The sequence below is a fragment of the Budorcas taxicolor genome, chromosome 1, assembly GCF_023091745.1.
Source record: "Budorcas taxicolor isolate Tak-1 chromosome 1, Takin1.1, whole genome shotgun sequence".
Classification (NCBI taxonomy): Eukaryota; Metazoa; Chordata; class Mammalia; order Artiodactyla; family Bovidae; genus Budorcas; species Budorcas taxicolor.
Genome location: NC_068910.1, coordinates 437,138 through 506,153, shown reverse-complemented (window position 1 = coordinate 506,153; position 69,016 = coordinate 437,138). Strand labels below are relative to the sequence as shown.

Sequence of the window (69,016 nt, the reverse complement as noted above, 5' to 3'; positions counted from 1 at the left end):
CGATGCAGAGCAGCAGAGCTCTCACTTGGTGGCGGTGGGAGCGCAAAGCTTTTTTGGCATGCTGGAGATTTCTTACAAAGCTCAGCACAACCTTCCCATATAATCCAGCAATCACGCTTCTAGGTATTTACCCAACTGAGTTGAAAACAAACGTCCAGACAGAAACTACTGCGATATTTAGAATTGTTAAAAACTGGAAGCATTCAAAGTATTTGCTAATAAGTGCATGGATAGACAAATGTGGTACATGCCTACAACAGAATATTCAGTGATTAAAAAAAGAAATGAGCTGTCGAGCCACAAACACAAGTACGTATGTATATGGAGAAACCTTAAAAGCCTACTGCTAACTGAAAGATGCCAGTATGAAAAGATTACACACCCTATGATCTCAAACTGACGACTTTCTGGAAAAGACAGAACTACGGAGACAGTGCAAAGGTCAGTGATTACTAAGCGCTGACATTTTCAGGTAAAATTATTCTGCATGAGACTATAATGGTGGATACAGGTCGATATGCACTGTGAAAACCCATAGAATGTCCAACACTACGTATGAGCTATGGACTTTAGCTAGCGATAATGCGCTAACATTGGCTCATTAAATGGAGCACGTACACCGCGTGAGTGCAAGACGCTAATGGCAGGAGAGACTACACATGAGAGGGGCTTCCCAGGCGGCTCAGGAGGAGAGAATTCGCCTGCCTGTGCAGGATGTGCAGCAGCTGCGGGTTCAGTTTCTGGGTCGGGAAGATCCTGTGGAGGAGGAGACGGCAGCCCACTCCAGTATTCCTGCTTGGAAAATCCCACGGACAGAGGAGCCTGGCGGGCTCCTCCTGGGCCCACCCATGGACAGCGGGCTCCTCCTGGGCCCACCCATGGACAGCGGGCTCCTCCTGGGCCCACCCATGGACAGCGGGCTCCTCACGGGCCCAGCCATGGACAGTGGGCTCCTCACGGGCCCAGCCATGGACAGTGGGCTCCGCACGGGCCCACCCATGGACAGTGGGCTCCTCATGGGCCCACCCATGGACAGTGGGCTCCTCAGCCCATAGGATCACAAAGAGTTGGACAGCACTGAGCATACATGAAGAGTAGAAGGGCAGATTACCTGGGAACTCTGCACACGGTTCACTCAGTTTCTCTATGAATCTAAACCTTCTAAAAACATGCATTTAATTATTAATTTTTTCACATGACAGCTGGAAAAAAATGAACTCCAACCTTACCTGTCACATAAACATTAACTCAAAATGGATCATGGAATTTAATATAAATGCAAAACTATACAACTTCAGAAAAAAAAAAAAAACAGAAGAAAATCTTCAGTATCAAGAGCTAGTGCTATGATCTTTTTAATGTGTTGTTGGATTCTGATTGCTAGAATTTTGTTAAGGATTTTTGCATCTATGTTCATCAGTGATATTGGCCCGTAGTTTTCTTTTTTTGTAGTATCTTTGTCAGGTTTTGATATTAGGGTGATGGTGGCCTCATAGAATGAGTTTGGAAGTTTACCTTCCTCTGCAATTTTCTGGAAGAGTTTGAGTAGGATAGGTGTTAGCTCTTCTCGAAATTTTTGGTAGAATTCAGCTGTGAAGCCGTCCGGACCTGGGCTTTTGTTTGCTGGAAGATTTCTGATTACAGTTTCAATTTCCATGCTTGTGATGGGTCTGTTAAGATTTTCTATTTCTTCCTGGTTCAGTTTTGGAAAGTTGTACTTTTCTAAGAATTTGTCCATTTCTTCCACGTTGTCCATTTTATTGGCATATAATTGCTGATAGTAGTCTCTTATGATCCTTTGTATTTCTGTGTTGTCTGTTGTGATCTCTCCATTTTCATTTCTAATTTTATTGATTTGATTTTTCTCTCTTTGCTTCTTGATGAGTCTGGCTAATGGTTTGTCAATTTTATTTATCCTTTCAAAGAACCAGCTTTTGGATTTGTTGATTTTTGCTATGGTCTCTTTTGTTTCTTTTGCATTTATTTCTGCCCTAATTTTTAAGATTTATTTCCTTGTACTAACTCTGGGGTTCTCCAATTCTTCCTTTTCTAGTTGCTTTAGGTGTAGAATTAGGTTATTTATTTGACTTTTTTCTTGTTTCTTGAGGTATGCCTGTAGTGCTATGAACTTTCCTCTTAGCACTGCTTTTATAGTGTCCCACAGGTTTTGGGTTGTTGTGTTTTCATTTCCATTAGTTTCTATGCATATTTTGATTTCTTCTGTGATTTGTTGGTTATTCAGAAGTGTGTTGTTCAACCTCCCAGGGATGCAAGGATTCTTCAATATCTGCAAATCAATCAATGTAATTCACCACATTAACAAATTGAAAAATAAAAGCCATATGATTATCTCAATAGATGTAGAGAAGGCCTTTGACAAAATTCAACATCCATTTATGATAAAAACTCTCGAGAAAGCAGGAATAGAAGGAACATACCTCAACATAATAAAAGCTATATATGACAAACCCACAGCAAACATTATCCTCAATGGTGAAAAATTGAAAGCATTTCCCCTAAAGTCAGGAACAAGACAAGGGTGCCCACTTTCACCGCTACTATTCAACATAGTTCTGGAAGTTTTGGCCACAGCAATCAGAGCAGAAAAAGAAATAAAAGGAATCCAAATTGGAAAAGAAGAAGTAAAACTCTCACTGTTTGCAGATGACATGATCCTCTACATAGAAAACCCTAAAGACTCCACCAGAAAATTACTAGAGCTCATCAATGAATATAGTAAAGTTGCAGGATACAAAATCAACACACAGAAATCCCTTGCATTCCTATACATTAATAATGAGAAAGTAGAAAAAGAAATTAAGGAAACAATTCCATTCACCATTGCAACGAAAAGAATAAAATACTTAGGAATATATCTACCTAAAGAAACTAAAGACCTATATATAGAAAACTATAAAACACTGATGAAAGAAATCAAAGAGGACACTAAGAGATGGAGAAATATACCATGTTCATGGATTGGAAGAATCAATATAGTGAAAATGAGTAAACTACCCAAAGCAATTTACAAATTCAGTGCAATCCCTATCAAGCTACCAGCGATGTTTTTCACAGAACTAGAACAAATAATTTCAAGATTTGTATGGAAATACAAAAAACCTCGAATAGCCAAAGCAATCTTGAGAAAGAAGAATGGAACTGGAGGAATCAACTTGCCTGACTTCAGGCTCTACTACAAAGCCACAGTCATCAAGACAGTATGGTACTGGCACAAAGACAGAAATATAGATCAATGGAACAAAATAGAAAGCCCAGAGATAAATCCACACACATACGGACACCTTATTTTTGACAAAGAAGGCAAGAATATACAATGGAGTAAAGACAATCTCTTTAACAAGTGGTGCTGGGAAAACTGGTCAACCACTTGTAAAAGAATGAAACTAGATCACTTTCTAACACCGCACACGAAAATAAACTCAAAATGGATTAAAGATCTAAATGTAAGACCAGAAACTATAAAACTCCTAGAGGAGAATATAGGCAAAACACTCTCCGACATAAATCACAGCAGGATCCTCTATGATCCACCCCCCAGAATTCTGGAAATAAAAGCAAAAATAAACAAATGGGATCTAATTAAAATTGAAAGCTTCTGCACAACAAAGGAAACTATAAGCAAGGTGAAAAGACAGCTTTCAGAATGGGAGAAAATAACAGCAAATGAAACAACTGACAAACAACTAATCTCAAAAATATACAAGCAACTTATGCAACTCAATTCCAGAAAAATAAACAACCCAATCAAAAAATGGGCCAAAGAACTAAATAGACACTTCTCCAAAGAAGACATACGGATGGCTAACAAATACATGAAAAGATGCTCAACCTCACTCATTATTAGAGAAATGCAAATCAAAACCACAATGAGGTACCACTTCACACCAGTCAGAATGTCTGCGATCCAAAAATCTGCAAGCAATAAATGCTGGAGAGGGTGTGGAGAAAAGGGAACCCTCCTACACTGCTGGTGGGAATGCAAATTAGTACAACCACTATGGAAAACAGTGTGGAGATTCCTTAAAAGATTGCAAATAGAACTGCCATATGACCCAGCAATCCCACTGCTGGGCATACACACCAAGGAAACCAGAATTGAAAGAGACACGTGTACCCCAATGTTCATCGCAGCACTGTTTATAATAGCCAGGACATGGAAACAACCTAGATGTCCATCAGCAGATGATTGGATAAGAAAGCTGTGGTACATATACACAATGGAGTATTACTCCGCCGTTAAAAAGATTCGTTTGAATCAGTTCTGATGAGATGGATGAAACTGGAGCCGATTATACAGAGTGAAGTAAGCCAGAAAGAAAAATACCAATACAGTATACTAACACATATAAATGGAATTTAGAAAGATGGCAATGATGACCCTGTATGCAAGACAGCAAAAAAGACACAGATGTGTATAATGGACTTTTGGACTCAGAGGGAGAGGGAGAGGGTGGGATGATTCGGGAGAATGGCATTGAAACATGTATACTATCATGTAAGAATCGAATCACCAGTCTATGTCCGATACAGGATACAGCATGCTTGGGGCTGGTGCACGGGGATGACCCAGAGGGATGTTGTGGGGAGGGAGGTGGGAGGGGGGTTCATGTTTGGGATCGTATGTACACCCGTGGTGGATTCATGTCAATGTATGGCAAAACCAATACAGTATTGTAAACTAAAATAAAGTAAAAATAAAAAGTTAAAAAAAAAAAAGAGCTAGTGCTTAGACTTGTCACCAAAAGCATGACCCATAAAAGGAAAAATTGATAAACTGGGATTCATTAAAATCAAACACTTTTGCCTACAAAGGACCACAATAACAGAATGAAAAGAAAGGCTACAGACTGGGAGGAATAGCTGCAAACCACCAGTCCAACAACAACAACAAAAGCTAGTTATCTAGAATATATGAAGAACTCTCCAAGTAAAAAACCAAACGATCCAATCAGAAAATGGGCAAAACACATAAGCAGAGCTCACTGAGGAAGACACACAGACGGCAAGTGAGGGCACAGAAGGATGTTCAGTGTCATTACCATCAGAAAAATGCAAGCTAAAACTGCAACGAGATAAACCTATCACAAGAGCTGACCTTTGAAACAACGACAAAACCAAATACGGGTGTCAAGGCAGGGAACCTGTATCACTTTTACACTGCTGTGAATGGCGTGGTCTTTCAGGAAAACAGTGGCTGTTCCTCATAGAACTAAACATGTAAATATCATCAAATGCATCATGCATTTGTCACAGAGAAATGAAACCCTGTGCTTCTGCAACAATCTGAATATGAATATTCAGAGCAGCTTTATTTATAAGCCCCAAACGGAAATATTTCAGATGCCCTTCAACAGGTAAATGGTTAGACAGACTGTGGTCCATCTGCACCAGGGAATCCTGCTCAGCAATAAGGACGCCGACTACTGTCACAGGGGCCACCGGGGCGGCTCTCCAGGGGGTGACACCGAGTGGAAGAAAGCCAGTCACAAAAGCCTTCACACTGCATGATCCCATTCACATACACTCTCGAAATGACAAAATCACAAAGCTGCGGAGGAGACGAGTGACTGCCTAGGACCAGGGGTGGGGGGAGGACACTGTAGAGGGCGGTGCAGGGACCCTGGTGGTGAACATTCTGTGTTCTGACTGCACTCATGTCAGCATCCTGGCTGAGACACTTTCCTGTGTCACCAGTGGGAAGCTGGGTGAAAAACACAGGTCTCTCTGCGTTACTCCTTACAATGGCATGTGACTACCTCAAGATAGGCTCATTGGAAAAGTCTCATTGACTCACTGGAAAAGACCCTGATGCTGGGAAAGACTGAAGGCAGGAGGAGAAGGGGACGACAGAGGGTGAGACGGTTGGATGGCCTCACCGACTCGATGGACACGAGTTTGAGCAAGCTCTGGGGGTTCCTGATGGACAGGGAAGCCTGGCGTGCTGCAATCCATGGGGTCGCAAAGAGTCGGACACAACTGAGCAACTGCACTGAACTGATCTCAAGATAAACAGTTTGATTAAAAATATAAAACTTTGACAATGCTGTTCTTAAAAGCATCTATGTGAGGACTCGGAGGTAAAGTTGAAGAAACGTAGCAGGAAGTAGGACAGAAAGAGAAGGAAAAAATAAAGGCTCGAAGAATCCAGACGGCCCCTCATTTCTTAACTAGAGGCCCAGAGAGACAAGAGAGAAGGTACAAGGGGATAAACACTGTTTGGATGCCAGGATTGGGGAAGCCGTGTAGAACCGAGCCGCTCGTGCTGACTCCCAGAAAGGCTGGCAATCAGAGACTCTGGGTTCCCTGGGGCTGGGGCTGGGTGGCCTTGCTCCCCACCCATCTGCACAGCCAGGGCACCCCCTTTCCCACCCCTAGAAGATGACAGATGTATTCTCGTGGAGGTAAGGCCAGAGGCTCCCGGGGCAGCCGTGAGGCTCCTAACTGAGGGAGTGGGGAGGAGCAGAAAGTCTACACATGGGGTCACAAGATTCCAAACCCCACACGCCATGCACTCACAGTACACTCACCGGGGGAGAGCGTGGGGCCACCAGCAGGAGGAACACCCAGCCACAAGACCCACCTCAGACGCAATCTCATGCACGTCTTCAGCTATGGTGACGCGCCCACACCGCCCGTGTCTGGCTGGACGGACTTTCACTCACTCAGCACACCTGTCCCCGCGCCCCAGCAGCCCCTGCTCCCCGGCTGGCCCCAGTGCTCATGTCTGGTGACACAGACGCCTTCCGCTGCTTCCAGGGCTCTGTAAGTGGAACTGCGCGTGTGCACTGCTTCTGCGTAGCATCACATCTGTGAGAACTGCCTGCAGGAACGTGTGTACAGGTCACTCACTGCCACTGCAACCCAGTACCCACTGTGGGGTATACTGCTACATCCACCCATGGGCACTGGGGTGACTTCCAGGTTCAGCTCTTGGACACTCGTGTGCTTAGTCAGCTTTTAGTGCCTCCCATTTCAATATGAATAGACAGGTAAGGATCACCCAACATGGAAAACAGACGGTCTCAGGGGCCTCCAGCACGGGCAGCAGAGCAAAACCCGAAGGTGAAAGTTACATGAATGTCTTCTGAGCAAAACGGAAAGATCCACAAAGGGAGCAACAGAGGAAATCCAGGGAACAATTTCTAAGGAGTGCTCAGAAAGCGAATCTGCGGGCGCACATACTTTACAATTAGGCAGGATGACTGGAAGACAAATTTGAGGAAATCTTCCAGAGAGTAAGGTAAATGGACAAAGGGAAGAAAAGAAACCCAGGCTGTGGATCCAAGATGTCCAGTGTCCGAACAACAGGAATGAAGGAGACTAGGGAAACTCAGCACAGAAGACAATAACAGAGAACATTCCAGAACTGAATAACCTTAGTTACCACATTGAGAGGCCTGCTGAAGGGCCCAAAGAGTGAAAAAAGACCCGAATTAAGACGCATCCAGACCACAAAGGCGTGTGTGGGGCCAACACAGGGCACACGCGGTAGGGAGGCCAGTGGCGTCCTCTTTCTCAGGGCAGCGTGGAAGCTGGAGGAGCCCCATATACTGAGGGAAAATACTCCTACCTGGAATTCAACACCCAGCCATGCTATTATCAAGGATAACTGCAAAACATGCATTTTAAAGGGCAACATAAAACACAGCATTTATGAGCACCATGGCCTCAAAAGTTCTGCTTCCCCATACACACTTGTGAAGGAGCCCCTGGAGGACGCACTCCATTACACGAGGGCACGAACCAAGGAGGGGGGCATGGGGACCCCAGATGTGGGGTGTACTAAGGACAAAGGAAACCACAGCACCCGCCCGGTGCTGGGCCCCAATTTAAGTTGGTAGATTACCTAATGTGTTTGAATAATAACAATAACAAATATAGGGCTATTCCGGGGGGGAATGTATAAGGAAACAACGTGATCAGATACTATGAACAGGGCCCAGGACTTTTAAGCTTGGTGTGCTATAATCTGCATTTTTAAACTATACACATTTTATTATGGTAAAAAATAAGCACAGAAAAAGTCTCTATCCACAATTCAATACAATGAGGTAAAACCAACATAAAGGCCCTTGGCCTGGAAATTTTAAAGCTCTCTCTTAAGCAACATTCGGATTAAAAAAGAAATCAAAACCCACATTTGGAATATCCAGATATACTAAAAACAGTACAGCGGAGTTAATGCTCCTCAGAGAAAAATTCATAACCTTAAATATTCATGTTAATAAACAAGAAGCAATGAAAATAACTGAATTAAATATTCCTACAATTCTGATGCCAATTCCAATGTATGCGTTTTTATAACACCACCAAACAATTCTCCAACAGCCGCTGGGGGGTCCTGCAATTCAACCTGGTTGAAACCACCCAGAAGGACTCTCAGGTCCAGGGCTCAGTCTCGCGAGACGTCCACCCCTGTGCCCCCGCCCCCCATCACACACCCTGACTGTCCTGGGCTCCCCTCCCGCCTGCTGCAGACTGGATGTTCCTCCGACCCCCTGCTCGGGTTCGGTTCATTTGCCAGCGAGGCTCAAAGAGCTCAGAGAGACGTGTCAGCCACGAGATAACGGATTTATTGCAGGAGAGGACTCAGGAGCAGCCGAAGGGAAGAGAGGCGCAGGCGAGGCCTGGGTTGTTACAGGCAAGATGAGAAACGACCAGCCCCATGTCCGCAAACAGACGTGACTCCAGCCTCGCCTGCCCAGAAACGGGGTCTCAAACCAGGCCGCCCGCCCCTGCCGCGGAAGCTCCTGACCGCGCTGCAGGACCGCGGCCTTGCAGGAAGCAGCCCGCTTCTCCGCCTGCCTCACCCTGCTGCCCCCAGAAGCCTTTCGGCCCCACAGCCCTGCCGGGGCCTGTCCAGCTGCTAACAGGCTGCCGCCGTTCTCAGGGGCGGAAAACGAGGCCCATCAGAGCTTTCAGACTGGCTCAGCTGAAGGCCCGCTTGTGACAGGAAAGGGACACCGGCTACCTTCCCCAAGCACACCCCACCCTCCGCGGGGGCACGTGCTCGCCCACCAGGAAGCTCTGCGCACCCTCTCCTCGGGGCTTTCCTGGGGCCCGGGTGAGTGGCGGCCCACGGGGGACGGATGCCACCCTCCGGCCCCTCTGCACCCGCTCCTCGGGGCGGGAGGGTGGGCGGCTGTGGAACCGAGCATTCCAGCCCTCTAGGCCCCTGCGAGGCGCCGCCACCCTTACGGGACCAGCCGGCTTTCCAGGTCGGCTCAGGAGCGCAGACGTCCCCATCCCCCTCGTCACTGCCCAATCCCCAGGTTTCAGGCGCTCCGAGCCGGCGCGGGGACTCAGGAGCCCCCGCGGCCCTCCGCTGCCGGCCCCGCCTTCCGCCGGCAGCGGCAGCGGCTGCGCTGCGGCGGCGGCGTCCTGCCGGCTCTGAGGAGCCGCCCGCACTGGGTCCGACCACCAGTCCCCGGCGGCCCCGCAGCGGGGCTGGCCGGGCGTCCCTGCCGCCCGAGGAGCAGGCGGAGCGGCCCAGCGAGGCTCCCGGGCCCGGCGTCTCCGCCTCGGCGTGGCCGGTCGTGCTGCCACAGACGGCCCGCCACCATGCCGCCCACGGAGGCCCGGGGCCGGGCGCTGCCAGCTGGCCGCGCGGCGCTCCACGCGGGGCGGCGGCCACGCGCTCCGCTGCAGCCCGGCCGGAGCTCGGAGCCGCCGCGGGGAGAGCCGGCGGCAGAGGCACCGCCGGAACCCAACGCGGGCGCCTGGCCGGCGCGGCGGCCGCCAGAAGCCTCCGTGGGCCCGGGGCCTCCCGGGGAGCTCTGGGCCCAGTCTCCCCAGCCTCTCCTCGTGGACCCTAGAGGTTCTGTGAGCTCTGGGCCCGGTCTCCTCCCTGGGCCCTGGAAGGTTCCGTGACCGCTCCTTCTGTTTTCTTCCGCGGTGGCGCCGCGGCCTCCAGGAGGTCCGGGAACCCAGCCGCAAGCTCCGGACGGAAAGCCCGGGTGTGCGGGCGGCGCGGAGCCGCTCCACGTGCCAGGGCCGGCCAGGCGTCCACGCGCGGGCGGGAGCGGGCGCCCTGCTCCGGGCGGGAGCCTCGCGCGGGCGCCGTACCGGCGGCGGGCGGGGCCGGACGGGGGCCGCGGGAGGTCGCACCCAGGCGCGGGGACTTGAACCGCTTCGGGGGCTTTCAGGGTCCAGCCGTCTTCACGGCGCCTGGCGACCCAGCTGGGAAGGCGGGGGCCAGGCGGACCACCGGTCCTGGGGAACGCGCTCCTCTGCTCCTTGACGGGGGTCCCTGAGCGAGGTTTTTCCACAGAGGCAGATTTCGTAGAGAACCTTCCAGAAGCAGCGATCGGCCTCCCCGTGTAACTGGCCCAGAGCGGCCCAGGCTCCTCGGGACAGCCCTCGGGGCGTTTCTGCGGTGGGGAGCAGGAACCACGCTCAGCAGGCCTGGCCGAGCATCCCCGTCCCCCGGCGGCAGCCCCCACTCCCGAGGCAGTCACTCCCTACGCCTCAGCTGCGTGGTCGTGACAAACACCGCACAAGGGGCGGCTTAAAGGACAGACATTTATTTCCGTCCGTGCTGCAGGCTGGACGTCCAAGACCCAGGCGTCTGCAGGACCGGTTCCTCCCGAGGCCTCTCGCCTGGGCCAGTGCGTGCTCTCCCCGTGTGTGCACCTGGACGACCCCCCGTGGCTGTGTGTTCTGCTCTCTTACAAGGACACCAGATTGGATGAGGGTCTACACTGATTTTCAGTCAGTCACCTCTTTAAAGCCCGGTCTCCAAATCAGAGCCTCATCCTAATACAAGGGGTTAGGACTTTCACATACGAATTTGAGCAGAGACATAATCCCGTCTGTAACACTGCTGTTTAACTAGGGTTGCCAGACTGAGCAAGTAAAAACACAGGACTTAAACTTGAATTTCAGAGAAGCAACACGTTTCTGTAGTTTATCTGGGATCCGAATTTAACTAAGTGTCCTGTGTTTTCTCTGGCAGCCTTATGCTTAACAAACCACTCCAGATTCTGTGGCTTAAAATCACAAGCACTAATTACTACTCACATGCCTACAGGCCAACCGTTTGGGGTCAGCTGGCTGTAGGCTGGTCTTGGCTGGCCTTTCCCTGGGCAGCTGGCCTCTCCTCCACTTGCGTCTGTCACCACCGACAGGCTGGCCCAGGTTTGCTCCTGTGAGCCAGGAGGAAGTGACCCCTGCATGGCCCTTGAGGCCTTGCCTCAGAACTGGAACACCAACACTTCAGCCACATGATGTGGGTCAGATCAAGTCACAGGGTCAGCCCAGACTCCAGGGGTGGGGAGATGGACCCTTCATCCTATTGGGAGGGGCAGTCTCATGTGTAACAGGGAGGAGTAAGGATCAGGGACATTTTTTTTTTTCACTTTATTGCAGTATAGTTGATTTAGGATGTTAATTTCTGCTGTACAACAGTGACTGAGTTACACATACATATGTACATAAATATACACCGTCTCTTCCCCACTGATTTATCACAGGCTATTGGGTCCAGTTCCTTGTGCTATACAGTACGGCCTTACTCTGTATCCTGTGTATCAGGGCTCTGTTTGCTGACCCACACCTCCCCGTCCTTCCCTCCCCACCTAACCTCCCGCCCCCAAGTCTGTTCTCTATGCCTGAATCTGCTTCTGTTTCCTAGGTATGTTTGTTTGTGTTACTTCAGATTCAACGCTAAGTGGTCTCCTGCGGTATTTGTTTTTCTCTTTCAGACTTCACTTCGTGTGACAGTCTAGCTGCACGCATGGTGCTGCAAGTGGCGCCATCCCATCCTCTCTCATGGCTGAGTAACAGTCCACTGTGCGCATGCACCACACCTTCTTCACCCCTTCACTCACTGACGCACATTCAGGTTTCGTCTGTGGCTTTGCTTCTGTAAATAGTGCTGCTATGAACAGAGGGGTGCCTGTATCTTTTTGAATTCGTTTTCTCTAGATGTATGCCCAAGAGTTGGATTGCTGGATCGTATGGCAACTCTATTTTTAGTTCTTCAAGGAACCTCCACACTGTTCTCCACAGTGGCTGCCCCAGTTCACGTTCCCACCAGCAGTGCAGGAGGGTTCCCTGCTCCCTCCACCCTCTCCAGCATTTGTTATAGACTCTTAATGATCATCCCCAGTAGTGTGAAGTGAGACCTCATCTAAGTTTTGATTGCATTTCAGTGGAAACAGTGGCAGACTTTACTTTTTGGGGGGCTCCAAAATCACTGCAGACGGTGACTGCAGCCATGAAATTAAAAGACGCTTACTCCTTGGAAGAAAAGTTATGACCAACCTAGACAGCATATTCAAAAGGAGAGATATTACTTTGCCAACAAAGGTCCGTCTAGTCAAGGCTATGGTTTTTCCAGTGGTCATGTATGGATGTGAGAGTTGGACTGTGAAGAAGGCTGAGCACTGAAGAATTGATGCTTTTGAACTGTAGTGTTGGAGAAGACTCTTGAGAGTCCCTTGGACTGCAAGGAGATCCAACCAGTCCATTCTGAAGATCAGCCCTGGGATTTCTTTGGAAGGAATGATGCTAAAGCTGAAACTCCAGTACTTTGGCCACCTCATGTGAAGAGTTGACTCATTGGAAAAGACTCTGATGCTGGGAGGGATTGGGGGCAGGAGAAGGGGACGACCAAGGGTGAGATGGCTGGATGGCATCATGGACTCGATGGACATGAGTCTGAGTGAACTCCGGGAGTTGGTGATGGACAGGGAGGCCTGGCGTGCTGCGATTCATGGGGTCGAAAACAGTCGGACACGACTGAGAAACTGAACAATTAGTGATGTTGAGCATCTTTTCCTGTGCCTATTGGCCATATGTATGCCTTCTTTGGAGAAATGTCTTACTTAGGTCTTGCACCCATTTTTATTGGTTTTGTTGTTAGAGTTGTGTGAGCTGTTTGTATATCTTGGCAATTAAGCCCTTGTCAGGTGCATCATTTCCGAGTATTTTCTCACAGTCCATAGGTTGTCTTTTTATTTCGTTTATGGTTTCCTTTGCTGTGCAAAAGCTTCTAAGTTTGATTAGGTCCAATCTGTTTATTTTTGTTTGTATTTCTATTGCCTTGGAAGAGGAACCTAAGAATACATTGATACAATTTATGTCAAAAAATGTTTTGCCACAATCTCTTCTGGGGGTTTTATGGTGTCTCGTCTTAAAGTCTTTAAGTCATTTTGAGTTGACTTTTGTGTGTGGTGTGGTAATATTCTAACTTCATCGATTTGCACACAGTTGTCCCACTTGCTGAAGAGCTTGTCTTTTCCCCATTGCCTCCTTTGTTGAAGACTAATTGACCACAGGAGTATGGGTTTATTTCTGGGTTCACTCTTCTGTTCCAGTAATCCATGTGACTCTTTCTGTGCCAGTACCACGCCATTTGATGATTGTAGCTTTGTAGTACTGTCTGAAGTCTGGGAGGGTTGTGCCTCCTGCTTTGTTCTCTTCCCTCAGGACTGTTTTGGCAATTCTGGGTCTTTTCTGGTTCCATATAAGTTTTAGGATTATTTGACTAGTTCTTTGAAAAATATCAATCTGACAGCAAACTCATTAAATATGTAGATTGCTTTGGGTAGCATGGCCATTTTAATTCTTCCAGCCCAAGAGCATGGGATGGCTTTTCATTTCCTTGAATCATCTTTAGTTTTCTTTCTTCATGGTTTATAGTACTCTGCATATGTCTTGGGCTTTCCTGGTGGCTCAGAGGTTAAAGCATCTGCCTGGAATGCGTGAGACCCAGGTTCAATCCCTGGGTCGGGAAGATTCCATGGAGAAGGAAATGGCAATCCACTCCAGTACTCTTGCCTGGAGAATCCCATGGAGGGAGGAGCCTGGTAGGCTTTTCACCTCCTTTATTCCTAAGTACTTTTCTGATGCAGTTTTAAAAGGAATTGTTTCTTTACATTCCCCTTATGATATTTCATTGTTAATGTAAAGGAACACAACTAATTTCTATGTGTTAACTTGTATCCTGCTACCTAGCTGAATTCACTTATCAGCTCTAGTAATTTTGGTGTGGAGTCTTTAGGGTTTTCTATGTCATCCGCAGATGACGACAATTCTACCTCTTCCTACCACTCTGAATACCTTTCCTTTCTCTTGTCTGACCAGTGTGTCTAGGACGTCTAATAATATGGTGAATAGAAGTGGTGAGAGTGAACATCCTTGTCTTGTTCCAGATTTTAGTGGGAAGGCTTTTACCATTGAGTATTATATTGGCTGTGGGTTTGTCATAAATAGCTGTCACAATGTTGTGATATGTTCCCCTGAGACCCACTTTCATTAGGATTTTTATCATGAATGAATGTTGAATTTTATCAAATGCTTTTTCGGCATCTATTCAGATGATCAGTGGCTGTAATCTTTTCTTTTCAATGATGTGGTAGCTCACATTGATTTGTGTATGCTGAACCATCCTTTTGACCCTGAGATGAATCCAAATTGGTTCTGGCATATGATCTTTTGTATGTGTTGCTGGATTTGGTTGGCTAATACTTTGCTGAGAATTTGTACACCTGCATTCATCAATGATACTGGTGATTTCATTTTTCGGTAGTGTCTTTGGTTTTGTTATCAGGGCGATGGTGGCTTCCTAGGATGTCTTCGGGAGTGGGACAGGGACACTCTTGCAGCCAATCTACCCTGGCAGCCTTGCAGCCACCTGAACTGAATCCATGGGGACTTCCACATGGGATGGTGGGGTTTGGACACAGAGCAAAATGGGAGCCAGTCATGGGGGAGGCGGGAATGGTCCTCAGTGAAGAAAAGCGCTTGATTTCTCCAAAGCCTGCTCTGCAGATTCTGCTCTGAGGTGGGCGGTTGTCAATCACAATAATCACAGGCATACATAGCATGGTGCTACTGCAAGTCTGGTTTCAGACCACCTCAGTATAGCCAATATCTCAGTAAGTCAAGTCACAGAAAGGCTTTGGTTTCCCCGTGCATGTGACAAGCTATGTTTACACTATACTACAGTCTCCTAAGGGTACAACAGCATTATGTCTAAAAAATGTACTCGTCCTAATTAAAGACTGCTTTCTTGCTAAAAAATGCTAGCCATCACCTGACTAAACTCGACTCTCACTCAACTTCTAGAATCCAGTGGTCACAGCCCAGGAGCCCACGCCAGGGCAGCGGGCCGTCTGCTCGTCACACCCGCCAGCCCAGCAGGTCCGTGAGCCCCCGTGCAGAGCTGGACTTCTCTTTTCCTGACTCCAAACCAGCCTCCTGGCAGAAGGGGTTCTGAGCGTCAATTGCCATGGGAAGTACTTCAGCTGGCAAGAATCCAAGAGTGAAGAGCAGGTGCCTGCCGGCCTTCAAGGGCTCCCACCCGAGAGTCAGTGGGCTTTGTAGGCGCGCTGGGCGCTCGCTCCAGTGGTGGCAGCTCTGCAGCTGCGTGGGTGCAGCTGCTCCGACCTGCTCCGACCGCATGCCCGCCATGAGGAAGTGCCCAGGCTTCACACACTTCTCGCTGACGTCCGAGCAGGACTTCCAGCTGTCCGCTGACCTCCGTGGATGGAGGCACAGGCAACAGTCTCAACCAGCAGGGAGTTAAGCTGAGAAACAGTCCATCTTCTCAGCTGCTCATGGCCACAGCAGCTCTGGGCAGATGCACCTGATATCGGGCCAGGGGCAGGGACTGCTGGAAAAGACTCTCAGATTTCTACAAGGGCCAGCAAGGAGCCCTGGTGGTTTGTAAGGAACTGTCAGAAGCGGGGACTGGGGCAGTGGCACTCCTGGACAATGCTCACCCACAGAAATAACTGTGGTGCATGGGGGGCACCACGGAGCCCCTTCGCCTCCCCCACGAAGCTGCATGAGTAGAGGGCTTGGAGAAACAAGGGAAGGAAAGAACTGGAAACACATGGGTGGGAGGAACCACCTGGGAGGCATGAAGCCCACCTCCCATGAGCTTCACTAGAGGCGCTGGGTCAGAGCTGGGGAACTCAAACAGAAGGCGAAAGTCAGTCAGGGCGGCGTGGCCCGTGGCCATGAGGGCTTGTTGCACAAAACAGACACCAATGATTTCACGAGAAGGTGCTGAGTGAGGGGAACAAAGTCCCAGCACCATGGCTGGAGAGGCCAAGAAATGGCCTCTGGATGGTCCCCATTGGAAATGCTAACATCCAGAACATTCCACAATATCTGTGATGTGAAGATCAGCCAGACGCTGGATGGGAAACACAGAACACCAAAGCGGATCCTAAAATAGTCAGTGAAGAGCTTTTGAGGAAAGACAGCCAACTTCTTCAGAGGAATGATGGAGACCGTTAACAATGGAAAAAAATAACAACTGAATATCTGGAAAAACTATCTTTCAAAGACTAGGATGAAATGAAACAAACTACAGAAAAACAATAGTTTTTTCTTTGCACTGGCAACAAAAGAAAAAATAGATCTCATGAAAACTGAAAAATTTTATGCATTAAAAAACAGTATCAACAGAGTAACAGGCAACTCATAGAATGGGAAAAAATATTTACAAGTCACATAATGATAACAGATGAATACCTAGAACATTCAGAGAACCTCTGAAACTCAACAACAAAAATCCAATTTTAAAAAGAAGCAAAGGATTTGAATAGATGTTTCTCAAAAAAATATGCAAATGGTTAATGAGCAAATGAAAAAGATGCTCAACATTACTAATCATTAGGAAATGCAAATGATAAAACCATAATGATGTACCACCTTGTTACAACGACTACTATCAAAAGAAGAAAAAAAAACAGAAAACAACAAGTGCTGACAAGGATGTGGAGGAATTAGAACCCTAACACTCTACTAGTGGGAATATAAAGTGGTGCAGCCACCGTGGAAACCAGTATATCAGTTCCTCAGAAGATTAAAACATTTATAGAATAACCATATGACCCAGCAATTCCACTCCTGGGCATGTACCCAAAGGGACGGAAAGCTGGGTCCCAAAGACGCATCTGCACTCTCATGTCCGTGATGCTTTCACAGCAGCTGAAGGTAGAAGTGCTCCAAGTCATCCATCCACAGATGAATGGAGAAACAAAATATGGTCCATCTACACAATGAAAAACTAGTGAGACTTGAAAAGGAAGGAGATTCTGGTTCCCGTGAAAACATGGGTGAACCTCACAGACACTATGCTCAGTGACAGAAGCTGCTCACAGAAGGAGAGATGCTGTATGAACCACTCAGATGAGGTCCCCAAAGGAGTCAAATCCACGGAGACAGGAAGCAGCGTGGGGAGTGCCAGAGGCCAAGGGAAGGGAAGTGTTTAACCGGGACAGAGCTTCAGCTTCAGAAGTTGAGAAAGTTCTGGAGACGGCAGTGGTGATCGCTGCACAACAGTGTGAATGTACCTGATGCCGCTGAACCTGACACTTAAAAATGGCGGTGAGTTTTATTATATGTATTTTGCCACAATTTTGAAAAAATTAAAAGAAACAGAGTTTATCACAAAGTGAAAGTCTTTGAAGGATTCCGTATTCTGTTTTTCAGAGTTCCTTCTCCTGTCTTTCCCAGGCCCCACCCTGCCTGCTTGCTCTAATCTGTTTCCTGGGTTCCATCCTTTAACCCTAAACCCAATATCAGATTTCTCATTCTTTTATTAAAAGCTAAGCATTTAAAACGCAACATTAAGAAAGTGAAAATAAATTTTTTTTAAATATTAAAAAAAGTGAACAGAGGGAGTTCTCTGACGTTTTGGCACTTTCACTGTTGTGGCCTGGGTTCAAACCCTGTTCGGGGAACTGTGATCCCTCAAACAAGCTGCCTGGCCTGGCCAAAAACAAACCAAAAAAGTGAAAAGAAAACTCAGGATGGAAGAAGAAATGTCTGCAAATCATGTATCTGATGACGGCCGTGTACCTGTAATATAGACAAAACGCTTACAATTAAATGATGAAAAGACAAATGGGCAAGATCTGAGCACATGCTTCTCCAAAGAAAGCACATACCCAGTAAGGGGCCAATAAGCAGACGAGAAGACGCTCAGCGTCACGAGCCACCAGGGAAAGGCCACTCAAAGCCACAGTACACGACTTCACACCCCCTAAGATGGCAGTGGCCAGAAAGGCAGACGCTCACCAGTGCTGGTGCGAATTCAGAGGAATTGGGGCGTGTGTGTGCCGCCCAGCCACGTTCCGCTCTTTGCAACCCCAAGGACTGTGGCCTGCCAAGCTTTTCTGCCCATGGATTTTCCAGGCAAGAATACTGGAGTGGGTTGCCATTCCCTTCTGCAGAGAATGTTCCAAACCAAGGATCGAACCTAGGTCTCCTGCACTGAAGGCAGCTTCTTGGCCTCCAGGGGAGCCCCTGGTGCACTAATAGTGGGAAGGCAAAATGGTGCAGAGACTGTGGAAAGCAGTCAGGCAGTTCCTTAAAGTACTAGAGTTACCATATGATCTAGCAATTCCACTCCTCGTACGTGCCTACGAGAATGAGCGTACGTTCACGTGAAAACCTGTACACAGATGTGCGCAGCAGTATTGTTCTTAAGTCAGGAACTGGAAACGACTCAAACGCCCTTCAGCTGATGAACGGATGGACACATCCACGCAGGGGAGTGTCATTCAGACGTCAGAGGAGTGAAGCTGGTGCAGGCTACCAGACACGAACCCTGAAAACATGACACTAAGGGAGAGAAACCAGACACAAACAGCCACGTACGGCGTGCCTGCGTCTGCGTCAAGCGTCCAGAGCCGGCAGATCTACGGAGACAGTGAGCAGGGCAGGAGCCAGGGAGAAAGGGCGCGAGTGGAAGCTCCCAGGTGTGGGGGCTTTTCTGGGGTAATGCCTGGGGCCTAAAAGGGACTGCAGTGGTGGTCGTACAGCTGTGTGGCCAGGAGCCACTAAGGTGTACACTGAGTGGTCAACTGTATGTGACGTGACCAGCAGCTCAACAAAGCTGCTGAGGAAACAAAAATCAGAGCATTTCCTCTCTTCCCCAGTTCTCTCCCCAAGCTCGGGGAGATCCACCACAGCACAGGAAACGAAGAAACCCTCTGTTAGCAGAACTCTGTCTCCAAAGAAGCAACAGTTCAGACAGACATCAGCGCACACACACACCATGCTCTTCACCTCTAGGAAACTGGTCTAGTCCCACTCTGTCCAGTGGAAACAGAAAATGGGCTAGAAACAGTTTACACTTTCTAGTGGGCACACTTAAAAGTGAAAAGCACCATGCAAAACTTAACACCATCTTAGGTAAGCCTGTCTGCCCCATTATCATCACGTCAAACATGTCCACATACACAACTTTCATGAGCTATTTTACATCCTGTGTGTTACATCAGCAGTACTCTCAGCTCAGGTGGCCCGTCTAACTCGCCCAGCAGCAGAGCCTCCAGCAGTGAGAGATTCAGTCTGCATCCCCACGACAGATCAATGTGAGCAAAGCCAGAAAAAGGAATCTGTTGGCTAATTACCTGAAGGCCACAGAGCTCTTGTCTACTGGTGGGGCTGGGTCCAGGAGTTTAGTCTCTCTCTCTCTTCCCCTCATCTCTTAGCTCCACACTTTGGAGCCCGTGTCACCCCTGCCCCCAAGGCACCCCACAGTAAGGAGTATCCACTCTTTTCAGCAGTTTCGGGGAAAACAGTTGCTCCTGATGACGTGGCATGCTCAGCCTGATCGGCACGGATGCTCTGACCAGTCAGCTGGGGTCACAGCCCCGCTGACAGACTCCCCTGGGTATGGAGAGGGAACAGCTCCCGGGACCAGGGACTCAGGCCACAGACGAGCCCAGCACCTGCACCCTAGCCCAGCATGGCCTCTGGGGTTGAAGACGCACTGCTGGTATCTTGTTAACGTGGCTTCTTAATTGTCTGCAGTTTATTTAATCTTGCTTCCAAGCTTCTGCCCTACCAAGAAGTAGGAACAAACCTTAAACTTTCAAGTATCTTAATCTAGTGGTATTTAAGCAGTCTCCTTTGGGGACTTTCGTGGTGGTCCATTGGTTAAGATTGCACCCTGAAATGCAGGGAATACAAGTTCGATGCCTGGTGGGGGAATTAAGAGCCCACATGCTGCGGAGCAACTAAGCCCCTGTGTGGCAGCTGCTGAAGCCCGTGTGCCATGTGACTAAACTTAGACCAGAGGCAGCCAAATAAATAAAGATTAAGAATAAAATCAACAGTCTCCTTTGGGAAAACGTTAAGTTCCAGGTCGTAGTTCAACTCCCTAACAGGGCTCTTCCTCCCTTTATCTTCTTCCCATGATGGTGGCGGGGCCTGAGGCAAAGGTGACGAGGCTTCCTGGCACTGGGAACGGAGGTCTGCTCCTCTCTTGGCCTCCAGTGGGAGTGCCTCACCCACTCAGGGGCGTCCTGTACATCTGGACACGTTGTGCACTGCACACCTCTACAGGGGTACCATCAACTCAGGCTACAGTGGACACGGGTCTTCCCGGAGTGGTGTGCGCAGCAGCCTCGATCCTGCTCACCTCTGGTCCTCGGCCTCGGTCCTCACTGAGCGTCCTGGCTCGGGGGCACCTGCAGCCCCTCTGCAGCGACTCCGGAAGCCGCTCTGCTGCCCGGCCTGCTCAGCAGCCTCCTCTTCTGGACTCTAGGCTCCTTCCTGCAGCTGGCGGCCCCACCAGCATCTCTGTGCCTCGGCCAGCCTCGCTGGACAGGGGCGCTATCCTCCAGCCCCTCATTCTGCCCCTTCCTCACCAGTTAGGGCAGGGGCCTCCCTCGCCCGGCCCCCAACCCCTTGCTTGAGTCCTCGCTGGCGCAACTCCAGTGCTGGCGACACTGGGGGCAGCCTGAGGGGGCTCTAGGACCCCGGCCCTCGCGACGGCTCCGCCCTCCAGGGCACAGTCAGCCGGCAGGGTCGCCTAGGGCTGCTCCCCTCTGTGTGGCCCAGGAGGCGGTATTGAGTCCGAGGGCCGCGCTCCTAGCTGGAAGAGCCCTTCCCCAGGGACTTGAGAGGAACGTGCCCCTCAGAAAATCAGCTCACACAAGGAAGGCAAAGGGGGCTCCTTCTTGCACTACAGGCTGCTCCACGGCCCACCCCGACCCCGTCCCCTTAGCGTCACACCTGGGAGTGGTGTCCCGGAGAGACCGGGCGGGCCTCAGGGGGCGCGGGCGGCCTGGGGGCTGATGGACCGCGGCAGCAAGGGCCGGCGGGCGGCGGCGAAGACGCCTGGCTGGCGACAGTGTGGGGGCTTCGGGGCGCAGACCGCGGTCCTCAACGCCGAGGCGTCCTCCCCGCCGGAAGTGAAGGGCCGCGGCACGCGACCGGAAGGAAGCCACGCGCCCGGAAGCGGAAGTGCGCGATGGGGCGGCGGCTGGGGCCCGGCGTGTGGTGACTTCGGCGCCCTGGAGGAGCCTTGGAAGGGGCCCGCGGGCTCCAGGTGCGATGGGGGGCCCGCGCTCCTTGCTTCCCAAGGAGCCTCGGACAGCCTCTGCCTCTCCTGGGGCCCGGGGTCCCCCTCAGCGTGGGCCACCTTGGGCCTCGCATGCTGCCGACCCAGCCTCTGCTCCCTGGTGGAGCACGGCCGTCCGAGTCACCCTGGCCCGAGGGGCACTGCCCCTCTCCCGGTGGCCCTTCCTGTCTGTTCAGCTGGCCGCCGCCACGGGCCCCCGTGTGCAGTCACCAGGGTGTTCCCAGGCGCTGTTACCCGAACCCTTCCTCCCCATCGCCACGGCTTCGTGCAGAGCTTGGCACACAGAAGGGCTCAGCCCAGCGTGCTGGAGCCTTCGCTCTGGCCAACAGACAACCCCACGTGCGCTGCCCAGCGCAGCAGGCGAGCCCCGGCCTTGGCAGTAAGGGCTTAGAGCCTGGATGCTCCCACGTGCACGACAGTCAGATGGCGCCACCCCCACCCCCATCCCGCTTGATTTGAGCGCTCATTGCGCCCAGAGACCCGCGCCTGCTTTGACGTGCCCGCCGGAGGGCCTGAGGCCCTCGGCACGGCTGATTGCGCCGGAAAGCTGGAGGGGACAGAGCGATGCGAACAGGCCACGTCACACCCCCAAATGGGACCGTGTTTGCTAAATTTGTTTCCGATGCAATTTCATGCTGATTACACTGATTTCTCTGGTGATTGAGCCTGGCGCTGAGCTCGCCGCCCCGCAGACCGGCTGTCAGGATGGGCCCGTTTTTGGAGCAGGAGGTACTGATGATGATTTATGGGCCTCTGTCAGTGCTCTCCGGGTGGAGATGCTGCAGGCAGGCTGGAGCGCCACCGGCTTCTCTGGGGACCTCTCCTGCCGCGTGGCCGGCTTTCAGTCCCCCAAGGCCACTCCCCATCATGCTCCTCAGCTTTCCTGTGTCTGTGTGGCTGTGAGCTCCACACCAGTTCACTTGGCCAGAACGGCGGCTGAACCACGAGGGGACCTTCAGCCTCGTCACTGTCACCACCTGGCTCAGCCTGCAGGTCGGGCGCAGACAGAGGTGCAGGTCGCCCTCCGGGGTCCGTCACACCCCTCCTGTTCTGACACAGGCGGGAGCCCAGGTGAACAGGACCCTCAGGTCCTGGTTTAAGTCTCAGCTGAAATGCCCAGTGGCCCTGGGGCCAGTTGTGATGCTGGGCCCCCCCACCCTCAGGGCCCACGGAAGAACAAAGGTGGGGGTTGTGGGGGCCCCTGCTGCATCACCCCCTGAGGGCAGGAGCCTTGACACCCCGGGAAATTCTGCTCAGAGCGGGGGCGGGGCAGGGGGAGGTGAGATGGGCTGGCTGTTGTGCTGCCCGCCTGGCTCCACCCTAGACCCCTCCCAGCAAGGAAAACCCGGAGCCGTGAGTTTTAGCAAAAATGTTTACTCTCCTTAATGTGTGTGTATTTACAAGTACTAAATCTGAGACAGTAAAATAGGAAATAGCCGTGTATTTACACAACCTGCAAGCCTAGCGCCATCAGCCACGCCGCCCCTGGGAGAGGCAGCGGCCGAGGGGCCGCTCAGGCCGCCGAGTGATTGCTCTTCTTTTGGGTGGGGGCTCTGCGGCGTTAAAGGACAGCTAATTGTGGGCTTCGTCTTAAAAATATCTCTCTCTCTCTAAATATATCTATTCTAGCTTGTGTAGCACCAACGGCGTGAGCCCTCAGCTCCAGCACTGGGGGGAGAGCCGGGCAGGGCTCGCTCAGCAAGGGCAAAGTAGGGGGAGGGGGGCCTCTCCTGTGAGACGGGGCCGGGCCCGGGTCAAGGAGTGTGGGCAAGCTCGAGGTATATGGAGAGGCCAGGCTCCCGACCGTGGCCGAGCCATCCCTGGCGCTCCTGAGAGGCGTGCGGGCGAGAGCAAGGGAGGCAGCCCAGGGCAGGCGGGCAGTAGCAGCAGAGTCCGGGCAGGCGGGCAGGTGGGCAGGCGGGCCCCGCCTCCCGGCCCCAGGACTGCAGAGCAGGGCTCCACTCCGTGCCCCAGCCGCCCTCTGGCCAGAGCTGGGCTCGGGGTCGGAGTGCCAAGCAGGAGGATACAGAGGTGCGAAGGACGAGACCGGCCGGGGGCTGGGTGACGAGGATTCGGCCTGACTCCTGCCCTGGGAAGGAGGTGCGGCCGTGCTGCCGGTGGACGGCAGGCTCTGGTCCGTGATTGGCTCGTGTGTAAACAAGCAGCGCTAAAGTGCTCGCCTCAACCCGCCTCTGTGCTCTGCGAGGCCACGCGCTGGGCAGGGCAGGCGGCTCCGCGCTTCTGCGTCCCCACCGCCCAACCTGCCGACCCGACCGCGGGACGGGCGCGAGGACCAGGGAGGCCCAGGAAGGGGGTGGGGACTGGATTCCGAAGAGGGTGATGCTGGGGGCCAAGGAGCCCCCTGGCCGGAGGGGGGCTGGAAGAACGGGGGCTTCGATCAGAAGCAGCTTCAGGGAAGACTCGGGGGGAGAAGCCCACACACAGGAACCCGGCGCCTGCCTGGCCTGAGCTCCTGCTGGACACCCACCGCGTGGGGGCCCGAGCCCTACTCAGCGCCCGTGGGGCCTGGGGGCCTCTGACCCCCAGTTCCAGGAGCTTCCTGAGTCAGGAGGTGGTGGACTTCACCCCTCCTCCCGCGGGGGAGCAGCTGCTCAGCTGATGGAGGCTCTCAGGGGGCTCACGCCGCGTCGGGGAAGGCGCGGGGCCGGCCACAGTTAGCTGTCCCTTAAAAGTCCGCGGCGATCTGTAGTACCGTCGAAAAAGTGAATTGAAAAGGGGACGGGCCACTGCCTTCACAAGTGACTGATTAATTAAAAAACATGAAAAAAAGGGGCTAACAACCTCTAGTATTCAACACTTGCAGTTTTAAAAAGGTCAAGTCATACTAAACGCTAGCACAGTCATGCAGGGATCCACGGCCGCCTCCGGGAAGCTCTCAGCCGGGCAGTCTGTCCTCGCGTCGATGCCGAGACAGGCTGCCCCGCAGTGGACACGGAGGTCGGGAGCTCCAGCAGGGGACGCTGGCCACGCCCGTTTGGTTTGGCTGTCCCGGTGCCTCGGCTCTTACTCTAAACTGTAAAATTCCTCCTTCTCCAGTTAACTGTACAGGACCCCACTGGGGCTGGAGACAGACAGAGCCACATATATATATATGTATATATATGTACAGGTTTTTTAATTAAAAATGTGTACTCTTGCTAGCTGAGGGCAGGGTGGGCAGCCCCGACCTCCAAGCCCTCTGGTCACTGCGTCCTGCTCCCGGCCAGGCCACTGTGTAGGGTCCGAGGCCCCCACAGCTCCAGCTGTCCAAGCACAGAAGGACTCCCTGTTCCCCTAAAAAACGAGCAACGTCCCCCAAGCGTCCCCCTCTCCAAGGGGCCAGCACGCTGCTGAGGGGCCAGACTGAAGCCGCAGGAAGGTGGGCGGGAGGCTGGGGGATGGGCAGGAGGCTGATCAGGCAGGCTCCTGGGCCCTCCACAGCAGAGAGCTCAGCCTGGGGCAGGGCGGGTTTCGGTGGGGAGGGGGGAATAAATAAGGGGAACGTGCACTCACGGCCCAGAGCCCCAGGCCCAGTGGCTCCCAGAGGCACAGCCCTGAGGACAAAAGGGGACCCAAGTCCTTCCGGAAGTCACCTGGCCCCGCGTGGAGCCATCCTGCAGCCCCTCCATAGAAGGGAGCCGGGGGCCTCTCTCTGGGCGAGGTCGACGCGGTGCTCCGGCCTCGACCGCGGAGAGCACGCGGTGAATCTGAGGATGGCGGAGGGCGTAGGGACGCCAGGACGTGGCAGGTGGGTGGCGCTGGCCCAGGCCGACTTCAGCGCCCTGCGGCGGGGCCCTGGGCGTGCCGCCTCCCCGCCCAGGCTGCCAGCCAGGCCTAGCCTTCAGATTCTGCCCAGGAGGCGGGCACACTGGCCCGCCTGGCCCGCTGGCCTCCGCAGCCTCGCCTCTCCTTCCTGGAGGGCTCTGGCAGTGCCCCTGCTGTCCTGAGGGGGCCGGGTCACACCTGGGCTCCCCGGCCCCCTGCAAACAGCTCTGGGCGCAGGGAGGGCTGCAGACACCGCCTCACCCACACCAAGGAAGAGCCGGGACCCCACAGGCGGGAAGGGGACGCAGGGGCCGGGGTCCGGGGCCGCACACCTGGCCCCAGCGCAGGACCCTGGCACAGCGGGCGAGGCTGCCTCCGTGGACCTCCCAGCTCTGGCCGCCAGGCGGAGGCCGCCGCCAGGGCCCTCTCACTCACTGCTGCTGGCCGGGCGGTTGGGCCGGTGGCTCAGCTGCTCAGGGCCATGGTGTCCACCACCTGCTCCAGCCTGCCACGGAGCCGCTGCCGCCGTGCCTGCTCATCCTTCTCCAGGGCCGTCAGGATCTGCAGAGGCGGGCAGAGGCCTCAGGCTGGCTCCAAGGCCACACACAGGGCCCGCCGCCGTAGCCTGAGGGACCTGGGCTTGGAGCCAGGACCCCCAGGTCGCCAGGGTCTCCTCCCCAGCCTCTTCCCCTGAAACCACCCAAACGGGGCTCGGGTCCCCTGCCAGCCCTTCGGGTCCCCGAGGTGCAGTGTCTCTGAACTCCCAGGCATCCTCTGTGACTCCTGCTCACACTGGTGTATCCTGCGGGCAGGCAGCGCCGCCCCCCACGGCGGCCATGTTGCCATCCCCGCCCTCCCCCTGCAGCCCCTGTCTCTGTGCCCCTCACTGAGCCCCACCCCAGGTCACGGCGGGCCCGCCCTCCCCTCCCCCCCCCTCCCCCCCCCGCCGCCGACCGCAGCCCCTGCCCACTGGCCCCGGGAAGCCCCCTCCTCCGGTCTCAGCTCGTCCCCCGGTTCCGCTGCCACCCCCAAGTCCGACCCGATGGCCAAGTCTCCGGAGCTGACCGCTCCACCCTCTCGACCCAGGGAACCAGGCTCCTGATCCTCCCCTTCGCCCACCCCATCCCACTTCTTGACATGCCCGCCCTGCCCTCCAGCCCCTGGCAGGCGGGTTCTGTGTGCCCGGGAGAAGCCCACACCCCTGACGCCCACATACCCCACAGCCACGGCCACCCTCCTCCTGGGAGGCTCTGCGGCGGGCCTGCCCTGGCCGCAGGACTAGGCCCTAGCCGTGCCCATCTCTCCAGCCCGTGGCTCAGTCCTCCGTCCCCAGCATCTCAGGGAGGCCCAGCGCCCGCTCCCAGCAGCAGAGCCTGCCCAGCAGCCCAGGGCAGCAGCGAGTCTGCACTGACCTCGTCCTTGTACTTGGTGATGTAGGAGTAGATCTCATGCAAGGCGCTCATGCTGTTGAACTGGCTCAGGTGCAGCCGCGACTGCTCGGCCAGGTAGGCGCTCATATCCTGGTCGCTGATGGCGGGCATCTTAGCAATGTCGGCGTAGTACCTGCGGCGGTGGGCGTGTGAGCGAGGGACCGGCCGCCCTCTCTGCGGTCCCGCCCCTTCTACATTTCCCCTCCTCCCGCCCCCAGTCCCTTCCCACCTGCACGCCCAACCCCGCCCCCTGGGTACCCCGCCCGGCCCCGGTCCCGCCCCTCCGCACCCAGCGCCCCGCCCCTCCGCACCCAGCGCCCCGCCCCTCCGCACCCAGCGCCCCGCCCCTCCGCACCCAGCGCCCCGCCCCCTCCTCACCCACCGCCCCGCCCCGCCCCCTGTGTACCCCAGCCGCCCCGGCCCCTCTGCGTCCCCCACCCCCGGCCAGCGCCCACCTCTCCACCCAGCTCTTGTAGTTGGGGATGTCCTTGGCGTAGAGCAGCTTGTTGGAGGGCGAGTCCTTGCCCAGCTTGTGCTCCGACGTGGAGCAGGAGTCCATGAAGGTCTGGGCCACCACCGACAGGCAGGCGTCCGTGATGCTGCTCTTGTGGATGTCGAACACGAACTGCGGGTTCTTGATCACGTTCACCCAGAAGCGCAGGGGCAGGCTGCAGGCAGGTGGGCGCAGGCAGCGTCAGAGGGGCCTCGGCCACCCCTGGGGCGCGGCGGGAGGGGCTGACCTGTGGCCTCCCCGTCCTCCTGTCTCCACCCTGCACAGCGACTGTGGGGCTCCACGCAGCCGGGGAGACGGGCCCAGAGAGCCCGGCAGTGAGCGCTGCACCCCCTGCCCACAGTCCCAGGGAGAAGGGTGCACACCCAGAGGCGCTCTCGCCCGGGGTCATTCATGTGCATAGCCAGGGTCCTCCAGGCCTGAGTCCCTGTTCGGGGCCCACTCAGCTCCCCTGTTCCTGCCCACAAGAGTCTCGGTAACAAGACCAGAAAGGGCTCCCAGAGACAGCTGACCTCCTACCCCAAACACCAACCTTTTGACAGCCACTAGCCGGGCTAAAAGCTCTAGCCGTGCGTCACTAAGCTAAAAACTCAGATCCTTGGCTGCACCGGTTATGTCAGGTACTCCCAGCTGCACGTGGCCACATGGCCAGCACACGCCTGGAAGCTTCCATCATTCTAGGAATGCCCCAGGACGGTGCTGACCGACGCGACGCTGCCTTCCCCTATGCCCTGTGGACCTCCTCAAAGTCTGTGGGCAGCAGAGGTGGAGATGAAGGCCCAGGTGGGCTCACTCAGAGAGGCCGAGGCTTGCGGAGCAGCAGCTCACAGAGGCCAGGGCGCTGGGAGGGGTCAGGGGACGAGGAGGGAGAGGCCCGAGGCACAGGGCTTCTGAGGACCAGGCCCACCCTGCCGGGGTGCACCATCCGCTCTGGAGGTGTGAGCCCAGCCGGCAGTGGCTGCTGGCCTGGGGGCCTGGGCTGGGAGGGGGTCACTGTCACCGTCACCCTCGCTGCTGTAGGCAGCACAGGCTGGGCCCCCGAGCCATGTCTCACACAGGTCACACCGGCACACCGTCCTGCACACGCCCCCGCAAGACGGGCAGCAGATTCTCGTGCCGAGTGAGTCGGGGGGCCCGCGTGGAGGGGCCCAGCCGCCCCGCATTCCCCCCACCCCCCCACCCCCCACCCCCCCGCCTTACCAGTTGCTCTTCCAGGTGTGGCGCACGTCCGCGTCGTGGATCTGGTGCTGGTCGGCCTGCTCGTCCAGAAAGTCGAACATGTACTTGATGGCCAGCGGCAGGGCCGAGCCACGGTGTGCCGTGCTGAAGATGGTCTCGAATAGGTCGTCCACGAACTTCTGCAGCGTGCCCTGGGGGTGGGGCGGGGGCGGGGCACAGCTCAGGGGCCGTACCACCCCTCCCAGGCCTTCCCCTGCCCCCCGGCCCGCCCCTCCCAGGCACCCCGCCCCGCCCCGGCCCGCCCCCAAAGGCACCCCCGCCCCACCCTTCCCAGACACCCCCACCCTGCCCTTGGCCCACCCTCCCAGGCACCCCCACCACCGGCCTGCCCCCCAACCTTAGTGGCCAGCAGCCGCGTCAGGTAGATCTCCGAGACCATCTTGCTGCCGCGGTCGCCCTCGCGCTGATCCAGGTGGTCGTGGTTCTTGACCAGATGCCACAGCTTCGTGCCGCTCTCCAGGTCGGGCGTGATCATGGGCGTGCGCGAGCGCAGGCTGTCGGGGCTGCTGGCCGTGCGCAGCATACTCTCTGCGGGCACCGCGCCATCAGCCGTGGCATCCAGTACCCTCACCCGCCCGCCCGCCCGCCTGGCTGGGGACCCTGGCTGAGCCTCGGTGTCCCCATCTGAAAACCGGGGGACAGCGATGCCCTGGGACAACACGTGTGACAGCCGCGAGGAGCCTGTGCTGCCGGAGAGGCCAAGTGGCCCAGGGACGGGCCATGACTAAGCCGTCCCAGGCAGCCCCCACGGTGCCTGGGGCAAGGGTCCTGTCCTGGTCAGTGGCCTGCCCCTGCCCCCGCCGCCCAGTCCTCACCGTATCTGCTGAGGGACTTGGTGAAGGTGGACGAGTTGGAGATGTTGTAGGCGGACGTCTGCTTGGGCACCAGGGCCACTGAGGACCCATCTGTCACCTGCAGACGGAGGACCAGGTGCCATGGGAACCACCACCCAGAGCCGATCTCTCCCCTGGGCCTCCGCCTCCCGGGCCCAGGACCTCCAGGGCAGCAGGGAGCGCGGCCCACACCGCGAGCGGCGGCTGCGGGCAGCTCACCTGATAGTGCGCCAGCGTGTTGAGCCTCTTCCAGTCGTTGTCGATCTTGGTGGTGACGTCCTCGTCCTGCAGGATGATACGGGCCATGCGGCCCTGCCGCCACTCTGTGGGAGAGGGGAGGGTCCCGGCGCCCTGAGTGGACGCTGAGCAGCAGAGGGACAGGCCCTGCCTCCGGCCCACGTCCTGTCCGCGCAGAGCTGTAGCCCTACACCCCACTCCAGGCGGCCCCAGGGCCCCTGTGTGTGCCCTTCTCCCAGCCTGGCGCTTAGGCCTCCCGCCACTGCCCGCCACGGGACCAGACCGGCTCTTCTCTACTTTCCTTCCCGGTGAGCCAGTGAGCCCCCAGCTCTAGGTGCAAATGGGACTCCACCCTCCACGGCCTCCACCACCCTGGGGAGGAGACTGGGGAGCCCACCCAAGATCATAGCCCTGCCCTCCCACCATCCGGGCCAGCGCCCCTCCCGGGCTCACCCAGGTCCATGTCCCCAGCCTTGGGCCGTTGGGAGTAGGGGACGCCCTTGTACACGGCGTCCAGCAACTTCTCCTTGACCTGCGTCACCGTGTCACAGTTCAGCCCCTTCACCGGCACCTCAGGGGCGTTCTCATTCTCGGGGTTCACGCAGTTCAGGGTCTGAGAATGGGAGAACGCAAGGTCAGCTCCTTGCGCCTCGCTGGGTGGTGGGAGAGGGAAGGGTGGATGGACATGGGCAGGCGGGTGGATGGACATGGGCAGGCGGGTGGGTGTGCAGGGCTTGGGGGTGACGGGCGGGTGGGGTTTGTGTGAGTGGCAGACGGGAGGGCGGGGTTTGCGTGAGTGGCGGGCGGAAGGGCGGGGTTTGTGTGAGTGGCGGGCGGGAGGGCAGGGTCTGTGAGAGTGGCGGGCGGGAGGGCGGGGTTTGTGTGAGTGGCGGGCGGGAGGGCAGGGTCTGTGAGAGTGGCGGGCGGGAGGGCGGGGTTTGTGTGAGTGGCGGGCGGGCGGGCGGGGTTTGTGAGTGGCGGGTGGGAGGGCAGGGTCTGTGAGAGTGGCGGGCGGGAGGGCGGGGTTTGTGTGAGGGGCGGGCGGGAGGGCGGGGTTTGTGTGAGGGGAGGGAGGGAGGGCGGGGTTTGTGAGGGGCGGGCGGGAGGGCGGGGTTTGTGAGTGGCGGGCGGGAGGGCGGGGTTTGTGTGAGTGGCGGGCGGGAGGGCGGGGTTTGTGTGAGGGGCGGGCGGGAGGGCGGGGTTTGCGTGAGGGGCGGGCGGGAGGGCGGGGTTTGTGTGAGGGGCGGGCGGGAGGGCGGGGTTTGTGTGAGGGGCGGGCGGGAGGGCGGGGTTTGTGAGTGGCGGGCGGGAGGGCGGGGTTTGTGAGTGGCGGGCGGGAGGGCGGGGTTTGTGAGTGGCGGGCGGGAGGGCGGGGTTTGTGTGAGGGGCGGGCGGGAGGGCGGGGTTTGTGTGAGGGGCGGGCGGGAGGGCGGGGTTTGCGTGAGGGGCGGGCGGGAGGGCGGGGTTTGTGTGAGGGGCGGGCGGGAGGGCGGGGTTTGTGTGAGGGGCGGGCGGGAGGGCGGGGTTTGTGTGAGGGGCGGGCGGGAGGGCGGGGTTTGTGTGAGGGGCGGGCGGGAGGGCGGGGCTTGGGGCACGTGGCGGCCCCCGCTGCCCACTTTCGCACCAGGGTCTTGTAGTCGATCTGCTGCCGGATGAGCTTGTCCTCGCTCAGCGAGTAGCGCGCCTCGCCCGTGATGGCGTCGATGGGGCCCTTCTCCATCTGCTGCTTGATGGCGCAGTAGAGCATGAAGAGCGGCTCCCCTGCGCACTCCTGCGGGCACGGGGCCGGGGGCTTCAGGCTCCGGCCCGGCCCCGGCCTTGCTGGAAGGGCAACTCGGCCCACCTGAGAACCCCGCTCCCAAAGCGCGAGGAGGATGTGAACAAAGCCCTTGACCGGAGACCGTGCCCTGGTGGGTCTGAAACTCCCGGAGGAAAGCTCAGCAGGGGCCCCGGGGGACAGGCGGCCTGGTCTCGGGAGGACCGCGGGCCCAGCTCCACTCCTGCCCAGGGCCGCCGGTGCCACCCACGGACGAGGCCAGGCTGGGCCCCAGCACTGGGTGTGACCGTTGCCCGCGGGAGGTCAGGGACCGCCTGCTCCTCCATCCGCTGCTCCAGAGCACGCGGTCAACACAGTCCCGGAGCAGACACTTGCCTGGCGCACCTGGGGGCCTCTGTACTGCCCGACCCCCACCTCACGTCCCTCCCACACCCCGCTGCTCCCCTGCCACCCAGCGCGCCCCGTGTCTGGGCCTCCACCAGTGACCAGGGCTCCGCCCCTCGGGTCTTCCCGCCCCCGAGGACCCCCCTGCAGACCCCACCCGAGGTGCCTCTCAGAAAGGCTCTGCTGGACCCCGGCCCAGGCACTGGGCCTCACTGCCGTGCCCGGGTGCCCGCGCCCGCAGGCTCTGACGCCCCTGTACCCGGTCTTGCATGCTTCCCTGCCGTCTCCTCTCTGGGGTGGAAGCCGCCCAAGGGCCAGGCCAAGTGGGGCACTCCTCTCACATCCCCAGTGTGGGGTGGGAGTCGGGGGAGCCTCTGCAGACACCGCTGGACAACAGGCACCATGAAGGAGCAGCTGTTGGGGGAGGGCTCCCCACTCCAACTGAGTCCCTGCCTGGGCCAGATGTGGAGCCTCCATCTTGGCGGCCCTGGGGCTTGGGGGTTGAGTGAGACACAAGCAGACGGCTGCCCAGCCTGCTCCAGCTCCTCGGCCCCTGGCCCCCGACATTGGCCCGGCCTCGCACCAGGTGCTACCACCTTTAATCAGGCAGCGTGATTAAAGAGACAGCTGCCCAGGCACGGCCCTGAGTGCAGACCACGCCTCACCCTCCATCCAGCAGCATGCCCACCTCTCAAGGCGTTCTGCCTGCAAACTCGGCTTCACAGCATCATAAACATAAAACACTCGAAAACACGAAGTCTCTGTAACACGCACGGGCACATCACACGGGCTGCAAACCACTGTATTTTACAAGCAGCAGCCAGCCCTGTTCCTGCCGCCCTCCTGCACAGCTCGGTGGCCATGTGCTGAGCCACCTTCCCCCAGACCAGCCTGCCCGGACCCCTCTCTCGACCTCGCATCCAACCCTGGGCCTCCGGTCTCCGTCTGGCTACCCCCTGTTCCCACTCCACGCCTCTGCTCGCCCTGCACAGCCCAATCCACGCCCTCACTGCTGCCCCTTCCTGTCTGCCCTGCGGCCCAGCAGGGCTGTCCTGACTGCTGAGCTGTAGCGGCCAGCCTCAGCCCCCAACACAGATGACGGGAAGCCCCACCATCTTCCCCAACATGGGACACCATCAAGGGCTGAGGCTATGTCCACTCAGTCACACATAGAGGACCAGACCCAGGCCGCCTGCCACTCGGTCACGCAGAAAGGACCAGACGCCGGCCGCCTGCCGCTCGGTCACGCAGAAAGGACCAGGCCCGGGCCGCCTGTCACAGGTCACGCAGAGAGGACCAGACGCCGGCCGCCTGTCACGGGGCTCCGTGGCAGCTCCCTCATCCACTGTGGAGCGCTGACCGCAAGAACATTAGGTCCGCCTGCCAAGCCTTCGGGTTTGTCGAGGTTAAGTCAGACACACCTCGGGGTTGGACAACCTCCCACCTCTAAAACGCAGGTGACCCACTGAGCTGCTCACAGCCCCCATGAGGCCCACCTGCACCATGTCCAGCCATCCACAGGCTATACACCCCATTCCAATAGCCTGGCTCCCCAGGGCGGTCTCCGGGGCTTGGGGGGAACTGTCTGGACAACAACAGGAGGAAGCCCGGGTGGCTGCCCCCTCCTCAGCACGGGCTCAATGAGACCCTGCTTCCCCCACCAGGCCACCTCCTCAGGCTGGGCCAGCACTGGGGCTGGACACAGACACCCTGCCCAGGGACTCCGTGTGAGCCTTGGTCTGGGCCACAGGGACCACATGAACCCCGCGCGGCCTGGACCTCCAGCCCGCTCAGCTGCATGCGGCCGTCGACCCCCAAGAGAGCCAGGCGTGCACCCTGCCTCGGCAGCTCAGGGAGGGCAGGACGGCCTCTGGAGATGCCAGTGGACAGACGCGTGTCCCGGGGGCATCACGCCAGGGTCTTGGCCCTCCCGTGCCTCCAGGTTGCGGCCCCCGCCCCCATCCAGGCCCCCATGGCCACCCACCTTGAGGAACTTGTACAGAAGGAAAGTGAACCAGTTGGTTAGCATCTTCTCGGCCACTGACTCAGTCCTGGAACAGAGCACGTGGGGTGACCTCAGGCCTGGCCTCAGAGCACGTGTCACCCAGCGACAAGGGTCCCAGACAGGGCATACCCCAGGTGGGTCTCCAGAGTCGCCTCAGCAGTGCCTGGGCTGGACCAGTGAGTGCACTGCCGCAGGGGTGGGTGGGCAGGGTTGTGGGTGAGTCGGGGTGTGGGTGGGCACAGGAATCCCCAGGGCACAGTGGGCAGACAGGTTGTAGGTGGGCAGGGGTACACAGGCACGGGGCAGAGGGACTCAGGCAGGGAGGGGCCACGGGTGGGCAGGAGCACAGGGAGGTGGGGGGTACAGGGGGGCAGTGGGCAGGGACACGGGTGCAGGTGGGTGGGGTCACAGAGAGGCAGGGTGCAGGGCAGGTGGGTACCCAGGGAGGCAGGGGGCAGGGGGCGGGGTGTGGACACACCGGCGCAGCAGCAGCTTGGGGTGGTTCTTGCTCTCCAGGTTCTTCTCGATGAGGTCGGACAGCAGCTGCTTGAGCACGCCCGTGGCGTACTCCAGCTCGCCCTGCAGAGCCGTCATGATGAGCGAGGCCACGTTGCCACGGTCCCTCATGGAGAAGCTGCGCTGGGCCTCCAGGGTGCGGATGAAGGTCAGCAGGAAGTGCTTCTTGGTCAGCAGCTGCCCGAACAGCGTCAGCGACTTCTCCACGTTGGCCTGCACCTGGGGGGGCCGCAGGCCCGCTCAGACCTAAGAAGCACCGGCCCCTCCGGCTGAGGGACCGTCCAGGCCTGGGGGTCCAGTCGCCCATCACCCTGGCAGGACCCCAAGCCCCAAGTCCTCGCAGAATGGCTATGGTCTGACAGCTGCCTGAGAAGCCCACGGTGGGCAGAGGTCTGGACACAGTGGTGAGGTGCCTGCCCTGCCTCCCTCTGCGCAGCCCAGCTCCGACAGCTCAGAGGCCGCCTGGTGTCCACTAGCACCAGGAGAGCCCGTCCATGGCCACTCACGCCAGCGCCGACACAGACCCCTCTCCCCACTGCACAGAGGACACTCAAGTCCGGACAGGGCGTGGCTCGCCGGGGTCTCCCAGCACAGACGTGGGACAAGGGGGTGGAACGCGGGCATGGCTGGCTCCAGGGCCCCACGTGGTGGCTCATTTCTGCCCCAGAGCTTGTTGAGGCAGAAGGGACACAGGCCCCCAGACCAGGCGGGACACACAGTCACACCTAATACCTGTCACGTAGCACAGTGGACCGCAACCACGGGAGACACACCTGCCAGGACAGGGAGCCCCAGCGGGCGCCAGCCCAGGAAGCAAGGGGCAGCGAGCAGCCCAGGGCACCCGGGCCCCTGCCAGTGACGGAAAGGCAGGTGCTGCTAGAGAGGGGGTCTCTACCCACAGAGCCACCTGGGGTGGGGTCAGAGCCCCGACATCCTAGGGGTGCAGGGAGGGATGCCCCTGACCACAAAGCATGACAGACTGGACTCGCTGAGCCCTGCCCGTTCTGAACCAGAGCCTGGGCTCCTGGCTGGCCACTGGGGCACCCGGGAGGATGCGGGAGCCAGCCCACTCCCCTTCAGCAGACTGGCCAGCGTGGGTGGTGCATGGTGGACCAGAGGCCCAGAGAAACTGCTGGGCCCCAGGAGCCCAGGCCAGGGGTGGTTTGCTGGGACCAGGCCCCCCCCTCCCAGGGGGCTCAGGCCAGCCCCCAGGCCCCCGCTGCCCCAGGACCCCAGGACCTCCTCGGAGAGGGCCGGCAGCCCACCTCCATCTCCTTGAGCACTGGGTGGTCCTCAATCCCCGGGAAGAGCACGCGCATGGCGTAGGTGCGGTAGTCCAGGAAGGGGATGCCGGCGCCATCCAGGTCGTTGGTCAGCTCATGGATGTCCGTCTGCAGCTCCGCAAAGGCTGCGGCCAGACGAGGGGTCAAGGCGGGTGCCTGGCCCCGCCCACCCCACACAGGGTCCTGCTGGACCCGCCCGGCCCAGCCCTCCCACCGTCCCCGCCCACCCCACTCAGGGTCTTGCTGGGCCTGCCTGGCCCCACCCTCCCGCCAGCCCCGCCCACCCGACCCTCAAGGAACTGCTGGGCCTGCCTCGCCTGTGTCCCTAGTCCTGATGCAGGGTGAGGCCCCCACCCCCAAGCTGCTGCAGACGTAACCGAGACGAGAGCAGAGATCGGGCCAGGCTGGGGGTCCCGGTCCCAGAGGCCGGGGTGCTTGTGGCTGCCCTGGCTCTGGCCGCCTGGAAGGGAGCAGAGCCCTCCACCACTCGGGCCAGCGGCCCCTGACATGCCCGCCCGCTCGGGGTGGCTCCACCGTTCTCAGGACATTCCAGAGCTGTGAGGTGTGCACTATCTGGTCAGGAGCCAGAGGGCGCCGGGCATGTCAGGGGTGCTGAACAGGAGCCGGCCCCCAACCTCGCTGCCCGCTGCTGGGCGTCTGCTCTGGGGCCCCTGGTCATTCTCGCGAGCGCCCCGCACTGACGGGGCTCTGAGGGGCACACGTGGGCTGGGCTCCGAGTAGACGCCCACCCTTCTCCTGCTGGCTGAGGGCACCGGCCAGAAAAGCCGGCCGGATGGCGGCCAGCACAGGTCTAGGCTGCTGCCCGGAGCCCACACGCGCACACAGGCGCTGAACCCACCAGGATCCCTGCGGCCCCGGCCCAGGCACCCGCCCCTCACGCCCACCCACTGGTCCCACAACAGTCGCGCCCTCAGCACTCAGCTCTGGAGGGGCAGTCTCTGCTCCATGGGGACGAGCCACTGGTCTCCCCTGGAGGCATGGGCACCCTGGGGACGACCTTGGCCCTCCCCCCGAGCCCCCACTCCCAGGCCACGTCTCAGACTTCCGGCCTGCAGAGCCCCTCCCACTCTCAGGCCGGGCCCCCGCCCCCGGGGTCCACCTTCCGGTTGGGGATTCTTGGGGGCAGGGGGCACGTGACCAGGTGTGGGGACACCAAGCCTGCCCTCTGGGGTCGTCCTGTCACCGCACAGGGGAGGAGTCACAGAATTCGGGTTCTGGGGACGAGGCCTGCTGGGCTGCAGACACCGGACCCCAGTACAGGGTACGTGGCCGCAGCCTGAGCGGGCTTTCCCCACTCACCCTCCAAGGCAGGACAGACTCCCGCCCCACTGGTGACTCAGAACAGAGGGGCCAGGCCGAAAGCTGTGCTCACAGAGAGGTCCCCCGCCCCAGGGCCACCCCCGGCCGCCGGATGGAACACCACACACGGGCTCGTGGATCACTGACCACCCACCACACCCGAGGAAACGGCGCCACCCCCGCCCTCAGCAGCAGGTGCGGCATCTCCACACCCGGACGCGTGTCCGTTCACACGCAAGGGAGACTGGGACACCGTGTGTCCACCCAGCGGCCTCCAGCCAGGCTGGGACACAAACAGGGGCTTCCGGCAGGGTCTGCTTGAGGGAGCACCCCACAAAGGCCCCAGTCGGAGCCCCCTGGCTCCCTGGACAGAGCCCGGCACAGCAAGGCCCACGGGAGCGTAGGAGACGGCGTGGACTCGGTGGGCAGCGCGGCCCAGCTCAGCGGCCTCGGCCAGCCCCGCCCCCGAGCCTGCCCGCTGAGCCCGCCCCCGCCCCGCCCCCTGCCCACCTTCCTTGCACTCCAGGGCCACGCGAGACTCCAGGTTGTCCATCTGCAGCTGCAGGCGCTTCAGGGTGCGGTCGGCGTCCCGCGACTTGCGCTTGTAGGCAATGAGCACGGCCACGATGACCAGCAGCAGGAGGCCGCCGCCCCCGCCGATGCCCACGATGGCGGGCAGCGTCAGCAGGCTCTCTGAGTACATCTGCAGCACCCCTGGCGAGAACTCGAAGCCGCCGGCCCGGACCTGGGGGCACAAGCCGCCCACGGCTCAGGGACCCCGCGAGCTTGGCGGGGTGGGGCGCGCAGGCGCCGGGGGGCTCCCTCCGGGTGGGCGGCCCTGCGCGGGGTGCGGGGGTGTGGACGCACCGTGACCTTGTGTTGCCCGGTGAGGTTGGGCGACTCGCAGAGCAGCTGCGTCTCGGACACGGTGAGGGCGCACGGCGTCGAGCCGATAAGCACCGTGTAGTTGAGGCGAGAGTTGCCGGGCGCTGGCGGCAGCAGGTTGCGGCCCTGCGGGCAGGATGGGATGAGCCGGCGCAGCCGCCGCCAATCAGCCCCCGCCCCCCCCCCCCCCCCCCCCCCCCGCCGGCCCCGCGCGGCCCACCTTGAGGATGAGCGGCGAGCTGGGTTTCAGCTCCAGCAGGCCGGTGGGGCTGAGCGGCTCCAGCACGGGGTCCGGGTAGTATAGGAAAGACGAGGTGTTGAGCACCAGCAGAGCGCGCACGTCATCCATGACGAAGCCCAGCTCGTCCGGGCGCTCCCCGAGCTCGGGTGGGCTGCGCACGCCGTTGTCCACCGACGGGGCCCGGCACACCATGGTGGTGTCGTTGTACACCAGGCAGCTCTGGGGACGCGGGGCAGGGACGCTGGGCTGGCTGCTCCACCAGGAGCCAGGAGCCACCAGCGACACACCCACCCTCCCCAGGAGCCCCAAGCGTGGCCTCGATGGCAGGCGTGGGGGCCAGGGCCCAGCAGGGACTCACGTTTTCCCTCTCAACGCCGCCATACTTGGCTCGGATGCGCGGTTCACGGACAGTGGCCAGGTTGGTGCCTGTGACTGTTAGGAGGGTCCCTCCACTAAAAGATGAGGGTGGTGGGAGTCACAGGTGGGACATCCTGGGCCCCTCTGCCCAGGGCCCAGCACAAATGGGAGGCACAGACACCCCACCCAGCCCCCCAAGAGACGGTCGAGGGTTAAAGCCTCTCAGGACTGCGCTGGGTGGCGGGACCCTGTGAGGGCTGAGCCGAGAGCCAGTGGGGCCCCAAGCCAGGCGCTGGCCTCTGGTGGCTCAGGACTGGGGTCACAGGACTCAGGGTGGGCAGATCGAGGGCTGCGGGGCTCAGAGCAGGGGGGAGGCCCCCAGGGGAGCCCGACCTGCTGATGCTCCACTCGGGGTCGATCTTCAGGATGGTGGGGTCCTCGGTGTAGTTGTACTTGACCTCGGGGTTGGTGAGCTGAGCGCGGTTGATGTTGACAACTATGGGGACGCTGCCTGGGCTCTGCCCCGGAGGCGTCAGACACCGGATCTCCCGGGAATTCCTCCTAGAAGGGCGGCGGGGCGGGGGCAGTGAGGCACCTCCCACCCGCCTGAGCATCCAGGCTCCACCACCACAGGCTGCGGGCACGTCACTGGCCACGTCCCGCTCCGGCCTCACCTGCCTCCCCGTGACACAGGCCGCTGCGGGCCCTGCCTCCAGGCAGCTGAGGACTGTGGGGATCACCTCCCCCATCAGCCCCTGAGAGGGGCCACGTGCTGTCTGTGCCCCTGTGGGGTACATCCCCAGCTGAGAGGCGGGCCTGGGATCCAAGCTCCCTCTCCAGGGGACACCCCCACCCCCGCATCTGCCTCCTCTGTGGTGTCAGCTGATGAGTCTGGCTGTGTCTCGATCCGCAGAGCCAGGCCCACAGGTACCAGGAGCAGACCTGCTGGGCAGGAAGGGGCTCACTGGGCCTCAAGGCAGCCCCGTGGCAGCCCTATCGATCGCCCGGGCATGGCTGGCTGGACACACCCCACAGTTTCAATGTGTGTCCAGAGGGGCCAGACTCCACGCTCAGGGTCAGAGCCCCACACTCAGGGACCATGCTCAGGGTCAGAGCCCCACGCTCAGGGTCAGAGCCCCACACTCAGGGCTCCTGTTTTCTGGAAGGACTCACACGATGCACTCACTCCCCCACCCCCATCCTTTCGGATCTGAAAACAGGCTAATCCCAAGACCGGGCCATGAGCTGGCGGAACGGGCTGCTGAGGTGGGGGTGCTGGGTCACCCTACGGGGCAGCCAACCCGGTCACTGCCTGCACCTGCCTGTCCCCTCCGTGCCTACACCACAGCCGCCAGGCCCGCACGCGGCAGGCTGCAAACACCAATAATTAGTCTGATAACGGGTAATTACCGCAGGAAAATATTTAAAGGCTCGCTCCATTATCATCCCTAATCTAAAATTATCCACTTCAAGGCTCCCGGCTTTTGTTAAGGTTCCCTTTCTCTCTCTCAAGAATTTCTCTAAACGGCAGAGCTCTGGGGGCATCAACTGAGGGCAGGGCTCGGGCGTCTGCCCCTCAGGCCAGGCCCCGCCCATCTGCTCTGGAGGGAGCCTGTCTCCATGGTAACCTTCTCCTCTCTAGGTTTCCATAGTGATTACCCCAGCCAGGCTCGCCACAGTCCCCCTTGTTTCCCAGGCAACGGAGGGGGCGCCCAGCCACCTGAACCAACCACCACTGGGAACAGGCGGGGCGAGCCTGGGGTCCCCACATACCAGGAGAAGGAGCAGGGCCGGCCGCCGACTGACACCGCCACATCGCTGCCCGCGTTCAGGTGGCTGCCCTCGATGCCAATCCAGGTGCCCCCCGAAAGGGGCCCGCGGGCAGGGCTCACGCGGTAGAAGGTTGGCGCCTGGGAAGAGAAGGGACGGGCTGGGGCTCCGGGAAGCCCAGGTCTGTGCACACTAGGTCTGGGACGGCGCCCACAGGCAGGGCCCCATGTGCAACGGGGTCCGAGTCAGGCCCTGGAGATGAGCGGCGCGGGGCGGGGTCCGTCACTCGAGGTCGCCTGAACCCCGGGCCGCCTCCGTGGGCAAGTTGTTGGGGGGGGGGGCCCCTCGTCCCCCGGGGCGTGCGAGGAGAGGCTGCAGGGCAGGAGGGCGGGCTTACCACAAAGGTGAAGCGCTTGGGTGACAGGGCGCGGTAGCGAGGGGAGCAGTCCCGAACGCACACTTCCACCAGGGCATCGTGGGCCCGCACGGTGCTGGCGTCCCCGATCTCACAGACAATCCTGTGGGCACGCGGGGGCCTCAGCGGCTGCAGCGCCAGCCCCGCCCAATCACCGGCCCTGTCCCACAGGCCCCGTCCCACTCGCTGCTAGGCGCTAACATACTCGCTACCCACTGGTCGGCACAGCACCTTGCCCCTGCCCCCCGCAGGCCCCGCCCACTCTGCCCCACCCACCACCTGGCCCCACCCACACAGCCCCACCTGCTCTCTGGCCCCGCCCACAAGGTCCGGCCCACCCATGCAGGCCCCGCCCCACTCACTGCTCCGCGCTGATGTACTCGCTCTCCACAGGGCTGCACAGCACCTTGCCCACGCGCACGCCCAGCCGCACGTCCTCGAAGCGCAGCCCCAGGTTCTCTCCCGTGATGGTGAGCCGTGTGCCGCCCTGCCGCGGGCCCGTCTCAGGGGACAGCTGTGGGAAGAGGGGACAGCTGGGGCGATGGCCAGGTGTCGGAGCCCCCGCACCCCACCCCCTGCCACAGGCCCGGGGGCGCGCCTACCTTGAGAATCCTGGGGTCCGCGCAGCGGCTGCTGCCGTGGCGGGCGTGCATCCATTCGGCGGGCGAGTCTGCGGGGCAGTGGGGACGCAGGGAGCAGCGGCGCTCCGCCACGCACCAGCCGCACTCGAAGCGAGGGTCGGCCTTGAGGCAGAGGCCGCAGCTCTCCCGCAGGGCAGGACACTTGTACAGGTGGGCTGCAGGGAGGACAGGGGTCAGCGGCCGCCCGCGGGCCCGCCCCCCGGGCCGCCCCCCACGCGGCTCACCCTGGATATTCTGCGGGTTGTCGATGACGAAGTGGCCGTTCCACACCACGGACAGGTTCACAGGCAGGTCGCTGACGTCGTTGCCCTCGTAGGAGTACTGCAGTGGTGGGAAGAGGGTCAGGCCGTGCGGCCGGGCCTGTGTGTCCCTCGTGGCCACCTCTGGCACCAGCCACTGGTGGCAGGCCCGGCAGGGCAGGGTCTGGGGGCCAACCTGCACCCTGACGCCCGACATCCCCCCACCCCTCCCAGCATCCCTCCCCGCCACACCCCTGCCCAAGTTAGCCGAGGGCCCAAGCGTCTGCCCCCATCCAGCTGCTTCTCTGCACACAGGCAGCTGCTGCCCCCACCCTCCAGCAGTCACAGGACCACAGCCTCCAGGGTGACCCCCGCCAGGACGCCAGGACTCCTGCACCCCCTGGGCACTTCCTCATCTGCAGGCGGGTGCAACAAGCCCCCGCCAGGACTGCCCTGAGTGTGACGAGTGTCCCCTGTGAGGGCTGCCCCCCAGCCGCCCCCAGGCTGGGCTGGGCTCAGGGACACAGCCCTCCTGGGGAGCCCAGCTGTGCCCCACTTTCTCAGCTGAAGACTTGCGCTCCGTCCCAGGGCAATTCATCATCATTTTATCTGCAGGAATGTAATTGGATCCTATCAAACTCCCCGATGCTTTCTTTTCCCTTCACACGGGGCTGCAGGGAAGATAAATGTGGGCCTGGCGGGGTGGGGGGAGGTGGGGAGAAGAGAGACAGCGGCCTTTGGGGAGGCACAGGGAGGAAGGGGAGCCAGTGAGAGACAGGCAGAGGGCGGGGCCCACAGGAGCTAAGGAGGCAGGCAGAAAAGGGGACTGGCCAGGCAGGCAGGCAGGGGACCCTGGGCACCAGCCAAGGGCCAACCTGCCCTGAGGCTGTGCTGACCCCTGGGCCCCAGCCCACCTGGCCAGGACAGAGCCAAGAGGGATAGATAGAGCCTGACTTCTGACCTCGTGCCCCTCCCCTGGGTTCTGGGGGCCTAGCAGACGACCCAGAGGCACCCACCTACCACTCAGGGCCTTGACCCATGCCAGGAGGCCCACTGCCCTCCTGAACAGATGGGGAGACCGAGGCCTGCCGCCTCAGGACCGCCAAGTCAGCCCTCTCCCCTCTCCCACCACGAGGTTCTAGCTCTGTGGACACCACCATCACTAAACTCACGGGATGTGATCAGAAGCCTTTGGGAGGGCACCCTGTCAGGCGTGAGGCTCCAAGGGTGGCTGCCCGCACCGGCCACCACATCCCGACACAGGACACCTCAAAGGAGCTGGTGCTGTCTCCCTGACCTCGGCGCCCAGGGACACCCCTTGTGCCCTGAGCCCACCCAGGCCCCTCACCCACGTCTGAGATGGACAGGCTCCCTCCAAGCATCAGGGCAGCTCTGGGAGTGGCCCCTGCGGCCTGCTCATCCGGGGCCTCCCAGCTGGGGCTGGCGTGGCCTGAGTGGGGGACCGGGGCACCCCCTGCACAGGGCCCTTTTGCTAAAGCAGAAACCCACAGCACAGGGTCCCAGAAGGCGCCCTGGTGCTGAGCAGACTCACCGAGGAGTTCTGGCACTGCAGGCTGGAGCTGTTGAAGCGCACGGCGCCGACGCGGGCCGGGCCCCCCGGGAGGTGGAACAGGCACTCGTACCCTCGCTGGCCCGACTGCGGCTGTGGCAGGTTCCGGGCGGTCAGGGCGATGGGCTTCACCACGCCCACGGGCACGTAGATCTGGGTGGAGGGCAGGATCTGTGGGCAGTCCTGGGGGTACAAGGCTGCAGCTGAGTCTGGGCTGGAGGCGTAGGGTGGCTGCATGGGGCCCGGTCTAGCATCGAATGCCCACCCCACACACAGGCATGCCAGAGGCGCCAGGGCCAGCCAGCCAGGCCCGGGTAACGGGCAGCACACTGTGACCTGGGCAGGCCCGCCCCTGGGACCCCCACCAGAGCGGCCCCATCTGGGAGCAGCTGACAGGCCCCTGAGGCAGAAGCAGGCATGAGCTCTCAGCCGGGGGCCCAGGGAGTAGGTAAAAATAGTCAGAGCGGGCAGAAAAACAGCCTGGCCCCCAGGGCCAGCGTTTCAGCAACAAGAACTGATGCAACGGCCCGGCTTGCTTGCAGCAGCGCTGGAGCGGCAGTGGAGGAGCCGGAGTCGGCCCGCAGGAGCCCCGCAGAAGGAGCTTTAAATAGAGACGCTGAAAGCAGGCTGCCATCCCCACGCCCCACAGGCAGCTCCCGAGGCGGCAGGGCTAGCTCTGCAGAGGTTCCCGGGGCCCCTGTGGGCACCGAGGGAGCAGGGCAAGCCTGGCAGGCTGATCCCTGGCTGCGTCTGCAGGTGCCCCGGGGGCCACCTGCACATGGGCACTGGCCAGCACGCGGGCACTGATGGGCACGGGCTGGCACATGGGCACTGACTGGCACGTGGGCACTGGCTAGCACGCAGGCACTGGCTGGCACGTGGGTACTGGCCTGCAGAGTGTGTGGAGCTCAGGCCGTAGCCCCACAGCAGTGGCCAGCAGGCATGTGCCCACAGCGGCCAGCAGTGCCCAGCCCCCGTCAGCAGCCCCAGGGCCCTGCTCCCACCGTCCCCACCTCACCCCCTCTGTGGCCAGGAGCCAAGTGTTGCTGCACAGACCCTCCCCCCCAATCAGGCCAGAGCCTCGCTGTGGCCTTGGCATCTCAGGACCCTGGCCCCAGAGAGGGGTCGGCTCGGGCCTGGCGCAAGCCCCTTGAGAGGCTGAGGCCAGGCTGGGGGCAGGCGAGCAGTGTGGACACGAGCCCTCCCCAGCCCCATCCAGGTCCACACGCGAACGAGGGGCCACGATTGCTGCTGCCCGTCCGCTCACACAGACCAAGGGAGTGTCCGGACGACGGCCCTCCAGCCTGCTGCCGGGGCACTGTGGTCACAGGTCTCAGCGGGGCTCGGCCCTGGTGTGGGCAGTGAGGGGCAGGGCGCGGCCCTGGTGTGGAACCCCCCCACACCCCACTGCTGCAGAGACTGGACGGGGGCAGACAGTCCGGGGCCTGGGCGTGGGCCGCTACCACAGCAGGGCAGCCCTCCGTCAGGGGCTCCACACGAGACCCCCCAGGCCACCCCCTCCCCACCACGCGCTGGTGGCCCCCTTGAAGGCAACTGAGCAGAGGCGGAAGCACAAGACCCTGAGCCGCCACCACGGGCAGGAAGGCGCTGGGGGGCGGGGACCCAGGCCCGCATGGCCTGAGCGCACGCTGGGGGGCTGGGACCAAGGCCCCCACGGCTGAGCGCGTGCTGAGGGGAGGGGGTCACCCTGGAAGTCAGCCTGACGCTCCTTAGGGACAGCCCCACGTGACCTGGGACCAGCTGGGAGGGGGCGTGTCTGAAGTCAGCCCGCCTCCGACAGGCCCCTTGACCCCGAAGGCCCCTCCCCCCAGCCGGCCCGAGCAGGGTCTACACCGGCACGGCCGAGGCCAGACAGATGCCCCGCTGGAGGACCCCCGGGGGGCACCCTCTGCGGAACAGCTCAGACAGGCAGTGTGATCAGGGCCGGCCCGTGAGGACCGGGCCCCCACCTCACACGTCCATTCTGCAGCCACCACCAGCTGGCTCAGCCCACCGGTGGCCCCCAGGCAGGCTGCACACCTGGGGCATCCACCCGCCCGCTCCCCCGGGTGCCCGCCTGCTCTCGGCTCGTTCCACCCACTGCCAGCTTGTCCTGGACGTGCGTCCTTACTGGGAGGTGGAAAAGCGAAGGCCCACAAGGCGGGGGGTGGGCGGGGGCAGGCAGGGCAGGTTCTGTGAGGGGTCCACGCCGGCTCATCCTCCTCCCTGGGCAAGTCCAGCCCCACCACCCAGAACAAAGTCAGGGCTCTGCCCAGCCCCGGAGCTATCACCCCCAATGACTGGCAAGGACCATGCGGCCTCACGGCGACCCTGGAGACCAGCAGACACCTGCACCTCGGCCCAGCCCCCATCCATACCGAACTCCCCCTGCCACCCGGCACACTGGACAGACAGCCTCTGCCCACACTGTGCCTGGACATGCTTTTGGCGTGCAGCCCCCAAGCGGTGACCACCAGCCAATGCCGCCAGCAACAGTCCCAGGCCAGGACAGCCCTTCTGGCCAGCACCCCGCATGCAGCTGCTCTCTGCCTCCAGCCCTGACCATGGCCCTGTACCTCAGACGCGTCACTGCAGCCCCATACCTAGGACGCGTCGCGGCAGCCCCGCACCCGAGGTGCGGTGACGCGGCACCGCACCTTGGGCGCATGTACGCGGCCCTGTACCTCAGACCCGTGGACGCGGCCCCGTACCTCGGACACGTTGACGCGGCCCTCCAGGAAGGAACAGTCGGCGGCGTTGTGTGTGCACACATGGCGGTACTTGCACCAGTGGCAGGGGAAGGAGCCGCTGACGCAGGACAAGCAGCTGCGGGAGACGCAGGCGGTGAGGCAGGGCCTGCGACACCCACCCACCCGGGGCTGCGCCTTTGGGCCTCCACATGGGCTGGCCCTCACTGCCCAGAGCTGGTCAGTGCCTCCCGGGGCTCCCCACCCCACTCCCCCCACGGCCTGACCATCCACACCGGCATCGCCCGACAGACCCTCTCAAGGACAGAGCCCTCTGAAGCTGGCACCAGGCCACTCGACCATCAACACTGAAAACGCATTTAGTGCAACTGAGAAGCACATTCTTGTGTAATTTTTTTGTTTGTTTTAATATATAGTTTTAGGGCTTCCTTGGTGGGTCAGATGATAAAGAACCTGCCCGCAACGTAGGAGACCCAGGTGTGATCCTTAGGTCGGGAAGATCTCCTGGAGGAAGGCATGGCAGCCCACTCCAGTACTTTTGCCTGGAGAATCCCATGGACAGAGGGGCCTGGTGGGCTACAGTCCACAGGGTCACAAAGAGTCGGACACGACGGAGCGACTACTAGAGGCTTCTCTTAAGTACCCGTCACGCAGCTGCACAGGGTGTCAGCCTCACCACACAGGGTCTTTCTGTGGCAGCATGCGGAGTCTAGCTCCCCGACGAGGGGCCAAGCCCAGGCCCCTGCATTAAGAGTGTGGAGTGCTAACCACTGAACCACCAGGGACGTCCTGAGCAGCATGTCTTAAATCCCACCTCTTCCTAATAAACTAAGATTTAAGCATAGGCGGGACAGCCCCAGTGGAAGTTGGCTCCCTGACTGGAACAAGGCTGGCCGGGTGGGGGCCTGGACAGGCCACGGAGCCCCGCCCTGCACCCTCACCTACAACTCCAGGAAGCCCACGGCCCGGCCTCCACACAGCACCTCGCCCCCTCCCAGCCTCTGGAACACAGCCCCCACCCCAAAGATCCCAGCCTGCCCAGCACGGGGAAGCTGGACCCCGGCAGGGGAGCAACACCGAGGCCCCTGGTGGGCGCCCGTGAGCCGCCAGGTGGGTGTCAGACCCGCAAAGACACAACTGAAAACCTGGGGCCTCGGCTCAAGGCTGACCCTGCCCAGGCTGGGCACCCTGCCCCACGTGCCTGGACCCAGGGGGACACACAGCCAGGCCCTCAGCATCTCCCACCCTTCCTCTGAAGTCCCAGGAGAGCACCCATGGCCTGCCAGCCATGCCCCAGCGGCCCCCCAACCCGGGGGGACCAGATCCTTCTGCCCCCAGGCGGCAGGTCCTGAGTGCCCACCCCTGGCCGGCCGTCTCCTGCCCACACAAAGCAGCAGCGATCTGGTGCCCACTGCGCACAGGGGTGAATCATTGCATCACACCCCCGCGGCCTCCTGAGCCGGGCCTCAGGCCTGAGAAGCCGCGCGGGGGGCGGGGCACTCACGACTGGTGGACACTGCAGTTGTAGAAGACGAAGTCCACGGACGCGAACTTCTTGCCCGTCTCCTTGGACTTCAAGTAGAGCTTGACCACCCGCTGGTCTCCTGCACAAGCAGCACAGGCTGGGTCACCAGGGCCCCACGTCAGGCCCTGGGAGCCAGGGAGGGCCTTGCCGAGGACCCTCCCCTCCACCAGGGGCCCAGCGCCCACCCCAGTGGGGGGGACTGGCTGCAGTCTTTCCCCCGCCACCTTGCGCTGACCACGGCCCCCTGCCCCGGCTGGAGCGCCTCGCGGCCTCACCCTGGCCCCGCGTGATGGGCGCCACCTCCCGGGCGGAGGGGGTGCGGCAGTGGATCCGGCCGTCCTCCAGAACTCCCTCGGACTCGGTGAAGTCCTCGAAGGAGCAGTTGATGCCGGCCGAGAGGTCGGGCACGTTCCAGGCCTGCAGCACGAGCTGGGGGGTGGAGCGGGGGACAGGGTGAGCACCCCAGGGGGGCCCCCATCCCGCCCCAGCCCCAGGCCACGCCCACCCCGGTTCCGCCCCGCCCCACCGAAGGCGGCTGCACTCACCGGAACCTGAGATGTAGTCACGGACACGTTGCGAGGCTGCACGCTGAGCTGCACGCACTGCAGCAGGTCCGCAGCGAAGCGCTGGGGCTCCGTGGCCCGCTCGCAGGCATCCTGGCGGGAGCAGCTGCAGGCGTGGGTGTGGGCTGGGCTCAGGCAGGAGGCCAGAGGGGCCCGAGGATACCCCATACTGGGCCTCTGACACTCAGCAGCTCACGGGATGCCCACCGCCCCCAACCGGATCCAGGGGAGCTAGCACTAGGCCGGCGCCTCCAGACTCTCCGCAAGCTGCCCCGGCCAGACTCACATGCTGTGCAGGACACACCAGCCGCAGTGGGGGTCTCGGGACCCCAGGCACAGCTCACACGATGTGTACTGCACGCAGCTCTCCACGGGCACCCGTGTCACCTGGCGGAGGACCCTTGATGTCAGGCTCGCCCCCCCAGACACCGGGAGCCCCCGTCTCAGGCCCTCCTTTGTGCCTCGTCCACTCAAGGGTCACCCCAGTCCTGCCCGAGTCAGGCCACGCAGACCTGGCTCTCTGCAGACAGTAGCAGGCCCAGGAGACAGCTCTGTCCATCCCAGGAGTCAGCCGGTCCCTCCTGCCCTGCTGTGCCCTGACATTCCCGAGGGAGCCACGGGCCCCAGTCCTCAGCCAGGAGGTGGGTAGGCCTGCTCACCCCGACCTCGGCCGCTCCCAAGGCGGAGTGATGGCGGGGGCCAGGGCCAGGGGGCAAGGAGGAGGCAGCTGCCAGGAGGGACAGAGGCCTGGCCTCATCTGCTGCTCCCGCTGCCAGGGGCCAGCAGGCTGGGCAGAGGGCAGCGGCAGGCTCCAGGCAGGCTGGGCAGAAGCAGCACAGCGCGTGGCCTGGAGGAGCTGGCCAGGCCAGAGCCAGGAGCCAGGGACCCCGGACGCTCCCCCTCCAACGCCAGCCCCCGGCCTGGAGGCACTCATCAGGGGTTCATCCCCAGGGGTGCCCAGTCGGTCAGGGAGGGGGTCCGGCTGGCATTCATTGGGTGTTTGTCTCCAGGGGTGCCCAGTCGGTCAGGGAGGGGGTCCAGCGGGCTGGTGAGCCCCCCCAGCTCCCAGGGCGCCCACCTGCTTCTCTGTCATGGCGTACAGGTAACGGCGGTCAGGGCTGAGCACCAGGTCACGCAGAATGGGGCTGCCCTCCTGGGCCACCACGCTCTCGTAGGCCAGCGCCGGCCGGCCGCCGGGGTTCGAGAGGTCCACCAGGATCTGTGGGAACGAGACCCACGCTGTGTGTGTGTCGGGGGGGTCTTCCTGCCCCAGCCTCTCCCGGGGAAACCTGCCAGGACCACTGCACCTGGACCAACCTCGTCAAGCGACGCAGACCGCAGCCTCGGTGTGGGGGTCCCCAGGGACAGGACGACCACCGCCCAGCACCCGCCCCACCCCCGGTCTCGAGCTGCACAGCCACAGCCCAGGCGGGGGCAGTGGGCCAGGCCGGGTGTCCCGGGGGAAGGGCTATTTGTGCAGAGGGGAGGAGACACGTGGGATATCCGGTGCAGATAGAGGGCCCTCCCCGCCTTGGGAGGGAGACTGAGGGGCTGCTCCAAGGGGGGGCACCCCGGCTAGAAGGCAGGGGGGCAGGCATGGCACCGGCGCTGAAAATATCCTAAGCCCCGAACAAGCTGGGCGCTAATCAGCCAGCTCTTCCCTGCGGCTCGAGACACTGCAAGTATTTTTAGCTGCTTTTACCAAACAAATGTATTTAATTAACAGCGAGACCCAAGGGGCTTTCCAGAGAGGGGACCCATGGGGCAGTGTCCTGCCGGCTCAGTCCAGCCTGAAGGGCTGGCTCTGGGCTAGGGGCTCCTCCCAGGCCGCGTGGGGCCCCCGGCCCACCTCCACTGTGGCCCAGCAGCCCTGCTCCTTGCCCCTCACTTGCAGGACGCGGTCGGGCAGAGGCCCCTGGCTCAGGCCAGCTCCCACGGGGGCGGGTGTCCCGGGCGGAGGCCATGGGGCAGGGGGAGGGGAGGGAGGGATAGGAGGTGGGGGGGCCGCATTCCTGAGGGCCCGCGGCCCCCCCACATCCGCTCAGCTGCTGCCCCGCCAGGCGGGCGGGCTTAAGTCAAACCAGACCCGGAAGAGGCGAGTCCAGCTGGGCTGTTGGGGGGTGGGAGGGCCGGACTGGGCCTAGAGCTGCCCAAACAGCCTCGGGGAGCCGGGGCGGGGGCCACAGCAGCCCAGCCTCCATCCCCCAGGCTGGGCCTGGAGGGGACCCCACGGGCAGCCCCAGGCCGAGGAGGCCAGGAGTCCGGCCCATGCCCCAGCCCGGCCTAGACGTGCCCTGACCGTGCGGGCTCTGCCTCAGTGTCCCTTCCACCCCTTCAGCGACCCCCGCCCCTCAGCGACCCCCCTCGACCCCCTCAGCGTCCCCCCTTCGACCCCCTCAGCATCCCCCCAACGCCCTCAGTGTTCCCCTGACCCCCTCAGTGTTCCCGACCCCCTCAGCGTTCCCCCGACCCCCTCAGCGACCCCCGCCTCGACCCCCTCAGCGCCCCCCCAGGCCCCCTCAGCATCCCCCCTTCGACCCCCTCAGCGCCCCCCCAACGCCCTCAGCGTCCCCCCCTCAACCCCCTCAGCGTCCCCCCCGCCCCCTCAGCATCCCCCCAACGCCCTCAGTGTTCCCCTGACCCCCTCAGTGTTCCCGACCCCCTCAGCATCCCCCCAACGCCCTCAGTGTTCCCCTGACCCCCTCAGCGTCCCCCCCGCCCCCTCAGCGTCCCCCCTCGACCCCCTCAGCGTCCCCCCGCCCCCTCAGCGTCCCCCCGTCCCCCACCCCACACCCACTCAGGGACTAAGTGGCCCAGCAGACGGCGCCCAGGGATGCAGGCCCCAGAGCCAGCCAACCAGGCCAGCAGGCCCAGGCTGGAATGCGGCCAGGTGGTGGGGAATGGCTGGTCGGAGGGCAGGGCAGGGCACCAGGGCTGCAAAGGGCCCTTGCAGGTGCACCGCCCACCCCGGGACCCTGGGGAGGCCTGCCCGGCCCTGGCCTGACTGACCACACCCCGGACCTGGGCAGGGGCCCCTCGGGAGGGTGCTGAACTGGGCCAGTGTTGGGCCCCAGGCTCTCCCTGCAGACGCCCTGACCCTTCCCTCTCAGAGCAGAAAGCACCAGCCGGGCTGTGGGTGTGGCCTGGGGGCTCCCACCCTGGGGGGATGAGGGAGACGCTGCTGCAGGGAAGGCCCGCATGGGGGGTGCACGCTGGGGCGGGGGTGGGGCCACAGCCAGCCAGGTTCCGGAATGCCGCCGCCCCCAGGCCCGCAGCCGCGGGCTGACCGACTCCAACAGGTGGCTGCCAACAGCTGCGGCCGGAGCGTGCCTGTCCAGCTGTCCACCCGTCAGGCGCCGTCCGCCACCCACCTGCCGGCACAGGGCAGCCCCTGGCCCTTACACATGCGAGGCTGCCCCATTTCTGGAGGGCACAGAGCGCTCGGGGCGGGGCGGGGAGGCAGGTGCCCCCATGCTGCATGCCGGGCAGCCCCCTGGCCAGGCTCAGCAGGGGCCCAGCCCACGGGTGCCAGTCGGGGCTTCTGGCCAGTCCTGGGGCCCCCGTGAGCTGGCAGGGCTGATTTTAGGGCTGCCGGGCCCTGGAGCCCACAGAAGGGGAACCCTGTGTCCCCAGACCTGCCCGAGAAGCCAGGAGCCGGGATCGCCGGGTGCACCTGGGGCAAAGCAGGGGAGGGGGGTGGCCAGCCGCCAGGGGAGCATTCCAGGGAGAAGGGGCATGCGGGGCGGGCACAGGGCCAGCTGGCTGGCAGGACGGCAGGACACACACACCCCTGCCTCCAGCTGTCACCCGAGGGCCACCAGCCGGGGCAGCAGGCCTGCAGGAGCTCGGGGAAGACGGCCACACAGGCTGGCCCCATCCCAACCTCCTGGCCAACAGGACCCCGGAGCCCAGGGCACAGGACACGCAGGTCCTGCACAGGGACCCCGGCCCCGGGGCCGCTCCAGCCGGCTGCCCCCGCACCCCTCGCCGTGAGGCTCTGGCCAGCGGCTGCGGGCAGGCAGCTGACGGCCCGGCCAGGTCAGCTGTCCGTCCAGCCCAGAGACAACAAAGGGTCCATTCTCCGGGCCAAGGGCGGGCGGGGGCCCCGGGGAGGACGTCTGGGCCATGCAGGCTGCCTGCCAAGGCCGGCACGCGCCCTCGCCGCCCGGAGGCAGGGGGCTGCCCGGCTTGGCCCTCTCAGGAGGGGAAAGTGCCCTGTCCCGCCCAACCCAAGACACAGCCCGATTCCTTGCTGTGAAGTGGGGGCGCCCTGGCTGACCCCTCCTGGTCTCCAGGCAGAGGACGGGGCAGTGGGCCGCAGGGCTGAGACCGCACGGGCGCCCTCCTCCTGTAGACGCAGGAGCCCAGCCTGCTCCCTGCCCCCAGGGGACAGCGGCCCCTGCTCCCCACCTCCCTGCTGGTCAGGCCTGAGGCCCCCACAGGCCTGCTCCTGGACCCTTCCCACCCTTCTTGGGCCACCTTGGCACCCCCTGCTCTGGCTGGGGGCTGGTTCTAGGCCCCTTCCCGAGTCGTTCTCAGGAAGGCCAGAAGGAATTTGGTACTGAAAAAGCAATTAGTGATTTCCTCTTGGTGGTAATTAGGTAATTAAAACACGACTTGCAGCAGGCCTGATGGCTGTAATTGGGCCAGACACACCTGGTGAGGGGGAGCGGGGGTCCCAGGAGTCTCACATTTCCTGTCCTCGGTTCTCAGCACACAGACCGACCGACACAAGCAGCGGCCCTCCCTGACCCTCGGTCTCCTCATCTGACTGCAGACGGCCCGCTCACCGCACTGAGAAGTGAGGACTTCTCAGCCCCTGATGGGGGGTGGTGCTTGGAGGGGGGGCCCCCTGAGGCCGAGCCCTGCCAGGGAGGAGGGGACGGCTGCCCGCGGGGTCCACCCATGGCTGTGGAGGCCGCACAGAGCTGGCACGGGGGCCGCAGAAGTCGTTGGGCCTCCTCTCACAGGCCGGGGCCACGGCCAGGGATGCCAGGGCAGGCAGCGGTGACCATCTGGCCAGATGTCCTTGCCGCAAGCCCCGCACCAACCCCACCTTGCAACAGCAGCTGACGCGGTGACCCTACTTTCCAAAACCACTGGGAACCCCAGACCAGACCTCTGTGGCCCCCGCTACCCATCACAGGGTGCCCAGACATCTGTCCACCGCGCACAGGACAGGCCCAACCCCTCCCGCATGGCGAGGGCCCCTCTGACCTGTGAGCCCCCCGTTCCCGCCCCCAGAACACCTCCCGCACCCCATCGTGCACAGGCCTGGCTGTGAGGAGCACGGGCCCCACAGATGCTCACAGATGGTCAGCACGAGGCTGCGAGGCCTGCACTGGGACCCCAAGGAGGGGCTGCTGGACCACCCTAGAGGCAGGGTCCCCCGACAGCCACCCAGCTTTCAGGGTCTCCCAGGTTCAGAATCCTGAGGCGGGGAGCAGGCGTCACCACCTTTCCAAGAGCAGCTTCTGGAGACGAGGCCCCTGGAGAGGAAGGGGCATTCCCGTCCCAGCAGCCCACGGTGGGTGCTCCCTGGGGGTGCGGGGCAGTGGCCAGGGCTGCCTGGGGATGTAGCGGTGGCCCCTCCACCCTGCAGGACCCCTGCAGCAGGGCTCGGCCACGTCCCTGCCTGGCCCTGGCCCCACAGCCCCGGGTGGACAGGTGCCCCCCCCCCAGGCCCACACCACGGCTGGGGAGGGCGGGAGGCACCCCTGGCAGGAGTCCAGGGCCAGAGGCCCCCCACCTCCCTCTGGTACCCGGGCCAACTCGAGGACTCCCGGTGGGCCTGGAGATGAGCAGGAGGGGACGGGTGGGGGGGCAGGTGCAGGCGGGGCACAGGGAGGGCAGGGACCTGGGGGCACCCCAGCCAGCCCGCGGCAGCTCCGGTTGGCAGCTCTTCAGTTAATCGGCTGCAATTTTACACAACGCCATTTGGAGGTGGCCCACAGCCAGCCGCGTCCCCAGAGCTCCCCGAGTCGCTGTTTAAAGCCCAGGAAGGACCAGCTGTGGGGAGGACGGGGCGGGTCCGTCTCAGCGTAGCAGGCTGCGCAGAGGCGGGGAGGGGCCCCAGGCCTGGACTCTGGGAACATGGGGAGACAGGACGGGGGGCCAGGCCTGCACTGAACCCCAGGCCCGGCCCTCCCAGGCCCGGAGGAGAGAGCTGGGAGCCTGCGGGGGGTGGAGGGGGGCGGGCACCGCTGGCCGCCAGGCCCTGGACCACAGCCACCTCCACCCCCAGGCCGGGCTGGGACGACGCAGGAGGGGCCGGGCAGGGGCGGGAATTAGGAATGTGCTGTGGAAGGCCAGGTCAGCGAGAGGCGGGCGGCCGGGAGCAGAGCCCTTCGAGGAGGTCAAGGCTGGAGGCCTCAGGTGGGAACTGCAGGTCAAGGAGCTGGCGGGCGCAGGGACAGAGGGCCAGGCCCAGCATGGGGACAAGAAGCCCCTTCCCCGCGCCCAGGCAGCCCCAGCCCCGGGGGGGACGGGGAGGCCGAGAGAGAGGCCCCCCGAAGGTGCGCACCGGTCCACACGGGGTGCGCAGGGGTCATGCCTCCACGACAGACCCCCTCGACCAGCCCAACTCACAGCCCCGGGTGCGGTTGGACCCTACACCCCCAGAAAGGCCACCATCCGCCCCGCGAGGAACACGAGGCCAGCAGGGCCGCAGCAGGCAACCGGACCCGGAAGGCAGGGTTGGGGGGCGCCCGGGGGCCTCAACTATCACCTCCTTGGTCCCGACGCAGGACCTGCTCATGGGGGTCCTACTGCTCTGAGAGCCACCTCGGGACCTCAGGTTCCCTCAGCGGGACGGGGGCAGGGGGTGAGGCCGGGACACAGCAGAGGGAGGCAGGGCTGGACCAACCCGTCCTCCCAGCCTCACGGGGTGGCCTGTGGGCAAAGTCGCTGCCTGACCAGCTGCCCACCAGCTCACCGGCCACCAGGAGGGGCCCCCCAGCCCCAGATGCTAGCCTTCTGCCAGGCGACGGGCTCGAGGGTCCTGCAGGAATGAGTCCCTGCTGCTTCGCCCACAGCCCCACCCCGGGTGGGCCCCCGCGGCAGGGGCAAAAATGGCTCCTCAGGGAACCCCCATGGGGTCTGTGGGCCCTCTCCACTGACCCCCAGCCCTGGGGCTGCAGGCAGAACCCTGCTGGAGGCCCTGCCACCCCAGGTAGGGCCAGGACAGGGGATCATGGGGTGGGCCTGCCACCCCCGCACCGACTCCACACTGCCACGGGCAGGACCCCGCAGCACCCACCAGGGGGTGCCCTCGGCACAGCCCCCAGGGCCCAAGGCCCATGGCTCCATCCATGGGTGGAAAAGCCGGCGCTGAGGGAGGGCCCTGCCCAGAGGCCGCAGAGCCCGTGGACCGCACGTGGCAGGGACCAGGTACCTGCCCGCCCCTTAGGCCTGGGCACCAGGGCTGAGCAAGCATCAGGGCCCAGCCCCCACCCGGCACCCGCGGGCCGAGCTGGGTCAGCAGGCAGCCTCCGCCAGCTGTTATTTCATCCACCAGCCCCACCCCTGCACTGACCCTCAGGGCTCCAGGCACCCCCACCCTCCGGCCCCCAGGAGCTGCGTCCACGGCAGCCAGGCCTCCCTGGGCGGGTCCCTACCCAGCCAGCCAGTGCTGACCCTGGGGCTGCTGCCACCCCAGAATGCCCACCCCCGCCTGGCCCCCGCCCCCGCCCTGCACACCCCCAAGCTGAGCCCGTGGAGGGGCCGGGGAGCTGCCCCCTCGCTAGGGCACCCCAACAGGCTCACTGCAGCCAGGGGCGGGCGGGCTGCCAGCCTCACCCTGCCCTTGGTCCTGTGTCTCTGGGCAGAGTGCTGCCTCGGCGACACCCGATCCCGGCGGGGAGAGGGCCACCCGGCCAGCCCCGCCCCTGCCCCCCGCGGTCTCCTGGAGGTCACCTCTGTGGGTGGGCAGGCCTGCAGGCCGAAGGGCCCTGTCAGCCTTAAGCTGCCACAGGCCTGACCTGCCCCCAGGCCCCGACGCCCAGCCAGGACCTTGACACGTGCTGGACGCAAGAGCGCCCGGGGCACACGAGGAGACGATGGTCCCCGGGACTGGGGCCCCCTCCCCACCAGGACACGAGCAACAGGCGCTGGAGCCCCAGCCATGACCCCGTGCTGACCTTGCGGATGCGGCCGCTGCGCGTGCCCACGAACACCACCGTACGGCCCCGGTAGTCGTAGGCGGCCACGGCGGTCAGGCCGTCGTCTCTGTCCACGAACAGGGGCATCCCCTCGATGGTGACCGTGCCGCCCAGGGGCTGGTTGAAGTCCTGCCCGCAGAAGTCGTCGTCAATCTGCAGGGGCTGAAGAGGCGGCGGGGGGTGAGGTCCAGGCCGTCCCCGGGGAGACGCTGCGGCCGTGCAGCGCAGGGGGTGGCTGGCACAGCTGCGGCTGGTCGTGGGGAGACGGAGGCCCTGGGAGCTGCTTGAGCAGCAGGAGCCCGGGACGGAGGGTGCCTCTCATGCCCACCAGGCCCAGGCCCTGTCCCCCCACCACAGGGGCACAGGGAGCGGCGGGGGGCACACAGGTGTGTACCAGGGGAGCGTGGGGAGCTGGGGTGGCTCACTCAGGACAGGATGCGGGGTGACACCTAATAGGCAGAGGGAGGGGCCAGCTGAGAAGTGGCGTCTGCAAGGGAAGGAAGCAATCGATAGTGCAGGTTCCGGAGCCGGGCGGGGAGGGCAGGTCAGGGGGACGGGGTCAGGCAGCTCCAGGCCCGGCTGAGGCTTGTTGGGGGCAGGGTTGGGGCGGGGTCCAGGATCCTGGCTGGGGGGCTGAGGTGGGAGGGACCAGGGCGGACGGGAGGGGCAAGAAGGGGGCACACACAGAGCACACAGGGAACTTAGCAAGGCGCCCGCCAGGAGTCTCCAGCTGCACCGAGGAGGCCCGACGCTTCCCGGACAGACGGGAAAACCCGGGCCGGCCCTTCCTGGGGCCACCCCAAGCCCTGGGCAGCAGAGGCGCTGGAGGTCCTCCAAACAAGCCCTCACCCCTTACGAGTCTGGGGTCTCCCGTGGAAGATCATCCTTTCTGGGGGAGGGCAACATACACTCCTCAAAAAGCAGCTGGCCCCGTCAGGGCCTAGAGACAGGACAGACAGCAGCCAGCCGATGGGCACTGAGCGGCCCCCCAATTTCCCGCCCACCCAGGTGAGATGCACAGCCAGGCACCAGGGCAGCAGAGAGCAGAGCCTCGAGATAGGACCCTGAGAGGAGACGGTGCCCACTGCCCACCTGACCCTGGTCTGGCCCCAGCTCGCCCCTTACTGGCCATGTACCCTGGACATCACCCCACCTCTCAGTGACCTCATCTGTGAAACAGAGACAAGGCCCGGCCAGCCAGAGCCCAGAACAGCACTAGGGACGAGGGCGGGGGCTCTGTCCACGGGCACGAGGGCACACGGACACAGTCACGTCACCTGTTTTCTCAAGGGGTGGGACGGCCGTGTCCCGTGTTCCGGGCTGGCGGGGCGGGGTGCTCACCGAGTTGATGCAGCCCAGCTCCTTGTTGAGCAGCCAGGGCAGGGAGAGCTTGCCCTCACCGCGATAGCAGGACTGGATACGCGCCTTGATCTTCTCCTTGATGGCCCTGAGCGTGAAGAGGCAGAGGACCGACTCCCGCGGCGGCTTCACGCGGTTCTTCTGGCCCTGGGCGAACACGGTGAACAGCACATCCTCGTCCTCGGCCAGGCCCAGCTGGTGGGCCAGGGCCCGGCCGGGCCGGCTCAGGTAGGCGTCCTGCACCAGGCGGTACTCCACGCCCGCCTGCTCGCAGCCGACGGGGAACTCAACGTAGGAGTAGAACTTGGGGTCGTCCACGCACAGCCGCACGATCTTGGACGTGAAGAAGTGCTCGCCGGCAGCGTCGGGCGAGGTCAGCTGCGTGTCCAGCTGCAGGGTGAGGTAGTACACGAAGTGCTCGCTGCGGAAGCTGTGCACGTAGTAGATGTCGAAGGCCGGGAACTTGGACAGCGTGTCCGAGGGGATCTTGAGCTGCGAGGACACGAATTCGTCCTGGTACACGAAGCCAAACATCTCGGCGTCCTCCTCGTTGGCCATGAGCCGGCGGCTGGACAGCGTGGGGAAGTACTCGGACTTGCCGTCGATGGGCGTGCCCACAAAGAGCTTGGCCTGCGCCTGGCCGGGCGGCCCGGCGATCAGCACGCCGGCCATGCTGCCCGCCTCGCGCACGCCCGACAGGTAGTGCTCCTTGCGGTGGTGCGGCTCGCCCAGCTTGAAGAGGTCGTCCAGGCGCAGGAACTGGCAGATGCCTTGTGAGGCGCTGCCGCAGGCCAGCAGGCGGTTGGCGGGCTGGTCCAGCAACAGCAGCTTGTTGACGTTGTCGGTGCTGCCCAGGCCGTGTGGGCAGGACTGCACACTGGGCGGGGGGTAGCACTTCTCATTGTCCTCTACCGGGCCCGTCACATGCACCCGCAGCAGCGTCAGGTTCCCCGACAGCTTGTAGATGCGGTTCACGGCGCCCACATACACCTCGCCCGTCTGCTCGTGGACCACCAGGTGGGTCAGCGCCCAGTCGCTGGCAGTGAAGGTGCGGAAAGGGGGCTGCGGACCCCCACCTGCCCGGGGCGCGGCCCCCAGCAGCAGCAGCAGCAGGATCAGCAGCAGCAGCAGCGGAGCCCGCGGGCTCAGGCGCGGCAGCAGCATGACGGGCCGGGGCCTCAGGCAGAGGTGCTTGGGTCCTTCGGCGCCACGCATCATAGGAGCCTCAGCCCTGCGGGGAGGAGGGACAGGGCGTGTCACCTGCGCCCTGTCACTGAGCTCCAGTGCCCATCCTCCACCGGGATGTCCCACTCGTGGGGCGCGGCCTGACGCTCCAGGAGACGCCAGAGGGGCAAGGGAGAGCCCCTCCCGGCCTGGAGCCCTGGGGGCAGCTATTCTGAGCCCCACACTCCGGCCATCAGCGCGGGCCGCTCGAGCTCCGCCGCTGCCCGGCCGCGGCCGGGAGGAGAAGATAGGGACCCAGGACCGGGAGGTGGGCGACAGACCTGGGCCTGCCCACGCCCCCCAGGGAGCAAGGCTCCCGGCTCCAAGCTCCCACGGTGGTGACCGCCTCTCTGCCCAAGCGCCTTGCGGGCTGGACAGTACTCACAGGGAGTAGAGAACACTCGTGTGGTCCCTGAAGAAGGCGGGGCTCCTCGCAGCCACGCCCCGTCCCTGGCCCCGCCCCCAGCCCTGCCCACCTACCCTCGCCCCGCCCCCAGCCCTGCTCGCTAAGAGCCCGGCCCCGCCCCCTTCTCTGAGGAGTTCCCCAGCAGCAGGGTGGCTTGCACCTCCCAACCCCAGCCAATGGCTGTCCCTACCCCAGGCGGGAAGCCCTCAGAGCCTGCCTCCTCGCAAACAATCTCATCTCCCCACAGCTCTGGCAGCTGGCAGCCACACTCCCGGTTACGTGTAGCCTCTGGGGCCCGCAGCCACGTGGTTGACCGGGTCGCCGGCCAGGGTCTCCCCGTCTATGCAGGCTCGTCTCCCGGGTGACAGTGAGCAGGCCGGGGTGCCCAGTCAGGGTCCCGCCTCAGCTGTCCCCGGACTCGCGGGCTGAGGACAGCAGCCGCGAGCTCTCCAGCTGTCTGTTACCCTTGTAGTCGGAGGCCTGAGCTGTCCCCAGACACTGTCCCCACCAGCAGGAGAGCTGCCTAAGCCCCAGAGGCCAGCCCAGGACCTGCCCATGTGAGTGAGTGAGTGACTGGGCCCTGCCGCCCACCCCAACTTCACTCCCCACACCCTCTTCCATTCGGGGATGCTGAGCCTCGAGAACTGAGGCGGCGGGGGTGGGGGTGGGGGGTGAGGGTGGCCGCTGGTCAGCACTCCACGGGTGATGGTGGGGGCCTGAGGCGGGATGGAGGGGGGTGGAGCTCTGGCCAGCATCCCACAGAAAGGGCACCAGGCTGTGCTGCCACAGAACCCTGCCTGCAGGCTGCCAGCTACCCCCTCACTCCCTGCCCAGACATTCCCAACAACTAGGGCCGCCAGCGACCTCCCAGCTCAGGAGCCCAGGGCAGAGCAGTACTGGAGAACAGGCTCCTCAGGACTCGGCAGGGCCTGGGCTGAGCGCTTTCGAACTCCAAAGAAAACATGAATCACTCACCGTTTATCAGTTCAAAGCAGGCCTGCAATTACCAGGGGCTGGGCTCTCCCCTCCTCCGGATAATTACACACGTTCTAATGCAATTACGGGCCCTACTTTTTATATTAAACAGGAGGGACCCAGCTGAAGAAGCGCCATCCAAACTCCAGCCTGGCCGGGGGCCCGCTGCCCCTCCCCCAACAGGGCTGCCCAGAGGACCAGTCAGGCTGCAGCCAGCAAAAGCGGGCGTCGAGACCACCCCCTCACAGGGGCCACTAGAGACAGCTGGGGGACTCCCCCTACCCACGAGGAACGGGCTGTGGCTCAGACAGACCCAAGGCCACCCAGCTAGTTGCACACACTCCTACGGAGACCTGGACCCCCACGGGCCTCTGCTCTACCCAGGAAAAGATGCATTCATTCCAGAGCGGCTGCTGGGTAGGGCCATGCCAGCCGGGGGAGAGGAGCCGGGACGGACGCGAGCTCTGGGCCCGCGCTGGGGTCTGGGGAGGCCCTTCCACCTGCTGGTTAAGGACCAGGCCCGACGCTGGCGGGGGAGGGGCACCCCGGGCGCAGAGCAGCAGGAGCAAAGGCCGGGGTGGAACCTGCTGGACCGCGCAGAGGGCAGTGAGGGTGCTCGCAGCACCAATCAGAGCTAGGCCGGGAGGGAGAAGCTGCCCGGGGCACAGGGCTGGGCGTGCCGACGGGAGGTAAGCAGGGCAGGGAGCGGCCCAGCGGCCTCCACGCCCGCACAGGACCGGCTCAGCCATCCGCCAGGGCGTGGAGAGCGCGCCACCCGCTTCTCTGCCGGCCCGCGGCCACCGCCACTCCGCGCCCTGAGAAACAAAGGCCCTCAGAGGCTTCTTCCCAGAGGAATGGCCCCGATCTCCCCCGCCCCACTGGCCAACTCCCCAGCCACATCTGGACCCTCGCGGGACTCGGGCAGCTCGAGGCATGGGGGACAGAGAAGACACAGCGTCCTACCCAGGGGTGCCTTGTCGGTCAGCAGCCAGCGCCAAGAGCTGCCCCGTCACCCCACCTCCCCCACACAGGCCCCCGGAGGTGGTCCCAAGCCGCCTGCTCCCCTCCAGGCCTGTCCGAGGGGGCCGGGATCGCGGGCACTCGAGTCCTGCTCCTCAGGAAAAGTGCCTGCTCCCCGGCTCCCCCGAGTTATCCTCTCCTCCCGACCCCATTTCACACCCGGAGACGTTCCTCGGCGTGAGGAGGGGCTTAAAACACACCAACCACGGCAGAGCCGGCAAAGGGCAGTCGGCTTGGTTCACAGCTCTCATCGGTCCCCCACCCCCAAGCACACACCCTCAGCCACACCGGGGATGGCCAGGCCTCTGCAGCGCCGTCTCCTCTACCTGAAATGCCCACTTGGGGACTCCCGGGCCCCCTCCCAGGCCGACTTGCTGCCGGGCCAGAAAGAAATCACTGGCTTCCCAGTTCGCCCCTGGCGCAGCACCTGGTCTCCTCTGCACACCCCAAATCAGAAGGGCGCCAGGGGATCTGCCTGGGCGAGCTCCCCAGGGCCCGAGGAGCGAGGCACAGCCCACCCCTCGAAGACCCTGAGAACCGGCCTCGGCTCGGAAAGAGGTGGGGCAGCGCGGAGAGCCGCACCGCCGGATTCCAGGCTCGGGGGCTGAAGGCTCAGTCCACGTCCCCCAACACACACCCCTCTTTCTTTCAAGGGGCGTGGCCCCAGCACCCCACAGATTAACCAGGGGCAGCTCCGGGCCCTAGACGGCCGCCGGAGCCCCTCTCGCCCCCTTCCTGGGCTGTCCCTGTGGTCTCGGAACGGCCGTGGGTCCGCGGAGTCGCAATCCCTTCCCCGAGGCCGCCCGATTGCGCCCCGCTGCAGCCAGCCCCGCCGCCCACCAGGCCCAGGGCCGCGCAGGAGCCCTCAGAGCGGCCACGGGAAGCGACTGACCCTGGAGAGGCCCCGCGCGGGGCGGCGAGGAGGCCGGGCGCGCGGCTGGCGCACCGCCCCTCCCAGCCCGCGCGGGCCTGCGGGCCTGGGCGGACCTGCGACCACTCCGACCCCGCGGGCCTGCCGGCGCCGGACGTCCAGCGCGCTCCGCCGACCCAGGCCGGCCGAAGGGCCCTCCCGGCAGCGCTGCAGCGAACTTTCTCCCCGCCCGGCTGGGAGGAGGCGGCGCGGCCCGCGAGCTCGGCGGGCAGGGTCCCATCCCGGCCGGGCGGGGACGCGCGGGCTCAACGCCGGCGCCGCGGCCGCGCCCGGACACGCGTGAACCCAGCGGGAGCCGCAGGGACACGCGGGGGCGCGGACACGCGGGGGCGCGGACACGCGCGCCGCAGCCCCCCCCCCCACCCCCGCGTGCCCCCCGCCCGCCGCTCGGCCGCAGCCCCGAGGAGGCCGGCCCGGGGCCGCCCGGAGCCTGGACCCCCGCCGGACCCCCGCCGGACCCCTGCCCGCCCCGCCGCGGGGAAAGTTGAGCCCCTACTCACAGGCTGCCCCGGGGCGCGCCCGCCGCCGGCCATCGCAGCTCGCCGCCCGCGCCGCCGCCCGCCCCTGCCCCGCCGCGGGGCCGCTGAAGCCGCGCAGGCCGCCCAGGCCGAGGCCGCCGCGCCCGGGCTCCGCTGCGTGGCCGCCGCCGCTGCCCAGCATGAATGGGGCGCCAGGCGCGCGGATGCGGACCGGCCTCGCTCTCGCCGCCCGCGGAGCGCCGCGCGCATGCGCCGCCCTGGGGGCCGGGCCGGGGCGGGGCCTGCGCGGGGGGCGGAGCCGGAGGCGGCCTCCAGGGGGCGCTCGATCCCCGCCGCCGGCCTCTGCCCACCGCGCGCTGCAAAGGGCAACGCCGCCGCCCGCAGCCGCTGCCCCGGAACCGGACCCAGATGCGGCCGCGATCCGGAACGGCGGTCTCGGCCCGGGATCCTCATAGGGCTGTGGGGCGCGCGGCCCAGGAGGAGGCCGGCGGGCTGGGTGCGGGGACTTGAGCGAGGCGCTCGGGGCAGCGAGTGGGGCTCGGGGGGCGCCCCGGGCGGGGGTCGCGGGGCAGGCCAGGGGCGCACCGGGCCGAGGATCGCGGGGCAAGGGCCGCAGGAGGCGCCCCGGGCGGGGGTCGCGGGGCAAGGGCCGCAGGAGGCGCCCCGGGCGGGGGTCGCGGGGCAAGGGCCGCAGGAGGCGGGCCGGGGTCGGGACGTAGGAGGTGGCTGGTGCAGATCAGGGGCGCCCCGGGCGGGGGTCGCGGGGCTAGGTTGGGGGCGCACGAGGCCGGCGTCGGGACGTAGGAGCTGGCTGGGGAAGGTCCGGGGCGCGCCGGGCGGGGGTCGCCCATCCGAGCTCACGAGTCGGCAGGGCAGGGGCGGTCGCCGTGGCCGCGCCCCCGCAGCAGCGCGCGCGCCCTGGGGCCGTCCGAAGGTGGGTCCGCGCGCGGGCACCTGGTCAGGGCTAGGCGAGGCGGCAGGAGCCGTGGGGACGGCTGAAGGGCCCGGGGCCGGAGTGCGGGGGGACGAGCTGGGGCGGAGCCGCGGCCGACGGATGGCCGCGAGCCAGGCGGTCACCCGCAGGAGAGGGACCCCGCAGGCTCGGGCGACCCCTGCCCCTCCCCACCTCCAGGGGCCGAGTCCTGGATTCCGAGCGGCTGTTCTTCATCTCCTGTGGGTCTAGCACGAGATTGTTGCTCCTGTCGCCCGCCGAGCAACATCTGGGGACGTGGGGACGCGGTCTGCGCGGTGGGGGCCCGACCCAGTGGCCGGAGTCACCGGAAGGTGGGCGGATCCCAGCATGGCTGTTTAGGTGCAGCGGGCCCACCCGTTCTCAGAGCCTGCCCTGGGCCCACAGCCGTCTTGCTCAGCCTCCAGAATGTCGCCAGCTGGCCCCCACCCGCGCATCCCCTGCTCCCAACTCCCATCACCTGTGGGCCCCTCCCAGAAGGACCCCTGACATGACACTCAGCATCACGCAGGGCCATCCTTCCAGGCGGTGGATAAGGCACTCCAGACAGCAGAGCTGGTCGTCTTTATGACCCTCGGCCACCAGAGGAGTTCTTCAGCCTGTCAAAAATAAAGGAACATAGGGGTCAATTTGACTGCCTTCATGTTGGTTATTTTTGTCCACTCAAAGTTACCAGAGGAAATACCAAGGTAAGCCAGGCCTTAGGACAAGACATTTGCAACACCTGTACACTTGACAACAGCCGCGTAGCCAGGATTTAGGAGGGATCCCCAAGAATCAACAAGGAAAGGCCACAATCCATTCAGGGACCCAGGACAGAAACCCCAACACACAGAGCGTTGGAGCAAAAATGGCAAATAATTGTTGCTCCCAAGAGCCCCGCACAGGGTCTCTGCCCCCGGGAGGCCAGTCCAGTGCAGATGGAGAGGGGAGCAGAGAAGGGAACCTTGTGGGCTGGAGGCTGTGGCCCAGGCAAAGCCCCCACCCCGCCCCGTCCCCTCACACGGAGGGAAATGAGTCAGCGGGCACTGGGCTCTTCCTCCTTGGGTTTCCTGTGTGGGTTTCGCTTCTGTTGCCATTCGAGAGGGCAGGCAGTGTGTGGGGCTGCGGGAAACCATTGGAAGAGCCAGAATCAAATCCACTGGGGATGGGTGGGGGGCGGGCGCTTCCAAATGCGCACTTTCCTTCAGGACCGCTCCTGCATCTCTACCTCAGAGCTTTGAGCAGAAGGAACCCGGGGGCCTCTCCGCAAGGGTGGGAGGAGGGAGGGGCCCTCCTGGGCAGATCCTCCAGGGGCTGAGTGTGCAGCGCCCTGAGGGGTGAGCGCTGGCCGCCACTGGGCACGCAGGGTGGCTGCAGTCACCATCGCCTCTGGGAAGCCCACTCCATCCACTGGGTGGGGCGAGGATGGGGGTCTCCCAGGGGGCAGCGTCAAGGAGACACAGATGGAAGGGTGCACAGAGAGCCATGTCCCAGAGCAGGAGCAGGGCTCGCCCAGGGGGCAGGCCCTGAGGGAGGCCCCCCCGCCTCGCCCTCCCTCCCAGCAGGCCCGGTGGTCAAGCGGACAGGCCTCACCTGACCTGAGCTCCCAGGGGGTCGGGGAGCTGCAGGGGGCAGGGCACATTCCCCGCTGCCCGAGGTCACGCCCACGGTGGCCTCTGTGCCTGGTGGCCTTGGCAGCTCCGGGTGCTCCTTGCCTAGCAGGTCCAGGAGGAGTCCCAGGATGGACCCTCATGAGTGGGCTGGATCACAGGCCCCCACGGACCAGTCGCTGCAGCCGGGAGTAGAGCCTCTCAAGGCCGTACTGGTGCAGGGAGCTCTCCGAGTGAGGGCGGCTTCGGGGAGGGAGTCCCCAGAGAAAGCCCAGGTGCAGGCATTCAGCAAGCTGCTGGAAGTGGCAGACAGGGCCCCAGCCGGCCACTGGCCTCCTCCTCCCGGGTCCACCGGGCCTGCGCCCCTGCTGTGCCCTCGGCTGGGGGACCCCCACTGCTGCCAACCTCTCAAGGCCCCAAGTGCCCTCCGCCTCCAGGAAGCCTTCCTGACTGCAGCTTCCTCGGGCTTCTTGGCCCACTCTTTGCCAGTGGTGGTGAGCCTGGGCTCAGAATCGCCGTCCTTGGGGAGGCAGCCAGCTCACTGTCAGCACCGCGCTGTAGGGAAGACAGGAGCAGAGCCCCTGCTGCCACTCCACAGACACCCCTGAGAGCTGTGGCGGCATGGGGCCACCCTGTCCTGGGGTTGCAGAGTGAGACGGCTTCAGGCGACAAGTGGGTGACCGATGTAAACAGTGATACAGGCTGGCTGGTGGGTTCCTGCCCTGCAGCATCGGGCAGGCTGGAGGGAACCAGCCGGAAGACCCCCGATAGGGTCTGCAGCTGACACAGCACACGCCAGCCCTGGGGGTCCCGAGTGGGTGCCCATTGCCCTGAGGGTCACAGGTAGCTCACAGGGGACAGTCCTTGGATGGCTGCCCTCAGCAGGACCGTGGCCTCCACCCTGGGTGGGGCCCAGTGGCCCCTGCACCCTGCAGCCCAGGGCTGAGAGCCTGGAAGTAACCCAAGCCCTCGCTGTGCTGAAATTCCCAGGAGGTGGCACTCCCACCCAAAGTAACCGGCAACCCGGCTGCCCACGCCCACAGGGTCCGAGGCGGCCAGCTGTGAACCCAGGGAGGAGATGCGGACAAGGGTCTCAGCCCACAGCCCCCACACGTGCAGGACCCCAGCCAGTGGCCGTCAGAGGGGCACCGGGAGCCAGCCTGGGGGCACAGGGCCGATGGACGCCAACGTGCAGGTGACGCGAGGGAGCGGCTGGCTTGGGGGAGAGAAGCCGGGGCTTGGCGGGGCCTGCGTTGCCACTCCTGGCGTCAGAGGCCCCGGTGTGGAAGGGCCATGCCTGGGACAGCCACGGCGTGGACGCGGACATGGCAGGTGACAGGCGCCTTCGCTGAGCATCAGACGCGCGCTGGACGCAGCACTGGACCGGCTGCCCCTGCGGGCACACCGTGGCAGGAAGGCAGCCGACAGCACCCAGGAGAGGGCAGCAGCGTCAGGTCCGCGCTGGGAACTTCAACATGACGGCTTTCGGGGCTGGAGCAGGTTCCGGGGGGCGGAGTCAGCCAAGCAGGGCCAACTCTGCGCTCTTGTGGCGGGGGACACGGGACCGACACATGCCGGGCATGGGCGTCAGCATCCACGCTGCAGGACTGTCCCCTGGGTTGTGGGCACTGGGGGTCGGGAGAGGGTGCAGGCCTCCGCCCTGCCCTAACGCCCCGGGAAGCCATCCCTGGAGACAACGCTCACCTCCAAGTAGGCAGGTGAAGGGGACCCTCCACAGCTGCCCCTCTGGAAGCAGAGCTGTGCCTGAGGCCTCATGGCTGGGCAGGCTGGACAGTGGACGTCCCGCCAGTGGAGACCCCCACAGGACCTGGCCGGCCACCCCTCCTGACCACATCCCCACGACTCCAGTCTCCCAGCACGTCACCTCCTCGGAGAGGCTCCCGACTGGAGTCCCGAGCGTGCCAACGCCCCACTAGTTCACATGTTGAGGGGGCCCAGGAGGCTGGGGGCCTCGACCCAGGATGGGGGGCCAGGTACCAGCCCGAGTCTCCACTCCGCCACTGAGCCGCACAGCTGGGCAGGCTGTCCCCTGCAGTCAGACCCAGACCCCCTCCCGGCCCACCCTGTGCCCCTCAGTGGCCGCCGGTGGAGGCTCAGTGTGGGAGCAGCGATGGTGAGAGGGAAGCTGGAGTTTCCAGGGAGGCTTTGGAGCCACCCGAGTTCCCCTGCGTGCCACCCTTTCTGAGAAAACCCTCCCTGGGGGAGGTCCCTGCATCCTGCGGCTCCATGTAGGAGAGCAGAGGCTTCGGAGGCAGAGACTCAGGGTCCCAACCCCCCCCAGCTCCACGCCTGCCAGGGCCCCACCCCTCTGCGCCTTCTGGGGGTCTCGGGGTCACTGTGAGGGCCAGAGGAGCTTGTGGGGACTCCCCAGCCGCCCCGCCTGCCGGCAGGGAGGGGCCATGAACGTCCCTCTCCAAGGCGAGGACCAGGCTCAGGGGCCCCTTCCTGCCCCCCACGCCTTGTCACAGGGAAACCTGTGATTTCCCGAATCTCCCGCAAGCTCCGCCGGCAGAGAGGGCCGTGAACGTCCCTCTCCACGCGAGGCCCCTTCCTGCCCCCCACGCCTTGTCCCAAGGAATCTCTGTGATTTCCCAAATCTACCACAAGCTCCGCCGGCAGGGAGGGGCCGTGAACGTCCCTCTTCACACGAGGCCCCTTCCTGCCCCCCACGCCTTGTCACAGGGACTCTCTGTGATTTCCCGAACCCACCACGAGCTCCCCATGTGATGCTGTTTCCCCGTCCCCGTGAGGTCACCCTGCTGACCTTGCCCGGCCCGCCTCTCCCAAGAAGCCTCCCTAAGCCCTGCCCACCGGCTGGTCAGCAGCAGCCACAGGCCGGTGGGCTCTGGGCCTGAGTGCAGGTCAGTACCTGTGGCTCCTCCAGGCGGTGCCATCGCAGGGTCCCTGGCAAGGAGAGTGAGGAGCAGACAGGGCCAGCCCCCCGTCTCCTGTGTCCTTGGGGGGGGGGCTGCGGGCAGCCATGCCACCCCCCACCCTGGCACAGGCCCCGCAAAGGGCAGGGGGCAGCAGGGAGAGCCGAGACCTGGCCACACTGGTGCCTCAGCCCCATGCACTGCGGGGCAGGCGGGGCTCTGGGAGGACATCTGAAATCTCTAGCTGCCAGAGTGAACAGCAGAGAAACGGAAGGCAGGAACAGTCCTGATGAAAACCAGGCTCCGCTTCACGCAAGGACGCGTTCAGTGACGTGGACGCCCGCTTCAGGCACGGCTGGCTCCAGGAGCCCAAGCATGTCGCTGGGCGTCTGTCGCTCAGCTCCAGCTCCTTGCACGTGCACTCTCGGGGGTGGCGAGCCCAGCAGCGCACTGGGTCCCCTGGAGCCGTGTGACTGACCCTTCCCACTGCTCACTGTGATGTAAACTGCCGGGGGGCACGACGCCACTGGTGTGACGGCTGCTCCACAACCCCGACTTCCAAGACGCCTGGCCTCTTGGGTTTCTAAGCAATTAAAACAGGGCTCTTAATTATTAAAATATTACGCTCATGGTGAAAAAAAAAATCCAAGTGGTGCATGAACGAAGCCCCAGGAAAGGCCACCTCCCCACCAGGCCCTGGTCACCTCCTGGAAGCACAGTGTCCCCAGCTCCCTGCATCCTGGCAGAGATTCACCCAGGACGCCCCTGCCTCTCTGCAGAGAGGACCCGCAGCACCCCTGCCCCCAGCTGCCTTTGCGGGCCTCCATCTCCTGCTAACAGGTTTCGGAAATGGTCCAACGCGGCCACTTCGGGACCCCTCGTCACCCTCCTGGAACCCAGCACATGAACCGGCCCCGGGAGCCACTCTGGTGTGACCCGACAGGACTGTGGCTGAGAGGGCAGATCCTGCTGGACGCCTGCTGGCTTCGAACCCCCAGAGGCCCGGGTGATGGCCCGCTGAGGCCCCGGGAGGCGTGCTGTCTGCACGTAGGCCCATGCTGGACCCAGAGGGGCACGAACTCTCAAGAAGGCGGGCGCTGCAGGCCCTTCGTGGGGCCCGAGGGGATCAGAGTGGCCAGGCCCGGTCCCCGCGTCTGAGCCCCTTGATCCAGCCGCATTGACTGGACTCCCTGTCACATGATCCAGCCGCTTCCTCCTGGACTCCCTGTCACACGAGCCAGCGGACACTCCCCATGTCTGCTTGAGTAGGGGTCCCTCGTGTTGCGGGGTCCAGTCTAGCCCGACCCCGGCGCTCCAGGCGGCCTGGGGTGCCGTCCTCCCTCTGTGGGCCTCCTCGCGGGCGCCTGCGCTTTGAGGGTGAACACCATGTAACCGGTCTACCTGTTCCACAGCTAAGCCCCAGCAGACGCGTCTT

General features: G+C 62.8%; 1 protein-coding gene across 1 annotated transcript; it reads right to left on the bottom strand.

The window, feature by feature from the left end:
- Positions 1-24,483: 24,483 nt before the first annotated feature.
- PLXNA1 (plexin A1) lies at positions 24,484-63,599 on the bottom strand. Its single transcript, XM_052656044.1, has 32 exons — positions 63,556-63,599; positions 57,073-58,321; positions 55,711-55,893; positions 48,651-48,791; positions 47,859-47,959; positions 47,555-47,678; positions 47,285-47,438; positions 46,989-47,088; positions 45,488-45,602; positions 42,759-42,959; positions 41,192-41,288; positions 40,929-41,122; positions 40,689-40,840; positions 40,309-40,429; positions 39,915-40,051; positions 38,535-38,702; positions 38,143-38,236; positions 37,764-38,003; positions 37,526-37,669; positions 37,169-37,403; positions 35,321-35,463; positions 34,018-34,274; positions 33,519-33,585; positions 30,998-31,144; positions 29,827-29,986; positions 29,356-29,459; positions 29,119-29,215; positions 28,641-28,831; positions 28,265-28,434; positions 27,009-27,221; positions 26,536-26,686; positions 24,484-25,684 (listed from the first exon to the last, which is right to left on the bottom strand). The coding sequence occupies exons 1-32, from the start codon at positions 63,597-63,599 to the stop codon at positions 25,589-25,591; spliced, it is 5,790 nt and encodes a 1,929-aa protein (XP_052512004.1). The 3' UTR covers positions 24,484-25,588.
- Positions 63,600-69,016: the final 5,417 nt, after the last annotated feature.

Bases quoted from the DNA above. Each gene is read 5' to 3' on its own strand.
- PLXNA1 (XM_052656044.1), bottom strand. From the start codon at position 63,599: ATGCTGAGTGTCATGTCAGGGGTCCTTCTGGGAGGGGCCCACAG. The intron at 58,322-63,555 runs GTGATGGGAGTT...TCCTCCCCGCAG, and splicing joins CTTCTGGGAGGGGCCCACAG to GGCTGAGGCTCCTATGATGC. The intron at 37,670-37,763 runs GTGGGCCGCGCG...TCCTGCCCGCAG, and splicing joins GCTCGCCGCTCATCCTCAAG to GGCCGCAACCTGCTGCCGCC.